Here is a 72,089-nt window from a genome sequence, read left to right on the forward strand (position 1 = left end):
GTGAAACACAGCACTAAAGTTGAGCCAATCACTATGGAGCAAAAGCCAGTAAGGAGGAATAAGGGTGGAGAAACTTCTTCTAGGAACCTAAATCCTATGATACTCAAGCCAACCACCAGATTCAACAAGGACTCTACAAAGAACCCTCTAAACTTTGCTCAACTAAAGGAAGTGGATTTTCCCCTTCCAAAGCCTGATGAAGATAAAGTTTTGGGAGTCAATATCATAAAGCACAAAGAGACCAAGGATGCAGTGGAAAGAAAGAATATGACTATCATTTATAGAGAGGGGAAGAGAATCTGTGTGATTCAAGGTCATCCCAAATTCTCAATAGCCAAGAAGGAAGAGATCATGAGGTTAAAGGAAGAAGGTAGAATGTTGGAAGCTGACAAAAGAGCACATGCAAAAGCTGAAAAACAACTAAAGTCAAACCAACTTGAAGGAAAGAAGAAAGGGATTGAAGACAGGAGTGAAGACAAGACTGAAAACACAAATGAGGAAGTTGGGAGTCTACTTGGTGAAAGAGTGGAGGAAAGGAGTGAGGAAAGAAAGGAATGGCAGAAGGGGAACAGAAGAAAGGCCAAGGCACAAAGGAGGAGTGAAGATAACACTGAGGAAACCAAATCACAATCTAAACCACTACCTTCCATTCCTGAGCCTGTTATTGCTGATCCCAATACAAATATCCATGGTGAACCAATCATCCCTAAAGAGGAACCTATTGATTGGGACACCATCCAATTGCCTACCTTCTTAACTCCTCCTCCACCACCAAAGAAATAGAAAAGGAAATCCAAATCCACACCTCCCCTAACCTCAATGAAATTCACTCAGAAACAGAAACCTAAGCCCAAGCCACCAATCTCTAAAGATGATTATGTTCACATCTGTGACATAAAAGAATGCTCAGATATTGAACTCTACCTAGATGAGCTGGAGGAAGTAAAGGGAATAGATGCCTACAAACACCTACCAGAAAGGCTAGTGTTCAAATATAAAGGCACAAGAAATGAAAGGACTTGGCCACTTCATAGAGTTCTTAATGAGGGCTATTCTACTTTAATCAGAGTTTACTCAGCTATAAAAAGGGACACTGGTTTTACCAGAATTGCAAAGACTGAGATTCTCAACAAGGTTGCCAGCATAATGAAGACTTGAAGGGAGCCAAATTCATTGCCTAGAACATTATTCATCCCAGAGCATGGAATTGCAATTCATAAATCACCTCATTGGTTGATGGAGTTCAGAGATGATAAATGAGTCAGAAGATTTTTCAGACTTGAAGACCAGCTCAAGATTGCCAGCAATGAAACTCTCAAGGACATGCAATCTAAGTTGGATATCAGTGATGAAGATGAAGCTGAATTCTACAGACAACTCCAACTCCAAGTTGAGGAAAATGACAGAGGGCTAGGAAAGAAAACAAGGGAACAAAGGAAAAGAAAATGATTTGCTCAGGCTAAAGGAGCACCCTTGGAAACACTGTAAATCTTCAATTCTATCTCAGTACATACACTTTTGCAGCACTTTTAGATTTCTACTTAGTTTCAACTCATATATTTGTTAAGTGTTTTGTTATCATCAAGTTAACCCTGAATTTATGCCTACAATTCTTATAGACATAAATAGGGGGAGATTGTTAGGAATATATGTGCATTAGTTGATGATATGTTGAACAAAACACTTAAGTAGAAATCTAGTGATTGTAGCCTCAACGGATAAGACCACTTTGGCTATCCGTTGATGGTGTAGCTTTACTTAGAAATAAGTTTAGTATTGTAGCACATTTCAGTCTCTGTATTCAAGTTATAATTCTTAGAGGTTGTAGGAAATTATGAGTCATGTTGACTACTAGAGGATATGCAAATAGGAGGGCTAATTGTAAATATTTCATGCCTTGTAATTTTGTATAAATGAAGTGGTATCAACTGATAACTTAAAGGCCTTCAACGGATGAGAAACAAAGCTTCAACGGATGTCTCTAAAAGCTTCAACAGAAAACATCCATCAATGGATGAGTGCATCAACGGATAAAGCTTCAACTGCTAAAGCATCAACAGATAAAGCCATCAACGGATGAAAGCTTCAACGGATGCTCAGTTCCATAGCAGTTGATAATGACAGTAAACAAAGCAGATAGAGGCACATGGGTTGACAGAGACAACTGGAATGCGGTAGCCTCTCTGAGGAACAGCAGAAAAAGTAGCCGTTTTCACTCTGGTACAAAAAGGAAAGTCAACGGATAATCCTATATTGTACTGGATAAAAATGGAGTAGAAACAAGTGGAGAACTATTTTTTAATTGTACTTTATCTTTGTCTTCACTTGTAAAACTTGGTGATATATAAACCAAGTTGCAGCTAGTAATTAGAAGTGTATTTTCCAGAGCTGTTTAGAAAAACCTTGAGAGAAAATCATCTAGTTTGTACTAGGACGCAGCTGTGATCAATTCTTTGAATCACAGATTTTCTGAAATACCATCTCTGGTGGAACAACAAATCCACCAGAAAAGTTTTTAAGGTCTTTGTGTTATTTACATTTGTGTTTCTGAATTTACATCTGTCTGCACTTGCTTAAAGCAATTCACACATATTTGTATTGTATTCACTTAGCCTTGAAACTGCTCAAAACTTGAAAAAGTTTTAAGATTTACATTCAACCCCCCTTTTATAAATCTCATTGTTAGTTCTTTATAAATAACAATTTTCTACTCTACACATACTATTTACACATCATATGAAAAGTGCGTAAAGTAAACGTGCAATAGTTATGGCCCAATCCTATGTGATCTTTTCAGGCTAATGAAAAGATCAAGGTCAATCTATGGTGTAAAAATAACTATTACATATGTCTTCTCTATTGCTTCCATTGTCTCCTTGGCCTCCATAGGATGCCTCCTTGTTCCCTTGTCCTTCTTGGATGTTACATTAAGAATTATACTAATGAACTTACAAAAGAACTCGAGTTACATTCGAGATAAAACAACTACAAATAGAAAACGACATGCAAGTCGTATTTATTACAAACCAAAAGAATAAACCATTACAACTAAGGTCTTAAGGCCATAACTATGCACCATGCTCAAGTAACCATTAAAGAACATGATAGATCATATAAAGATGACATACTATTTATCACTTATCATGATCCAATCAAGAATAATAAATAAGTAAAGCATATGTCATAAGCACAAATTAAAAATGAAACCCTAAGCACGCGGATCAGAATACTATTCCAGAAGCATGTATCCGTATACACACGATCCATATCCCAGTTACCAAAAACATGTATCAGTATACATATTTTAAGAGATCGCATACATATGAGTTATGGCAGATCTTAAACATACTAGTATCATCATATAGATCATTAACAGATTCATCATATCATTCATATAACATAACTGTTATCATGCCAGACTCATATAACATAACTGTTATCATGGCAGACTCATCACACATGCATACTTGTAAAAATACAGTAAACACGTAACCAAATCAGCCCCTTATACACGTAGCTCTGATACCATTGTTGGGTTCCGAGGCATAAAACGCAGCGGATAAACGTAAATAAAACAAAAATTTCGAAACCCAAAAACAGGATCCATGTATAATTATGGGTAGTTTATGGAGATAACGAATCATACTTTTCAAGAGCTTAACTTTCACGAACTCAATGGAGATCCTAGCTATCACGCTTTGTGTCTACCTCTCGGAGAAACACCTCTATGGTATCCACACGAGCACCTCCAAGAACGTCTCACGAACTTGACTACGGAATGGATGTACTAGCCTCCTTCTTGACGATCCGAATTGCCTCTGCCTCTCTTTGCTGCTAGGGTTTTCTCAAAAACGTGCAAGCCTCTTTAACCTATCATTATGTATTTATAATGGCTGATTAAAAAGGCCATAACAGCAAAGCCCAACCCTAGTAGGTATTGGATTAAATAATAAAAACGAATTTCTATTATTTAATTAATAACTAAGTCATACTTAATTATTATGGGCAAAAAAACATTCCTTTTAATTCGAATTTATATTATCTCAATTAAGTCTTACTTAATTATAATAAAATTTGAATAATCATCAATTAATTTAAATCCATAATTTAAATTAACTATTCCATTAAGTGCTCTATTTTTGCGACCCTATAGGCTATTATTTAATTGGCAATAATTTATTCTCTAATAAAATTATAAACAATGAGCGGTATCTAGTAATACATCATTGTTACCCAATTAAACAATAATTAAATCGTGATTAGATAAAATCTTTCGTGATTAATGTTTTTCGTGTAATATAATCCCTTTAACCATACATATTATAGATTAAACTCGAGGCATGTATTTAGTCATCCTCTTCAATATTTAATCCGGGTTTACTTGATCCATGAGTAGACAATCAAGACAAATCATTAATTGAGCATGGCCATGCTTTTATAGTCTCACTCAATCAAGAGGCCAATAATATCTCTCCTAATTATAGGAGGGTGATAGGAATAAATAAATCCTGTATAATTAAATATTGCATTAATTATACAGGGTATGGGCTGCTAGGCCCAATAAGAAGATGTATGACATTCAGACCAGAAAGGTTAACATGCTGATCAGGCCTGATGGACCAGATCAGGCCTGATGGAACAAAGAAGGCCCAAAAACCCTGATTATTAATTAATTTCGTAATTAATTAATAAGGGAAAAATCAGCTATTGAGAAGAGTACCGATAAGGATATAAATCTTTACAGATTAGCCTCAAGGGGACCTAAAAGGATAAGGAATCAGTTTCCTACTATCTAGGACTCCAAAGTCCGTTCTAATTATGAGACTTGCCCACTAAGTCTCCTATACCAAGTCCAATTCAAGGACTCCCAACATCTATATAAGAGGCCTCACCCCACAGATCAGAACTACGTTTTTTGGCTTGATTCTCTAATTCACAGAGATACGTAGGCATCTCGTAAAAGCAGAGTTAAGCTACAAAACACGAGAGCAGCCAAATCGAGCCTCGAAGTTCACGTTCCTTAGTAATAAATACAGCAATTATATATTAGTTTTTAATCCATAACATTTGGCGCCGTCTGTGGGAAAGCACAACAACAACCATGGCGAGAACACAGAGAACAATTAGAGCTCTGGAGGAAGGAACACCATCAGGGACAACCCAGGTGATTTTGTCAACCGTGGAGATTCCTCCCCACTCAACTTATGCATCTACTCAAGGGGAAGCCCAGATAAGGGCAACTCAACCTCAGCCACAAGGGACGACTCCCCCAAATATTCAAGGTACGAATCCTCAAGTTCAACAAGTACATGTACCTATGACTTCTCGACCCGTAGGGTATGAATATTCAACTGTTGTTACTACTAACCCCCCTTATGGGATGCCCCTTTACCCCGAGGTTGGAGGAAGTGGACATGCTGGGCGAAGCGAAGTACGAGGACAATCACCCCTATATAAGAGGTTTGGCTCCTATCCCCGAGGATCGGGAATTTTCTGGTCCTTATAATGATGAAAGAGACTCCGAATCTTCAGATGATGAAGTGGCCCCAAGAAGGAGGCGTCCTGGCAAAGAGCCAATGGCTGATAGAAGGCAACGCCCTCAAAGCACCCAAAGGGCGAATCCCCAAGAAGTGCGGGAGGGGATCAGGGCTCATGAGGCTGAGATCCAAAGGCTGAGGCGTGACTTGGAAGCTCACCAGGCCACCAGACCCCAGATACCTCCTAGGGGGAGAAATCCTCCTCCTGTCATAGACCTGGATGGTCTGGTACGAAGAAGGGTTGTCGTCCCAAGAACTTATCCAAGAAATCTCCTTCCCCTTGGAGATCCTGATGATCCAACTCCACCTTTCACAGAAGAGATAATAAATGCCCATATCTCAAGGAAATTCAAGATGCCCACTATCAAAGCCTATGATGGCACAGGAGACCCCGCTAATCATGTTAGGACATTCTCTAATGCACTGCTGCTGCAACCCGTGAATGATGCTATAAAGTGTCGGGCCTTCCCTCAAACCCTGTCGGGTATGGCTCAAAGATGGTACAGTCGCTTGCCCCTAAACTCTATTGGATCGTTTAGAGAGTTAAGTCAGGCTTTTATTAAGTAGTTCATCAGTGGGAGAGTCCATGAGGAAAGTTCAGCATCTCTTATGAGTATTGTGCAGGGAGCTAAGGAATCTTTGAGAGATTACCTGAATCGTTTTACAAAGGAGGCTTTAAAAGTCCCAGACCTTGATGATAAGGTAGCCATGATAGCACTGTAACAAGGAACTAGGGATGAGTTTTTCAAGATGTCCTTAGCCAAACGCCCCCCTGAAAACATGTTGCAGCTCTAAGAGAGGGCAGGGAAGTATATCAAGGTTGAAGAAAGCATGACGAAGACCGTAGTAAGTAATGAGCCCACTGGAGGCAAGAAGTGAAAAACTGATCTGGAGTATATCGCTAAAGACAAGTATCCTAGAACCGAACAAAACCCTGATTCAACCCCCAAGAAGGGAGGACCTGGGCAAAAGTTCACCGAATACGCTAAACTGAATGCTCCTAGAAGCCAGATCTTGATGGAAATCGAGAAAGATTGAGATATTCGTTGGCCTAAGCCCTTGAAGGCTGATCCCGCCAAGCTAGATAAGAGCAAGTATTGCAGATTCCACAAAGATATTGGCCATGACACCGATGAGTGTAGGCAATTGAAAGACGAAATTGAATTTTTGATTCGAAAAGGAAGATTGAATAAGTATACTGGAGAAGGAGGGGACAGGAATAATAATGGAAGGAAGAACTTTGAAGATCGTAAGAGGGACCAAGATGATCAGGGATGGAATCCCCAACCTAAAGGGCCGGTTATAAATGCAATTTTTGGAGGGCCGCGACCTCGTGGACCTGTGATAAACACGATCTTTGGAGGTCCAACCGCTGCTGGATTGTCCAAAAATTCCAGAAAGGCATACACCAGAGAGGTTATGCATATTGTTGGAGAAGCCCCGAAGAAGGCCAGAACAGAAGTAACATTAGCTTTTGATGATTCCGACCTAGAGGGTGTGAAGTTTCCTCATGACGACCCGCTGGTCATAACACCGATAATAGGAAATAGCCCGGTTAAGAGGGTCCTTGTGGATAATGGTGCTTCTGTGGATATCTTGCTCCATGACACCTTTCTAAGGATGGGGTATAACGACTCCCAGTTAACACCAACCGACATGCCGATATATGGGTTTGCTGTAGTAGAATGTCCTGTTGAAGGGATAATCAAGTTGCCAACCACCATAGGTACGGAACCAAGGCAAGCAACGCAGATGTTGGACTTTGTGGTGGTAAAGGCTAGTTCAACCTATAATGCTATCATGGGAAGAACAGGGATACATGCCTTCAAGGCAGTCCCTTCTTCCTACCATTCAGTTATGAAGCTGTTACGTGGCCTCGTTGAGGGCAGATGGAGTTGGGGGGCAGGTTCTTCCTATTGAAGATATAGATGTCCGATAAAATGATGAGAAGAGAGGAAAGCCAGCGGAAGACCTGGTTTCGGTTCCTTTAGACCCCAAGAATCCTGAGAGGATGACTTTCATTGGAGCCACATTAGAAGAGCCCCTTAGAGGGAAGTTGATGAAATTTTTGCAAGAAAATAGTGATGTGTTTGCATGGTCAGCAGCTGATATGCCAGGCATAGACCCGGAGCTGATTACTCACAAGTTAAACGTGGATCCAAGCCGGAAGACAGTGAAACAAAAGAAAAGAAATTTTGCCCCGGAAAGACAAGTAGCTATAAAACAGGAGGTAGAAAAGCTCTTAGAGGCTGGTTTCATTGAGGAGATTCAATTTTCGGAATGGTTAGCAAACCCGGTAATGGTGAAGAAGGCTAATGGAAAGTGGAGGATGTGTATAGACTTTGCTGACCTGAATGATGCATGCCCTAAAGACTGTTTTCCATTGCCAAGGATTGATACTTTGATTGATGCCACTGCTGGGCATGAGAGGCTGAGTTTCATGGATGGATTTAGCGGATACAACCAGATTAAGATGCACAAGGATGACATTCCAAAGGTATCATTCATCACTGACTTTGGTGTTTATTGTTATCTTGTTATGGCATTTGGTCTTAAGAATGCAGGAGCCACCTATCAAAGGTTGGTAAATAAAATTTTTAAGGACCTTATTGGTAAAACTATGGAAGTCTATGTTGATGAAATGTTAGTCAAGAGTCTAGTAAAGACTGATCATATAACCCATTTGAGGGAAGCTTTTGAGGTCCTGAGGTACCACAAGATGATGTTAAATCCTACAAAATGTGCTTTCGGAGTAGGATCTGGAAAATTCTTGGGATTGATGGTCTCAAAAAGATGAATCGAGGCTAACCCCGATAAAATAAAGGCAATCCTGGACATGGAACCACCAAAAACTGTTAAGGATGTTCAGAAGCTCATAGGAAGGGTTGCTGCGCTGGGACGATTCATCTCCAAGTCAGGAGACAAGTGCCTATCATTCTTTAAGTCATTAAAAAATATTAAGGACTTTGTGTGGAGCGAAGAAAACCAGAAGGCTTTCGAAGAACTGAAACAATATATGGCGCAGGCCCCGTTGTTGGCCAAGCCAGTTTTAAGTGAAGTTTTGTTCTTGTACTTGGCTGTTTCAGAGAGTGCCTTGAGCGCGGTGTTGGTTAAGGAGGAACTGAAAGTCCAGAAACCCGTATACTATGTCAGCAAAATTCTGCATGGTGCTGAGTTGAATTATTCAACTATTGAGAAATTTGCTCTAGCCTTAGTAATGGCTTCGAGAAAGCTGCGTCCTTACTTTCAGGCTCATCAGATTGAGGTGCTAACAAATCAGCCACTGAGAAATATCATTCACAGTCCCAAGGCAAGTGGGAGATTGATTAAGTGGGAAATAGAGCTGGGAGAGTTCGATCTCAAGTATAAGCCGCGTACGGCAATAAAAGCCCAGGCGCTAGCTGACTTCGTGGTGGAGTGTACCATACTCAACCAAGAAGTCAGGGGCAGGGAGATACCACACCACAAGACAAGGGAGTCGATATTGGGGACCAAGAGAAGGATGGCAAGGAAAAAGAATATTGGGTTCTCTATTTTGATGGAGCATCAAAAACAAGCTCTAGTAGAGCAGGATTGGTTTTGCAAAGCCCTGATGGGTTCTTAATTGAGTATGCTATGAAGCTAGACTTCCCAACCACAAACAATGAGGCAGAATATGAAGCCCTGATAGCTGGTCTTGGCCTAGCTGGAACACTTAGAGTCAAAAACTTGAAGGTCCGTGGAGACTCGAAGCTGATCATATCCCAGGTAAAGGGAGAATTTGAGGCAAGGGTTATTCGATGGCTAAGTATGTCCGCCTAGTAAGGGCTGTGATGACCCAATTTAATGAATGCCATGTTGAGCACATTCCAAGGGAAGAAAATGCTAAGGCAGATGCATTATCAAAGTTTGATTCATCTGAGATAGAAGAAAGTTCAGGAAGTGTGTACTTCCGTGTTTTGAAGACACGAAGCATAGATGTTAAGCTTATAACTCCTATAGGCCTGGGGACGTCATGGATTGATCCCATTAAGGCTCACATTCAAACCGGTTGGTTGCCAAGCGATGCAACTGAAGCACGGAAGTTAACTGTTCGGGCACTAAGGTACTCTTTAATAGATGGGATTTTGTACAAAAGATCTTTTCTGGTTCCTTATTTAAGGTGTCTCAGGCCCAATGAGGCACGCTTGACTCTTGAAAAAGTGCATGAAGGTATTTGTGGACAACACTTGGGGGGCAGGGCTTTGGCTCATAAGATAACTCGTTTAGGCTTTTACTGGCCAGAAATGATGGTTGATGCCAAAGAATATGTGAAGAAGTGTGACCGCTGTCAGAAGCATGCACCTGTTGTTAGACAACCCCCTAAGATGCTGACCTCTATCAACTCGCCCATTCCCTTTGCTATGTGGGGAATGGATATTCTAGGGCCTTTCCCCATTGGCCACGGCACAAAGGAAGTTTCTAATTGTAGCCATTGATTATTTCACCAAGTGGATTGAAGCCAAACCCCTGGCCAAGATCACAACTAAGCAGGTGGCACAATTCCTGTGGGAAAACATTATGTGCCGATATGGAATTCCCCGTATTCTCATCACTGACAATGGAACACAATTCAACAATGAGGAATTCAAGAAGTATTGTGAAGAAAATGAGATTAAGTTACGGTTCACTTCTGTGGCTCACCCACAAGCCAATGGGCAAGCGGAAGTAGCAAATCGAATAATCCTGGATGGACTAAAAAAGAGGATCGAGAAGTCAAGAAATAATTGGGTGGATGAAATACTTCCCATATTATGGGCCTATAGGACTACCTGTAGAGTCACAACGGGAGCAACTCCCTTCATGTTGGCATATGGGGCGGAAGCAGTAGTTCCCGTGGAGATATCACATTCCTTTCCAAGGATTCAGGCTTTCAATGCAGAGGAAAATGAAGAAGGGCAGAGGTTAGCCCTGGATCTAATCGATGAAGTGCGAGATGAGGCACATGCAAAGATAGTAGAATATCAGAAAAAGGCTTCATTCTACTACAACCTAAGGGTTAAAGAAAGGTTTTTCAAACAAGGTGACCTAGTCTTGAGAAAGATAGAAGCTTCTGGTGTAGGACAAAAAGGAAAGCTTGCCCCGAATTGGGAAGGGCCGTACAAAGTCAAGAACGTTCAGGGTAGAGGAACCTACAAGCTGGAGACTATGGATGGTTTTGAAGTCCTGAGAATCTGGCATGCACAAAACCTGAAGGTTTACTATGTGTAAGATAGTCGAAGTACGATTCTCGCTTGTCATTATGACAAGCAGGTTTAAAAGCACTTTGAAGCTTTGCTTGCGTAGGACTTTATATTTCATTAGAGTTTACATTGTCAAGTTATTATTGATTATGGTCGAACCCATGCTATGTAAGGTTTTGGAAAATCAGACTTCGTATTAAAGAGTTAGAAATTATTTCAATCTAGGGATGCTTAAAGTTTAAGTGCATATTAAGTATTGTAAAGAAGAAAGAGGCAAGTAAGGAAAGCAACATATGTAATAGCCCTGAAGGGTAACAACTTCTAACATAAACAAAATTCACATATTGTCTCAAAAAATGATATGCAAAAAAAACTTAGGCCTCGGAAGGCTGAGATTCTTCGGAACTACTATCCGAGGTCTCCTCGGACGTCTCAGTCATCCCTTCAGAAGTCCCTGCAGAGGTTCCGTCAGAACTGCCTTCAGATGCTTTGGATGATGCGAGAGACACCGGATTCTGAGGCGCAGCCCTTGGAGGCTCTTCCACCCTGACCTTCTTCACAGCAGGCGCAGAATCTTCTCCGGAAGAAGACTCCTCCTCCCCAGAGCTGAACTCTAGTTCTTTCCTCTTGTGGCCTGGGCTCCCTGAAGGGCCGTCTTTAATCATATCAGCTAGCTTGTTAGTAACACCCCCAAGCTTCGGAACTCGCACAGGGCAAGGAAAGGAGGACTGCTCAAGGACTTCTGGAAATTCATCTTGGATGGCCTCCACAGCAGCATCCCAGCCCTCTTTATAGCTAACTGGGTGTAGGAGGGCATCGTGCTCCACCATCAAGTCCTTGAACTCCTGGGTGTCCATCCAGCCGTCAAAGGCTTTATCCTTCTACGCCTTCAGAATAACATTTTCAGCCCGAGCCGTTTCCAGGTCAGAAGTGGAAGAGGCCAGTTGAGCTTCAAAGGCCTCTATTCTCTGGTTGGCCTCCTCCAACTTCTTGTTAGCATCCTCCAGGCCAACCTTCCAAGCCTTAGCTTGGTGAATCGCCCCTTGGAAATGAGCGTTAGCCTACAAGAGAAGCAGCAAAAGTATGAGAAGAGAAACGTGAAAAGGCAAGTATGAAGGGCATAGGTAAAGGATGTACCGTCGCTAAAGCCTGGGCTCCGAAAAGCTCATTCCCCTCTAAGTCCTGTTGAAGGACAAAATCTTGATAGTCCACCGGGGAGATGGAATGCTTAGACCATTCCTTGGACAGCGCCGTGCTGCCCACGATTGAATCCTTGCCCCGGATCTCCCAAGCAGGTTGAAAATAGGCCCTTGGCCTCTGCTTGGTGCGTAAAACTTGGCTGGGGCCTTCCTCGCCTGGTTTCGTTGCTTGGAGGAGGAACTCAGGGAAGCGGTCACCAAGGCGTGGGTCTTTAAAGACCTTTCCAGCCCTCTTCATCCTGGTTGTCTCCAGGTCTTTAAGCTTGGTAGCCTCCTCAATCTTCTCAGCCACTGCAACAAGCGAAGTTAGTTGAAAAATCAGCAGAATAGAAAATGAAGGAAATAAAAAAGAAGTAAGGAAGGAAACTTACTTTTCTTATGAACGGGCGAGAGGCCGCGTTCTACCAGGACGGTCTCCCGGATAAGGTCCCAAGAATGGGAAGTCTCGTTATCTTGCGTAAGGAGGTTGAAAGTTCTAGCCTCCTCCTCAGACAAAGTTATATCATTTGGGCTCCCATCGACGGCCAGCCCAAATGACGACCAAAATAGGGTGCCCCAGTCTCCACCCTCCCAAACGATGAACAAAAAATCTTTCTTCCACCCCAAGTTGTTGTCAGGGATGGACTTCCCGTTCATAATGTGAAGAATAGTGGGGCGCTGGTTTAGAGAAACCCAACCCGGACTTTTATCAGGGTTGTTTTTGAACTGGAAAATTTTCCTGAAAACGGCAACGGAAGTAGGGACATTGTGCTTGGCACATTGTGACAGGTAGCACAGAATAAACCTCCAAGAATTCGGCGGGAGTTGGTAAGAGCTGATGCCCACATCAGCCAGTAACAAAGGAATGAATGGATGAAAAGGGAGTCTGATACATGCCCTTAGAGTATCCCTATAGACGCATAGTGCGTCCTTTTTCCACTGACAGGCCCTGTCGGCCGGACCTGCAAGAACCAGCTTAAAAGGCTCCTTAATTTTGAAGCAGCTGCTCAACCTTTCCAGCTCCTTGGGATCCCGTAAAGCACTAATATGGACGTGCGCGTCCAGATGTGCATCAGACGGGTACTCGTCCCCTCGAGTGTTGATCATGTCGATTAAAGAAGTGTACCTCGATCGGATAGGGAATTCACTGGACTTTCTAGCCACGTTCATCTTGACCAAGCGAGTCATTTTCTTGTCAGCCATCTGCAACAAGGACACATAGACAGGATATCTTAAAAACGGTACAAAAAAAAGGATTTTACCTGAAGAAGCGCTCCTAAAAAAGGCTTTGAGCTCCGACTTGCTGTTATTGCTCTGAGAATCTTAGCAGGAGAAGAAAGAAGAAAAGCTTAGAAATGAGAAAGTGAGGAGTAGTAGCCTCTCCTCAGTCCTTTATATAAGAGGAAAAGGGAAGTTGAAGGGACAAAAGCCCATTAAGGACAAAGGCCCATAGGAAAAAGCCCAGAAAAATGAATATTCCAGAATATTCCTAGGAATTCCAGAGGATTCTAAACAGGGTATTAATGTTAAGCCCAGATCAATAAAAGAGGCCTAGTAAAAATAAGGCCCAATAAGGAAGGCCAGGCCCAAATCCAATTAGGATTTGGAAAATACAATACCCTAAATTATAGCCGTAAAAGATGTAAGGCCCAATGAAGAAGGCTAGTGGAAAACCAGAATCCAGGTCGAAACCCAGGTCGTGAATCCTGCTCGAAATCTTTCGAGCAGACACCCGAAAATAACGGGTAGAAAAGACCAGGATTCAGGTCGAACCCCAGGTCGTGAATCCTGCCCGAAATTTTTCGACTAAACACATGAAATCAACGGAAATAACATGACTGGATTGAGGTCGAAGCTTCGACCAGGAATGAGGTCGAAATGAACCAAGTATTTTTCAAAAATGGGGTTTAAAACCTAGACTAAAACCCAGGTCGAAAATCGACAAGGATCCTGGTCGAATTCCAGGTCGTGAATCCTAGTCGAAATCTTTCGACCAGGAAGCATGAGAAACAGGGAGTTTTCGAACAGGATTCAGGTCGAAATATCGACTAGAATTCTGGTCGAAATCCTAGTCAAAATCAGGAGTTAAAAAAGGTGAATTTTTTCGACCTAGATCCAGGTCGAAAGTTCGACTAGGATCCTGGTCGAATTCCAGGTCGTGGATTCTAGTCGAATTCCTTCGACCAGGATTGCAAGGCTGACCCCTATTTCGACTAGGATCCAGGTCGAAATTTCGACTAGGATCCAGGTCGAAAAAGGGCTGGAAATCTGAAAAATCCCAGAAATAAGGGTAAATCCCAGAAATTAAGGGGAAAATCCAGAAAAATAAGGATAAATCCCAGAAATTAAGGATAAATCCCAGAAAATTAGGGGAAAATCCAGGAAATTAAGGATAAATCCCAGAAAATTAGGGAAAAATCCTAGAAATTAAGGGAAAAATCCGGAAAATTAGGGAAAAATCCCGGAATTAAGGGAAAAATTCCTGGAAATTAAGATAATTCCTAAATAAAAGGAAAATTCATTGTAAACGTGTAGGTCGCTCCACACTTTGTGCAAAACCGAAACCCTGCAAGGGAATGAATAGACTTAACTTCTGTGAAACCTAATCGATGTTTCCCAAAAGTTGGGGGGCAAATGATAAGGATAAATAAATCCTGTATAATTAAATATTGCATTAATTATACAGGGTATGGGCTGCTGGGCCCAATAAGAAGATGTATGACATTCAGACCAGAAAGGTTAACATGCGGATCAGGCCTGATGGACCAGATCAGGCCTGATGGAACAAAGAAGGCCCAAAAACCCTGATTATTAATTAATTTCATAATTAATTAATTAGGGAAAAATCAGCTATTGAGAAGAGTCCCGATAAGGATATAAATCTTTACAGATTAGCCTCAAGGGGACCTAAAAGGATAAGGAATCAGTTTCCTACTATCTAGGACTCCAAAGTCCATTCTAATTATGAGACTTGCCCACTAAGTCTCCTATACCAAGTCCAATTCAAGGACTCCCAATATCTATATAAGGGGCCTCACCCCCACAGATCAGAACTATGTTTTTTGGCTTGATTCTCTAATTCACAGAGATACGTAGGCATCTCGTAAAGGCAGAGTTAAGCTACGAAACACGAGAGCAGCCAAATCGAGCCTCGAAGTTCACGTTCCTTAGTAATAAATACAGCAATTATATATTAGTTTTTAATCCATAACATAGGGTTAAATCCTTTATCTATCATTCATATTTCTCATACGACTTATGATATACCCGATGTCCACTTTTATCATCACCCGGTCAAAAGTAACTTTTAATGTAATCAAAGTATATTAATCCTCGTATAGAAATATAATTATTTCAAGTTAAAGGATCGTTACACCATTATCACTATGAGTCTTTCTTATGACTTTATTAAACATGAAGAATTTCACTGTGGGTCTGTCCTGTACCATGTACTCTCACATGTACCTATGTATTGACTTTAATATCCCCATACTTATAACCAATGAGATGTGGTTATCTTGTCAAACAACATACTAGTCTATCTATGTATTATTATTGTCCTATATAATAATACTCGACTAGGGACCTTTAAGAATATGATATATTATATAATCTCAAGTTCAATTCATGTACTTAAACTATACAAAGTGTATCATGATTCTAAGGACATTTATTATGCTAACAAAATATCACAGTAATTAAGGTCATAATAAATACATTTATTGAATGATCAACTGACATAAATATTTAAAAGAATAATGTATTGCCTCTAGGGCACCTACACTAACAGAAAGAACTTAGTAAGGAATTTTTGAGCCAGTTTTTCCCATTTGGTGATAGAGCCTGGTGGTACTGAATGTAACCAGCTCTTAGCTTTATCCCTCAGAGAAAACAGAAAAAGTCGTAGCTTAATAGCATCTTCAGTAACATTGTTGAATTTGAAAGTATCGCAGATCTCGATGAAATCTCTAATATGCATGTTAGGATCTTCCGTTGGAGAACCTTCAAAATGAACTGAATTCTGTATCATCTGAATCGTGCTAACTTTGATTTCAAAAGTGTTAGCCGTGATGGCTGGTCTGACAATGCTAGACTGAATATCATTGATCTTTTACTGAGAATAGTCCATCAAAGCCTTTATATTCGCTTCTGGTTCACCCATTGCAACAAGAGCTTCTTCTTCTTTCTCAACTAAGATTTCTTCTTAAATGTTCTCCTCAGCTTTTTCCAGTGTTTTCTTTCGAATTTGAGAACGCGTTAGCATACACGCTCTCTAGAGTACCTGAAAAAGCAACAAACAAATAAGTAAGTAAAATATCCGAGTCAATGAACTTTAATGAACAATGATGTCAAGCACATAAACTAAAAATTAATACCGAGTCCCCGACAGTGGCGCCAAAAACTTGTTAGGACGAAAACACGCGCTAATATTCACGCAAGTATACGCGATCCCAAGTAATATAGAATTAATTCTAGTTCGTTCCCATAGAGACTGGTTTAGGTTAATTTTAATCAATGTACTTATGCGACACTGTTGTGGTTATTATTCAATGCTAAGATAATCACAAGTTGAGATTGTTTATAACTAAGATTATTAACTAACATGCAATTAACTAAGATATTAAAAAGGGATTGATTACTATATAACATAAACATGGGATTCTAACTTCATTACTAACTTTATTCAATAGCCTTTTTGTTCTTAACCTTAGCATGCGATGGTGATGACACTAATCAGATAACACGAAACTAGTAAACGCCAACTTTCATTGTACGAATACCCTACTACCAGACATCCACAAAAGAGATAGAAGATGAATAGACACCAATTATATTGAGACCCTATATGTCTATAGAATTTGACAACATAATGGTTTAACGCGCAAGTTATCTATCATGATTACACAGGGCAAGTAAGATGGTTGAAATTAGGGCTGTTCACGAACTGAGCTGTTCGCGAACAAGCTCAAGCTCGGCTCGGTAACAGCTCGGTTCGGCTCGGTTCGTTAAGAAAACGAGCTCGAGCTCGAACACAAAATTGTGTTCGTTAAGAAAACGAGCTCGAGCCGAGCTTTTTGAATGTTCGGCTCGAGCTCGGCTCGAACTCGGCTCGAACTCGTTCGACTCGAACTCGGCTCGTTAAAGCTCGAAATAAATATAATATTTTCAAAATATTTTAACAATACATAACCCAAGTTATACATATATACAGAAAGATGGAAAAGTGGAGAGACACAGGTTGTGTCACACAACAATGGAGAGAAATGAGGATACAGTCATACAGGTACTAAGCTATTCCCCCATATCGCAACTAAATTGTATTGCTTCAAATCAATTGATACAATCAATTAACAAACATGAATAACACTCCTGATTACTTCTTGTTCTTCATATAACACCGCATATGATTGACACAATTGTGTATTTGATGTTTAAGTATGTGTGTTCAAACTATTTACGCCGGAGATGTGTCTAATTATATGTGTTTTTGTTTGTGTTTAATTGAATCCAAGTATTTGATTAGGAAGAAGAAGCAGCGGCAGCAAATATGAAAGGCGGTGAGAGATAAGAAAAGGAAGTAGGTGATTTCTAGGTTAATATTCTTGGATAATGGACTGGGCTTGAATTTGGGTTGGGCCAATTAAGTTGATAATTATTATTTGTTAACGAGCTGTTCGTTAAAAGCTCGAACTCAGTCCGGCTCAAATTTGTTCGCGAACGAGCTCGTGTTCGGCTCGTTAGTTAACGAGCTCGAGCTCGAACACGTTTTTTTGTTCGATAAGGAAGCTCGGCTCGGCTCGGTTCGTCAGAATAAAAAAGAGAGCTCGGCTCGTTTATATCAAAACTCGGTCCGGCTCGGTTCGTGAACAGCCCTAGTTGAAATTATCTACGAATTATATATAACAAATACATGAACCTATGCTAGCATGGCAAGTTCTAAACCCCTAAATTCAGTTTCACTTCATTAGAGATTAACACACTATCTTATAAGTTCGCGACGCTCATAAGACGAATAAGCACAACCAATACTAGGTTATCATACAATCATCACACACTAAGGTATCAAAACAAATTAACTAAAGAAATTCATAAGTAAATCCGCTAGAACCCCATGATAACGATTAGCCCATAATCGGACTCAACATCAACGTGGGTTCCGATGAAAGCATGGTCTAATAAATGTAGTCTTTATACTGAATAAATAATAAACCAAGTACATTAAACAAGAGTATAGGTTCAACAAATAAGAAAACTAGCATCCAAAATTACAACTTAAACAAAGAATCACAAGAATAAACTAGATCCTCTTCGTGTTGGTTGAATTGTGCTATACAGTCTTCTTATGCCTTCTCCTTAAGCTCTGGTACGTCTTGTTCTTCAAAAACGATATTAAGTTATCAATATATAGCAGTCCAATCAATCCAGGATTCCAAGAAACAGAATTGTAGTTGAATCAGAATTTTATTATCCCGACACGGCGCGACCGCGCGCTTCATCAGCGCGGGCCCGTCGTCCTTCTGAACTTCGGCGCGGCCGCGCGCTACTATAGCGCGGGCGTGCTGACCTTTTGGAGAAACTGATCTTGCCTTCTTTATTTTGCTGGTTTAAGATGGCCCTTGCACGAGAAATCTTCATGACACTTTTTAACACCATTTTAGCATAAAAAACAATGCTAAATCACCTGGATCCCTGATATATGCCTGAAATGCAAAAATACTATAAAATACATCAAAAACACAAATAACTTGAGTACAAAACATCAATTAAAGCCTTCATAGAGCATTCTAACTAGACATAAATCCCACTTAACACTGAACGACCCAAAATAAAAGTGAATGTAATTTTATAAATCCATTGGGACAAATTATTAAAAGATTATCAAAAACCGGGCTCCCTCAATTTTTCCACTATACCTCGTGTACTACCCCCTACGAGAATTATTCAAAAATCGAGTTCCATTTATTTCAGCTCCGATTCACTTCCGGACAACCCCAAATAAACGCGAATGCAATTTCATAAATCAATAGGGAGAAATTATGAAAATATATCCAAAAAACGTGCCCCACAATTGTTCCTCCATACCTCGTGTACTACCCCCTACGAGAATTATTCAAAAACCGAGTTCCATTCGTTTCAGCTCCGATTCACTTAAAGACGGGACCAAATAAAGGCGAATGCAATTTTATATATCATATTGGGACGAATTATTAAAAGATATCCAAAAAGTGGACCGCCTCAATTTTTCCTCCATACACCGTGTACTACCCCCTATGAGAATTATTCGGAAACCGAGGTCCATTCGTTTCAACTCCGATTTACTTATGGATGACCCTAAATAAATGTGAATGTAATATCAAAAATCCATAGAGACAAATTATTAAAAGATTACTAAAAACCGGGTTGCCTCAATATTTCCTCTATACCCCTTACGGGAATTATTCGGAAACCGAATTCCGTTCGTTTCAGCTCCGATTCACTTTCGGACGACCCCAAATAAACGCGAATGCAATTTCATAAATCAACAGGGATAAATTATGAATAAATATCCAAAAAGTGGGCCCCTCAATCGTTCCTCCATACCTCGTGTACTACCCCTACGAGAATTATTCGAAAACCGAGTTCTATTCGTTTCAGCTCTGATTCACCTCCAGACGATCCCAAATAAACATGAATGGAATTTCATAAATCCATAGGGACAAATTATAAAAATATATCCAAAAAATGGGCCGCCTCAATTTTTCCTCCATACCTCATGTACTACTCCCCTACGAGAATTACTCGGAAACCGAGTTCCATTCATTTCATCTCTGATTCTCTACCAGATGACCCCAAATAAACGCGAATGCAATTTCATAAATCCATAGGGACAAATTATGTAAATATATCAATAAATGGGCTACCTCAGTTTTTCCTCTATACCCCATGTACTACCCCTCCGAGAATTATTCGGAAACCGATTTCATTCGTTTCAGCTCCGATTCACTTTCGGACGACCCCGAATAAACGCGAAAGGAATTTCATAAATCCATAGGGACAAATTATAAAAAGATATCCAAAAAATAGGCCGCCTCAATTTTCCCCCCATACCTCGTGTACTGCACCTACCAGAAGTATTCGAAAACCGAGTTCCATTCATTTCAGCTCTGTTTCACTTCCGGAAGACCCCAAATAAAAGTAAATGGAATTTCATAAATACATAGGGACAAATTATGAAAAGATATCCAAAAAATGAGCCACCTCAATTTTAGCTCCATACCTCGTGTACTACCCCTTACAAGAATTATTCGGAAACTGAGTTTCATTCGTTTCAGCTCTGATTCACTTCCGGAAGACCCCAAATAAAGTTGAATGCAATTTCATAAATGCATAAGATAAATTATGAAAAGATATCCAAAAAATGGGTTGCCTTAATTTTTTCTCCATAACCCGTGTACTACCCCCTACAAGAATTATTCAGAAATCGAGTTCCATTTGTTTCAACCCCGATTCACTTCTGGACGATCCCTAATAAACACGAATGCAATTTCATAAATCCATAAAAATAAATTATAAAAAGATATCCAAAAAAAGGACGACTTAATTTTTCCACCATACCTCGTGTACTGACCCCAACGAGAATTATTCGGATTTGGAATTCCATTCGTTTCAGTACTGATTCATTTTCGGACGATCCCAAATAAATGTGAATGTAATTTCAGAAATATATAAAAACAAATTATTAAAGGATATCCAAAAAACCCCGTGTCCTACCCCCTACTAGAATTATTCGAAAACCGAGTTCCATTCGTTTCAGCTCCGATTCACTTCTTGACGACCCTAAATAAACACGAATTTAATTTCATAAATCCATAGAGACAAATTATTAAAAGATTACCAAAAATCGGGCTACCTCAATTTTTCCTCCATACCTCTTGTAGTACCCCTTACGAGAATTATTCAGAAAACCGAGTCCGATTCGTTTCAACTCCGATTCACTTCCGGACGACCCCAAATAAACGCGAATGCAATTTCATAAATCCATAGGGAGAAATTATGAAAAAATATCCAAAAAATGGGCCACTCAATTTTTCCTGCATACCTCGTGTACTACCCTCTACAAGAATTATTCGAAAACCGATTTCCATTCGTTTCAGCTCCGATTCACTTAAGGACGAGCCCAAATAAACGCGAATGCAATTTCATAAATATATAAAAACAAATTATTAAAAGATATCCAAAAAATGGGCCACCTCAATTTTTCCTCCATACCCCGTGTACTACCCCCTAGTAGAATTATTCGGAAACCGAGTTCCATTCGTTTCAGCTCCGATTTACTTCTGGATGATCCGAAATAAACGCGAATGTAATTTCATAAATCCATAGGGATAAATTAATTAAAGATTAACTAAAACCGAGCTGCCTCAATTTTTCCTTTATACCTCGTGTACTACCCCCTACGAGAATTATTCGGAAACCGAGTTCCATTCGTTTCAGCTCCGATTCACTTCCGGACGACCCCAAATAAACGCGAATGCAATTTCATAAATCCATATGGAGAAATTATGAAAAAATATCCAAAAAATGGGCCCCTCAATTTTTCCTCCATACCTCGTGTACTACCCCTTACGAGAATTATTCGAAAATCGAGTTCCATTCGTTTCAGCTCCGATTCACTTAAGGGCGAGACCAAATAAACGCGAAGAAAATTTCAAAAATCCATAGGGACAAATTATAAATCGATATCCAAAAAGTGGTCTGCCTCAATTCTTCCTCCATACCCCGTGTACTACTCCCTACGAGAATTATACGAAAACCGAGTTCTATTCGTTTCAGCTCTGATTCACCTCCGGACGATCCCAAATAAACACGAATGGAATTTCATAAATCCATAGGGACAAATTATAAAAATTTATCTAAAAAATGGGCCGCCTCAATTTCTCCTCCAGACCTAATGTACTACTCCCCTACGAGAATTATTCGGAAACCGAGTTCCATTAGTTTCATCTCCGATTCTCTACCGGACGACCCCTAATAAACGTGAATGCAATTTCATAAATCCATAGGGAAAAATTATGTAAATATATCAATAAACGGGCCCCCTCAATTTTTCCTCTATACCCCGTGTACCACCCCTTCGAGAATTATTCTGAAACTGAGTTTGATTCGTTTAAGCTCCGATTCACTTTCGGACGACCCCGAATAGACGCGAAAGGAATTTCATAAATCCATAAGGACAAATTGTAAAAATATATCCAAAAAATGGGCCACCTCAATTTTTCACCCATACCTCGTGTACTACCCCCTACCATAATTATTCGAAAACCGAGTTCCATTCGTTTCAGCTCAGATTCACTTTCGGAAGACCCCAAATAAACGTGAATGGCATTTCATAAATCGATAGGGACAAATTATGAAAAGATATCCAAAAAATGAGCAACTCAATTTTTGATCCATACCTCGTGTACCACCCCTACAAGAATTATTCGGAAACGGAGTTCCATTCGTTTCAGCTCCGATTCACTTCCGAAAGACCCCAAATAAACTTCAATGCAATTTCATAAATGCATAGGGACAAGTTATGAAAAGATATCCAAAAAATGGGCCGCCTTAATTTTTTCTTCGTACCCCGTGTACCCCTACAAGAATTATTCGGAAATCGGGTTATATTTGTGTCAACCCCAATTCACTTCCGAACGATCCCTAATAAACGCGAATGCAATTTCATAAATCCATAAAAACAAATTATTAAAAGATATCCAGAAAAGGGCCGCTCAATGTTTCCTCCATACCTCGTGTACTACCCCCAACGAGAATTATTCGGATTCCGAGTTCTATTCGTTTCAGCACTGATTCACTTTCAGACGATCCCAAATAAATGCGAATACAATTTCATAAATATATAAAAACCAATTATTAAAAGATATCTAAAAAACAGGCCGCCTCAATTTCCCCCAGACCCCGTGTCCTACCCCTACTAGAACTATTCGGAAACCGAGTTCCATTCATTTCAGCTCCGATTCACTTCTCGACGACCCTAAATAAACGCGAGTGTAATTTCATAAATCCATAGGGACAAATTATGAAAAGATATTCAAAAAATGAGCCACCTCAATTTTTGCTCCATACCTCGTGTACTACCACCTACGAGAATTATTCAAAAACTGAGTTCCATTCGCTTCAGCTCCGATACACTTCCGAAAGACCCCAAATAAATGTTTATGCAATTTCATAACTGCATAGGGACAAATAATGAAAAGATATCGAAAAAAGGACCGCCTTAATATTTTATCCATACCCCGTGTACTATTCCCTACTAGACTTATTCGGAAATCGAGTGCCATTTGTTTCAGCCCCCATTCACTTCTACACGATCCCTAATAAACGCGAATGCAGTTTCATAAATCCATAAAAACAAATTATTAAAAGATATCCAAAAAAGGGCCGCCTCAATTTTTCCTCCATACCTCGTGTACTACCCCCAGCGAGAATTATTCGGATTCCGAGTTCCATTCGTTTTTAGCACCGATTCACTTTCGGACGATCCTAATAAATGCGAATGCAATTTCATAAATATATAAAAACAAATTATTAAAAGATATCCAAAAAACGGGCCGCCTCAATTTTTCCCCCATACCCCTTGTACTACCCCATACTAGAATTATTCGGAAACCGAGTTCCATTCGTTTCAGCTCTGATTCACTTATGGACGACCCTAAATAAACGCGAATGTAATTTCATAAATCCATAGGGACCCCTTGTACTACCCCCTACGTGAATTATTCCGAAACCGAGTTCGATTCGTTTCAGCTCCGACTCACTTCCGGACGACCCCAAATAAACGCGAATGCAACTTCATAAATCCATAGGGAGAAATTACGAAAAAATATCCAAAACACGGGCCAATCAATTTTTTCTACATACCTCGTGTACTGCCCTCTACAAGAATTATTCGAAACCGAGTTCCATTCATTTCACCTCCAATTCGCTTAAGGACGAGCCCAAATAAACGTGAATACAATTTCATAAATATATAAAAAACAAATTATTAAAAGATATCCAAAAAAGGGTCCGCCTCAATTTTTGCTCCATACCCCGTGTACTACCCCATATTAGAATTATTCGAAAACCGAGTTCCATCCGTTTCAGCTCGGATTTAATACCGGACGACCCCAAATAAACGCGAATGCAATTTCATAAATCTACAGGGACAAATTATGAAAATATATGAATAAATGGGCCGCCTCAATTTTTCCTCTATACCCCGTGTACTCACCCTACGGGAGTTATTTCCGAAACCGAGTTTCATTCGTTTCAGCTCCGATTCACTTTCGGACGACCCCGAAAAAACGCGAAAGGAATTTCCTAAATCCATAGGGTGAAATTATAAAAAGATATCCAAAAAATGGGCCCCCTCAATTTTTCCTCCAAACCTCGTGTACTACCCCCTACGAGAAATATTCGAAACTGAGTTTCATTCCTATATGCTCTAATTCAAATCCGGGAGACCCCAAATAAACGTTAATGGCATTTCATAAATCCAAAGGGACAAATTATGAAAAGATATTCAAGAAATGAGCCACCTTAATTTTTGCTCCATACCTCGTGTACTACCCCCTACGAGAATTATTCGAAAATTGAGTTCCATTCGTTTCACCTTCGATCCACTTCCGAAAGACCCCAAATAAATGTGAATGCAATTTCATAAATGCATAGGGACAAATTATGAAAAGGTATCGAAAAATGGACCGCCTTAATATTTTATCCATACCCCGTGTATTATTCCTTACTAGATTCGGAAATCGAGTGCCATTTGTTTCAGCCCCCATTCACTTCCGCACGATCCCTAATAAACGTGAATGCAGTTTCGTAAATCCATAAAAACAAATTATTAAAAGATATCTAAAAAAGGGACGCCTCAATTTTTCCTCCATGCCTCGTGTACTACCCCCAGCGAGAATTATTCGGATTCCGAGTTCAATTCATTTTAGCACCGATTCACTTTCGGACGATCCCAATAAATGCGAATGCAATTTAATAAATATATAAAAACAAATTATTAAAAGATATCCAAAAAACGGGCCACCTCAATTTCCCATACCCCGTGTACTACCCCCTACTAGAATTATTCGGAAACCGAGTTCCATTCGTTTCAGCTCAGATTCACTTCTGGACAACCCTAAATAAACGCGAATGTAATTTACTAAATCCATAGGGACAAATTATTAAAAGATTATCAAAAACGGGGATGCCTCAATTTTTCCTCCATACCTCGTGTACTACCCCCAACGTGAACTATTCAGAAACCGAGTTCGATTTGTTTCAGCTCCGACTCACTTCCGGACGACCCCAGATAAACGTGAATGCAATTTCATAAATCCATAGGGAGAAATTATGAAAAAATATCCAAAAAAATGGCCACTCAATTTTTCCTCCATACCTCCTGTACTGCACTCTACAAGAATTATTTGAAATCGAGTTCCATTCGTTTTAGCTCCGATTAACTTAAGGACGAGCCCAAATAAACGCGAATGCAATTTCATAAATATATAAAACAAATTATTAAAAGATATCCAAAAAATGGGCCGCCTCAATTTTTGCTCCATACCCCGTGTACTACCCCCTACTAGAATTAGTCGGAAACCGAGTTCCATTCGTTTCAGTTCTGATTTACTACCGGACGACCCCAAATAAACGCGAATGCAATTTCATAAATATATAGGGACAAATTATGAAATATATCAATAAATGGGCCGCCTCAATTTTTCCTCTATACCCCGTGTACTACCCCTACGAGAGTTATTCGGAAATTGAGTTTCATTCATTTCAGCTCCGATTCACTTTCGGAAGACCCCGAATAAACGTGAAAGAAATTTCATAAATCCATAGGGACAAATTATAAAAAGATATCCAAAAAATGGGCCCCCTCAATGTTTCCTCACCTCGTGTACTACCCCCTACTAGAATTATTCGAAAACTGAGTTCCATTCGTTACAGCTCCGATCCACTTCCGAAAGACCCCAAATAATTTTTTATGCAATTTCATAAATACGTAGGGAAAAATTATGAAAAGGTATCGAAAAAACGAACCGCCTTAATATATTATCCATACCCCGTGTACTATTCCCTACTAGACTTATTCAGAAATCGAGTGCCATTTGTTTCAGCCCCCATTCACTTCTGCACGATCCCTAATAAACGTGAATGCAGTTTCATAAATCCATAAAAACAAATTATTAAAAGATATCCAAAAAAGGGCCGCCTCAATTTTTCCTCCATACCTCGTGTACTACCCCCAGCGAGAATTATTCGGATTCCAGGTTCCATTCATTTTTAACACCGATTCACTTTCGGACGATCCCAATAAATGCGAATGCAATTTCATAAATATATAAAAACAAATTATTAAAAGATATCAAAAAAACGGGCTGTCTCAATTTTTCCCCATACCCCTTGTACTACCCCATACTAGAATTTTTCGGAAACCGAGTTCCATTCGTTTCAGCTTTGATTCACTTCTGGACGACCCTAAATAAACGCGAATGTAATTTCATAAATCCATAAGGACAATTTATTAAAAGATTACAAAAACTGGGATGCCTCAATTTTCCTCCATACCTCCTGTAATACCCCCTACGTGAATTATTCAGAAACCGAGTTCGATTCGTTTCAGCTTCGACTCACTTCCGGACGACCCCAAATAAACGCGAATGCAATTTCATAAATCCATAGGGAGAAATTATGAAAAAATATCCAAAACACGGGCCACTCAATTTTTCCTACATACCTCGTGTACTGCCCTCTACAAGAATTATTCGAAACCGAGTTCCATTCGTTTCAGCTCCAATTCACTTAAGGACGAGCCCAAATAAATGCGAATGCAATTTCATAAATATATAAAAACAAATTATTAAAAGATATCCAAAAAAGGGGCCGCCTCAATTTTTGCTCCATACCCCGAGTACTACCCCATATTAGAATTATTCGGAAACCGAGTTCCATTCGTTTCAGCACGGATTTACTACCGGACGACCCCAAATAAACGCGAATGCAATTTCATAAATCTATAGGGACAAATTATGAAAATATATGAATAAATGGGCCGCCTCAATTTTTCCTCTATACCCCGTGTACTAACCCTACGGGAGTTATTCGGAAACCGAGTTTCATTCGTTTCAGCTCTGATTCACTTTCGGACGACCCTGAATAAACGCGAAAGGAATTTCATAAATCCATAGGGACAAATTATAAAAAGATATCCAAAAAATGGGCCCCTTAATTTTTCCTCCATACCTCGTGTACTACCCCCTACGAGAAATATTCGAAAACTGAGTTTCATTCCTTTCAGCTCTGATTCACTTCCGGGAGACCCCAAATAAACGTGAATGGCATTTCATAAATCCAAAGGGACAAATTATGAAAAGATATTCAAGAAATGAGCCGCCTTAATTTTTGCTCCATACCTCGTGTACTACCCTCTACAAGAATTATTCGAAAACTGAGTTTCATTCGTTTCACCTCCGATCCACTTCCGAAAGACCCCAAATAAATGTGAATGCAATTTCATAAATGCATAGGGACAAATTATGAAAAGATATCGAAAAACGGACCGCCTTAATATTTTATCAATACCCCGTGTACTATTCCCTACTAGACTTATTCCGAAATCGAGTGCCATTTGTTTCAGCCCCCATTCACTTCCGCAAGATCCCTAATAAACGCGAATGCAGTTTCATAAATCCATAAAAACAAATTATTAAAAGATATCCAAAAAGGGCCGCATCAATTTTTCCTCCATACCTCGTGTACTACCCCCAGCGAGAACTATTCGGATTTCGAGTCCATTCGTTTTAGCACTGATTCACTTTCGGACGATCCCAATAAATGCAAATGCAATTTCATAAATATATAAAAACAAATTATTAAAAGATAAACAAAAAATGGGCCGCCTCAATTTCCCCCATACCCCGTAAACTACCCCCTACTAGAATTATTCGGAAACCGAGTTCTATTCGTTTCAGCTCAGATTCACTTCTGGACGACCCTAAATAAACGCGAATGTAATTTACTAAATCCATAGGGACAAATTATTAAAATATTATCTAAAACTGGGATGCCTCAATTTTTCCTCCATACCTCGTGTACTACCCCCTACGTGAACTATTCAGAAACCGAGTTCGATTTGTTTCAGCTCCGACTCGCTTCCGGACGACCCCAAATAAACGTGAATGCAATTTCATAAATCCATAGGGAGAAATTATGAAAAAAAATCCAAAAAACTGGCCACTCAATTTTTCCTCCATACCTCCTGTACTGCACTCTACAGGAATTATTTGAAATCGAGTTCCATTCGTTTTAGCTCCGATTAACTTAAGGACGAGCCCAAATAAACGCGAATGCAATTTCATAAACATATAAAACAAATTATTAAAAGATATCCAAAAAATGGGCCGCCTCAATTTTTGCTCCATACCCCGTGTACTACCCCCTACTAGAATTAGTCGGAAACCGAGTTCCATTCGTTTCAGTTCTGATTTACTACCGGACGACCCCAAATAAACGCGAATGCAATTTCATAAATCTATAGGGACAAATTATGAAATATATCAATAAATGGGCCGCCTCAATTTTTCCTCTATACCCCGTGTACTACCCCTACGAGAGTTATTCGGAAATTGAGTTTCATTCATTTCAGCTCCGATTCACTTTCGGAAGACCCCGAATAAACATGAAAGGAATTTCATAAATCCATAGGGACAAATTATAAAAAGATATCCAAAAATGGGCCCCCTCAATGTTTCCTCACCTCGTGTACTACCCCCTACTAGAATTATTCGAAAACTGAGTTCCATTCGTTACAGCTCCGATCCACTTCCGAAAGACCCCAAATAATTTTTTATGCAATTTCATAAATGCGTAGGGAAAAATTATGAAAAGGTATCGAAAAAACGAACCGCCTTAATATATTATCCATACCCCGTGTACTATTCCTTACTAGACTTATTCAGAAATCGAGTGCCATTTGTTTAAGCCCCCATTCACTTCTGCACGATCCCTAATAAACGTGAATACAGTTTCATAAATCCATAAAAACAAATTATTAAAAGATATCCAAAAAAGGGCCGCCTCAATTTTTCCTCCATACCTCGTGTACTACCCCCAGCGAGAATTATTCGGATTTCAGGTTCCATTCATTTTTAACACCGATTCACTTTCGGACGATCCCAATAAATGCGAATGCAATTTCATAAATATATAAAAACAAATTATTAAAAGATATCAAAAAAACGGGCTGTCTCAATTTTTCCCCCATACCCCTTGTACTACCCCATACTAGAATTTTTCGGAAACCGAGTTCCATTCGTTTCAGCTTTGATTCACTTCTGGACGACCCTAAATAAACGCGAATGTAATTTCATAAATCCATAAGGACAATTTATTAAAAGATTACAAAAACTGGGATGCCTCAATTTTCCTCCATACCTCCTGTAATACCCCCTACGTGAATTATTCAGAAACCGAGTTCGATTCGTTTCAGCTTCGACTCACTTCCGGACGACCCCAAATAAACGCGAATGCAATTTCATAAATCCATAGGGAGAAATTATGAAAAAATATCCAAAACACGGGCCACTCAATTTTTCCTACATACCTCGTGTACTGCCCTCTACAAGAATTATTCGAAACCGAGTTCCATTCGTTTCAGCTCCAATTCACTTAAGGACGAGCCCAAATAAATGCGAATGCAATTTCATAAATATATAAAAACAAATTATTAAAAGATATCCAAAAAAGGGGCCGCCTCAATTTTTGCTCCATACCCTGAGTACTACCCCATATTAGAATTATTCGGAAACCGAGTTCCATTCGTTTCAGCACGGATTTACTACCGGACGACCCCAAATAAACGCGAATGCAATTTCATAAATCTATAGGGACAAATTATGAAAATATATGAATAAATGGGCCGCCTCAATTTTTCCTCTATACCCCGTGTACTAACCCTACGGGAGTTATTCGGAAACCGAGTTTCATTCGTTTCAGCTCTGATTCACTTTCGGACGACCCTGAATAAACGCGAAAGGAATTTCATAAATCCATAGGGACAAATTATAAAAAGATATCCAAAAAATGGGCCCCTTAATTTTTCCTCCATACCTCGTGTACTACCCCCTACGAGAAATATTCGAAAACTGAGTTCCATTCCTTTCAGCTCTGATTCACTTCCGGGAGACCCCAAATAAACGTGAATGGCATTTCATAAATCCAAAGGGACAAATTATGAAAAGATATTCAAGAAATGAGCCGCCTTAATTTTTGCTCCATACCTCGTGTACTACCCTCTACGAGAATTATTCGAAAACTGAGTTTCATTCGTTTCACCTCCGATCCACTTCCGAAAGACCCCAAATAAATGTGAATGCAATTTCATAAATGCATAGGGACAAATTATGAAAAGATATCGAAAAACGGACCGCCTTAATATTTTATCAATACCCCGTGTACTATTCCCTACTAGACTTATTCCGAAATCGAGTGCCATTTGTTTCAGCCCCCATTCACTTCCGCAAGATCCCTAATAAACGCGAATGCAGTTTCATAAATCCATAAAAACAAATTATTAAAAGATATCCAAAAAGGGCCGCATCAATTTTTCCTCCATACCTCGTGTACTTCCCCCAGCGAGAACTATTCGGATTTCGAGTCCATTCGTTTTAGCACTGATTCACTTTCGGACGATCCCAATAAATGCAAATGCAATTTCATAAATATATAAAAACAAATTATTAAAAGATATCCAAAAAATGGGCCGCCTCAATTTCCCCCATACCCCGTGAACTACCCCCTACTAGAATTATTCGGAAACCGAGTCCTATTCGTTTCAGCTCAGATTCACTTCTGGACCACCCTAAATAAACGCGAATGTAATTTACTAAATCCATAGGGACAAATTATTAAAATGTTATCAAAAACTGGGATGCCTCAATTTTTCCTCCAGACCTCGTGTACTACCCCCTACGTGAACTATTCAGAAACCGAGTTCGATTTGTTTCAGCTCCGACTCACTTCCGGACGACCCCAAATAAACGTGAATGCAATTTCATAAATCCATAGGGAGCAATTATGAAAAAAAATCCAAAAAACTGGCCACTCAATTTTTCCTCCATACCTCCTGTACTGCCCTCTACAAGAGTTATTCGAAATCGAGTTCCATTCGTTTTAGCTCCGATTAACTTAAGGACGAGCCCAAATAAACGCGAATGCAATCTCATAAATATATAAAAACAAATTATTAAAAGATATCCAAAAAATGGGCCGCCTCAATTTTTGCTCCATACCCCGTGTACTACCCCCTATTAGAATTAGTCGGAAACCGAGTTCCATTCGTTTCAGTTCTGATTTACTACCGGACGACCCCAAATAAACGCGAATGCAATTTCATAAATCTATAGGAACAAATTATGAAATATATCAATAAATGGGCCGCCTCAATTTTTCCTCTATACCCCGTGTACTACCCCTACGAGAGTTATTCGGAAATTGAGTTTCATTCATTTCAGCTCCGATTCACTTTCGGAAGACCCCGAATAAACTCGAAAGGAATTTCATAAATCCATAGGGACAAATTATAAAAATATATCCAAAAAATGGGCCCCTCAATTTTTCCTCACCTCGTGTACTACCCCCTATGAGAATTATTCGAAAACTGAGTTCCATTCGTTACAGCTCCGATCCATTTCCGAAAGACCCCAAATAATTTTTTATGCAATTTCATAAATGCGTAGGGAAAAATTATGAAAAGGTATCGAAAAAATGAACCGCCTTAATATTTTATCCATACCCCGTGTACTATTCCCTACTAGACTTATTCGGAAATCAAGTGCCATTTGTTTCAGCCCCCATTCACTTCTGCACGATCCCTAATAAACGTGAATGCAGTTTCATAAATCCATAAAAACAAATTATTAAAAGATATCCAAAAAAGGGCCGCCTCAATTTTTCCTCCATACCTCGTGTACTACCCCCAACGAGAATTATTTGGATTCCAGGTTCCATTCATTTTTAACACCGATTCACTTTCGGACGATCCCAATAAATGCGAATGCAATTTCATAAATATATAAAAACAAATTATTAAAAGATATCCAAAAAACGGGCTGTCTCAATTTTTCCCCCATACCCCTTGTACTACCCCATACTAGAATTTTTCGGAAACCGAATTCCATTCGTTTCAGCTCTGATTCACTTCTGGACGACCCTAAATAAACGCGAATGTAATTTCATAAATCCATAAGGAAAAATTATTAAAAGATTACAAAAACTGGGATGCCTCAATTTTTCGTCCATACCTCCTGTAATACCCCCTACGTGAATTATTCAGAAACCGAGTTCGATTCGTTTCAGCTTCGACTCACTTCCGGACGACCCCAAATAAACGCGAATGCAATTTCATAAATCCATAGGGAGAAATTATGAAAAAATATCCAAAACACGGGCCACTCAATTTTTCCTACATACCTCGTGTACTGCCCTCTACAAGAATTATTCGAAACCGAGTTTCATTCGTTTCAGCTCCAATTCACTTAAGGACAAGCCCAAATAAACGTGAATGCAATTTCATAAATATATAAAAACAAATTATTAAAAGATATCCAAAAAAGGGGCCGCCTCAATTTTTGCTCCATACCCCGAGTACTACCCCATATTAGAATTATTCGGAAACCGAGTTCCATTCGCTTCAGCACGGATTTACTACCGGACGACCCCAAATAAACGCGAATGCAATTTCATAAATCTATAGGGACAAATTATGAAAATATATGAATAAATGGGCCGCCTCAATTTTTCTTCTATACCCCGTGTACTAACCTTACGGGAGTTATTCGGAAACCGAGTTTCATTCGTTTCAGCTCCAATTCACTTTCGGACGACCCTGAATAAACGCGAAGGGAATTTCACAAATCCATTGGGACAAATTATAAAAAGATATCCAAAAAATGGGCCCCTTAATTTTTACTCCATACCTCGTGTACTACCCCCTACGAGAAATATTCGAAAACTGAGTTTCATTCCTTTCAGCTCTGATTCACTTCCGGGAGACCCCAAATAAACGTGAATGGCATTTCATAAATCCAAAGGGACAAATTATGAAAATATATTCAAGAAATGAGCCGCCTTAATTTTTGCTCCATACCTCCTGTACTACCCCCTACGAGAATTATTCGAAAACTGAGTTCCATTCGTTTCACCTCCGATCCACTTCCGAAAGACCCCAAATAAATGTGAATGCAATTTCATAAATGCATAGGGACAAATTATGAAAAGATATCGAAAAACGGACCGCCTTAATATTTTATCCATACCCCGCGTACTATTCCCTACTAGACTTATTCGAAAATCGAGTGTCATTTGTTTCAACCCCCATTCACTTCCGCACGATCCCTAATAAACGCTAATGCAGTTTCATAAATCCATAAAAACAAATTATTAAAAGATAACTAAAAAAGGGACGCCTCAATTTTTCCTCCATACCTCGTGTACTACCCCCAGCGAGAATTATCCGGATTCCGAGTTCCATTTGTTTTAGCACTGATTCACTTTCGGAAGATCCCAATAAATGCGAATGCAATTTCATTAATATATAAAAACAAATTATTAAAAGATATCCAAAAAATGGGCCGCCTCAATTTCCCCCATACCACGTATACTACCCCCTACTAGAATAATTCGGAAACCGAGTTCCATTCGTTTCAGCTCTGATTCACTTCCGGACGACCCTAAATAAACGCGAATGTAATTTAATAAATCCATAGGGACGAATTATTAAAAGATTATCAAAAACTGGAATGCCTTAATTTTCCCTCCATACCTCGTGTACTACCCCCTACGTGAATTATTCAGAAACCGAGTTCCATTCGTTCCAGCTCCGACTCACTTCCAGACGACCCCAAATAAACACGAATGCAATTTCATAAAACCATAGGGAGAAATTATGAAAAAATATCCAAAAAAACTGGCCACTCAATTTTTCCTCCATACCTCGTGTACTGCCCTCTACAAGAATTATTCGAAATCGAGTTCCATTCGTTTCAGCTCCGGTACACTTTAGGATGAGCCAAAATAAACGCGAATGCAATTTCATAAATATATAAAAACAAATTATTAAAAGATATCCAAAAAATGGGCCGCCTCAATTTTTGCTTCATACCCCATGTACTACCCCCTATTAGAATTAGTCGGAAACCGAGTTCCATTCGTTTCAGCTCCGATTTACTACCGGACGACCCCAAATAAACACGAATGCAATTTCATAAATCTATAGGGACAAATTATGAAAATATATCAATAAATGGGCCGCCTCAATTTTCCCTCTATACCCCGTGTACTACCCATACGAGAGTTATTTGGAAACCGAGTTTGATTCGTTTCAGCTCCGATTCACTTTCGGACGACCCCGAATAAACGCGAAAGGAATTTCATAAATCCATAGGGACAAATTATAAAAAGATATCCAAAAAATGGGCCCCTCAATTTTTCCTCCATACCTCGTGTACTAACCCCTACCATAATTATTCGAAAACCGAGTTCCATTCGATTCAGCTCAGATTCACTTTCGGAAGACCCCAAATAAACGTGAATGGCATTTCATAAATCCAAAGGGAAAAATTATGAAAAGATATTCAAAAAATGAGCCGCCTCAATTTTTGCTCCATACCTCGTGTACTACCCCCTACGAGAATTATTCGAAAACTGAGTTCCATTCGTTTCACCCCTGATCCGCTTCCGAAAGACCCCAAATAAATGTGAATGCAATTTCATAAATGCATAGGGACAAATTATGAAAATATATCGATATCAAACAAACGGACCGCCTTATTATTTTATCCTTACCCCGTGAACTATTCCCTACTAGACTTATTCCGAAATCGAGTGCCATTTGTTTCAGCCCCCATTCAATTCCGCACGATCCCTAATAAAAGCAAATGCAGTTTCATAAATCCATAAAACAAATTGTTAAAAGATATCCAAAAAAGAGCCGCCTCAATTTTTCCTCCATACCTCGTGTACTACCCCCAGCGAGAGTTATCCGGATTCCGAGTTCCATTCGTTTTAGCACTGATTCACTTTCGGAAGATCCCAATAAATGCGAATACAAATTCGTAAATATATAAAAACAAATTATTAAAAGATATCCAAAAAATGGGCCGCCTCAATTTCTCCCATACCCCGTGTACTACCCCCTACTAGAATTATTCAGAAACCGAGTTCTATTCGTTTCAGCTCCGATTCACTTCTGGACGACCCTAAATAAACACGAATGTAATTGAATAAGTCCATAGGGACGAATTATAAAAAAGTTTATCAAAAACTGGGATGCCTCAATTTTTCCTCCATATCTCGTGTACTACCCCCTACGTGAATTATTCAGAAACCGAGTTCGATCGTTTCAGCTCCGACTCACTTCTAAACGACCCCAAATAAACACGAATGCAATTTCATAAATCCATAGGGAGAAATTATGAAAAACATCCAAAAAATTGGCCACTCAATTTTTCCTCCATACCTCGTGTACTGCCCTCTACAAGAATTATTTGAAATCGAGTTCCATTCGTTTCAGCTCCGATTCACTTTACGACGAGCACAAATAAACGCGAATGCAATTTCATAAATATATATAAACAAATCATTAAAAGATATCCAAAAAAATGGGCCACCTCAGTTTTTGCTCCATACTCCGTGTACTACCCCCTATTATAATTAGCCGGAAACCGAGTTCCATTCGTTTCAGCTCCGATTTACTACCGGACGACCCCAAATAAACACGAATGCAATTTAATAAATCTATAGGGACAAATTATGAAAATATATCAATAAATGGGCGGCCTCAATTTTTGCTCTATACCCCATGTACTACCCCTACGAGAGTTATTCGGAAACTGAGTTTCATTCGTTTCAGCTCCGATTCACTTTCCGACGACCCCGAATAAACGTGAAAGGAATTTCATTAATCCATAGGGACAAATTATAAAAAGATATCCAAAAAATGGGCCGCCTCAATTTTTCCACCATACCTCGTGTACTGCCTACGAGAAATATTTACAAACCTAGTTTCATTCATTTCAGTCCCGATTCACTTTCGGACGATACCAAATAAAGGAGAATGCAATTTCATAAATTCATTTGGACAAATTATGAAAATATATCCAAAAAAAGGGCCGCCTCAATTTATGCTCCATACCTCGTGTACTACTATCTACGATAAATATTTATAGACCTAGTTTTATTTATTTCAGCCCCGGTTCGTTTTGGGACGACCCCAAATAAATGTGAATGCAATTTCATAAATCTATATGGACAAATTATGAAAAGATATCCAAAAAATGGACCGCCTCAATTCTTGCTCCATACCTAGTGTACTACTCCCTACGAGAAATATTTACATACCTAGTTTCATTCGTTTCAGACCCGAATCACTTTCGGACGACACCAAATAAAGGAGAATGAAATTTTATAAATTCATTGGGACAAATTATGAATAGATATCCAAAAAATGGGCCACCTCAATTTATGCTCCATACCTCGTGTACTACTGCCTACGAGAAATATTTACAAACCTAATTTCATTCGTTTCAGTCCCGATTCACTTTCGGACGACACCAAATAAAGGAGAATGCAATTTTATAAATTCATTGGGACAAATTATGAATAGATATCCAAAAAATGGGCCGCCTCAATTTATGCTCCATACCTCGTGTACTACTGCCTACGAGAAATATTTACACACCAGCCCCGATTCACTTTCGGACGACCCCAAATAAACGCGAATGCAATTTCATAAATCCATAGGGACAAATTATGAAAAGATATCCAAAAAACGGGCTGCCTGAATTTTTGCTCCATACCTCGTGTACTACTGCATACGAGAAATATTTGCATACCTTGTTTCATTCGTTTCAGCCCCGATTCACTTTCGGACGACCCCAAATAAACGCGAATACAATTTTATAAATCCAGAGGGACAAATTATGAAAAGATATTCAAAAAATGGGCCCCCTCAATTTTTCCACCATACCTCGTGTACTACTGCCTACGAGAAATATTTACAAACCTAGTTTCATTCGTTTCATTCCCGATTCACTTTCGGACGATACCAAATAAAGGAGAATGCAATTTCATAAATTCATTTGGACAAATTATGAAAAGATATCCAAAAAATTGGCCGCCTCAATTTATGCTCCATACATCGTGTACTAAAGCCTACGAGAAATATTTACAAACCTAGTTTCATTCGTTTCAGTCCCGATTCACTTTCGGACGATACTAAATAAAGGAGAATGCAATTTCATAAATTCATTGGGACAAATTATGAAAAGATAACCAAGAAACGGGCCGCCTCAATTTATGCTCCATACCTCGTGTACTACTGCCTACGAGAAATATTTACAAACCTAGTTTCATTCATTTCAGCCCCGATTCACTTTCAGACGACCCCAAATAAACGTGAATGCAATTTCATAAATCCATAAGGACAATTTATGAAAAGATATCCAAAAAATGGACTACCTCAATTTTTGCTCCATACTTCGTGTACTACTGCCTACGAGAAATATTTATAGACCTAGTTTCATTCGTTTCAGTCCCGATTCACTCTCGGATGACACTAAATAAAGGCGAATGTAATTTCATAAATCCATAGGGACAAATTATGATAAGATATCCAAAAAATGGGCTGCCTCAATTTATGCTCCATACCTCGTGTACTACTACCTACGAAAAATATTTACAAACCTAGTTTCATTCATCTCAGCCCCGATTTAGTTTCGGACGGCCCCAAATAAACGTGAATGCAATTTCAAATACATAGGGACAAATTATGAAAAGATATCCAAAAAACGGACCGCCTCAATTTTTGCTCCATAACTCGTGTACTACTGCCTGCGAGAAATATTTATAGACCTAGTTTCATTTGTTTCAGTCCCGATTCACTTTTAGACGACACCAAATAAAGGCGAATGTAATTTTATAAATCCATAGGGACAAATTATGAAAAGATATCCAAAAAACGGGCCACCTCAATTTATGCTCCATACCTCGTGTACTACTACCTACGAGAAATATTTACAGACCTAGTTTCATTCATTTCAACCCCGATTCACTTTAGGATGACCCCAAATAAACGTGAATGCAATTTCATAAATCTATCTGGATAAATTATGAAAAGATATCCAAAAAATGGGTCGCCTCAATTTATGCTTCATACCTCGTGTACTACTGCCTACGAGAAATATTTACTGACCTAGTTTCATTTATTTCAACACCGATTCACTATGGGACGACCTCTAATAAACGCGAATGCAATTTCATAAATCCATAGGGACAAATTATAAAAAGATATCCAAAAAATAGGCCGCCTCAATTTTTGCTCCATACCTCGTGTACTACTGCCAACGAGAAATATTTGCAGACCTTGTTTCATTCATTTCAGCCCCGATTCACTTTCAGACGACCCCAAATAAACGCGAATGCAATTTCATAAATCCAGAGAGACAAATTATGAAAAGATATCAAAAAAATGGGCCGCCTCAATTTTTGCTCCATACCTCGTGTACTACTGCCTACGAGAAATATTTACAAACCTAGTTTCATTCGTTTTAGTCCTGATTCACTTTCGGACGACACCAAATAAAGGAGAATGCAATTTTATAAATTCATTGGGACAAATTATGAAAAGATATCCAAAAAATGGGCCGCCTCAATTTATGCTCCATACCTCGTGCACTACTGCCTATGAGAAATATTTTCAAATCTAGTTTCATTCATTTCAGCCCCGATTTACTTTCGGACGACTCCAAATAAACGCGAATGCAATTTAATAAATCCATAGGGGCAAATTATGAAAATATATACAAAAAAAGGGCCGCCTCAATTTATGCTCCATACCTCGTGTACAACTGTCTACGAGAAATATTTACATACCTAGTTTCATTTATTCCAGCCCATATTCACTTTGGGACGGCCCCAAATAAACGCGAATGCAATTTCATAAATCCAGAGGGACAAATTATGAAAAGATATCCAAAAAATGGGCCGCCTCGATTTTCGCTCCATACCTCGTCTACTACTGCCTACGAGAAATATTTACAAACCTAGTTTCTTTCGTTTCAGTCCCGATTCACTTTCGGACGATACCAAATAAAGGAGAATGCAATTTCATAAATTCATTGGGACAAATTATGAAAAGATAATCAAAAAACGGGCCGCCTCAATTTATGCTCCATACCTCGTGTACTACTACCTACGAGAAATATTTAAAAACCTAGTTTCATTCATTTCAGCCCCGATTCACTTTCGAACGACCCCAAATAAGCGTGAATGCAATTTCATAAATCCATAAGGACAAATTATGAAAAGATATCCAAAAAATGGACTACCTCAATTTTTGCTCCATACTCCGTGTACTACTTCCTACGAGAAATATTTACAGACCTAGTTTCATTCGTTGCAGTCCCGATTCACTTTCGGATGACACCAAATAAAGGCGAATGTAATTTCATAAATCCACAGGGACAAATTATGAAAAGATATCCAAAAAATGGGCCGCATCAATTTATGCTCCATACCTCGTGTACTACTGCCTATGAGAAATATTTACAAACCTAGTTTCATTCATTTCATCCCCAATTCACTTTGGGCTGACCCCAAATAAACGCGAATGGAATTTCTTAAATCTATCTGGACAAATTATGAAAATATATATAAAAAAAGGGTCGCCTCAATTTATGCTCCATACCTCGTGTACTACTGTCTACGAGAAATATTTACATACCTAGTTTCATTTATTTCAGCCCCGATTCACTTTGGGACGGCCCCAAATAAACGCGAATGCAATTTCACAAATCTATATGGACAAATTATGAAAAGATATCCAAAAAATGGACCGCCTCAATTTTTTCTCCATACCTCATGTACTACTGTCTACGAGAGATATTTACAAACCTAGTTTCATTTATTTCAGCCCCGATTCACTTTGGGACGACCCCAAATAAACGTGAATGCAGTTTCATAAATCTATATGGACAAATTATGAAAAGATATCCAAAAAATGGACCGCCTTAATTTTTGCTCCATACCTCGTGTACTACTGCCTACGAGAAATATTTACATACCTAGTTTCATTCGTTTTAGTCTCGATTCACTTTCGGATGACCCAAAATAAATGTGAATGCAATTTCATAAATCCATAGGGACAAAGTATGAAAAGATATCCAAAAAACGGACCACCTCAATTTTTGCTCCATACCTCGTGTACTACTGCCTACGAGAAATATTTGCAGACCGAGTTTCATTCGTTTCAGCCCCGATTCACTTTCGGACGACCCCAAATAAACGCGAATGCAATTTCATAAATCCATAGGGACGAAATTTGAAAAGATATCCAAAAAAGGGACCGCCTCAATTTTTGCTCCATACCTCGTGTACTACTGCCTACGAGAAATATTTGCAGACCGATTTTCATTCGTTTCTGCCTCGATTCACTTTCGGATGACCCCAAATAAACGCGAATGCAATTTCTTAAATCCATAGGGACAAATTATGAAAAGATATCCAAAAATGGGCCGCCTCAATTTTTGCTCCATACCCTCGTGTACTACTGTCTACGAGAGATATTTACAAACCTAGTTTCATTTATTTCAGCCCCAATTCACTTTGTGACGACCCCAAATAAACGCGAATGTAGTTTCATAAATATATATGGACAAATTATGAAAAGATATCCAAAAAATGGACTACCTTAATATTTGCTCCATTCTCCGTGTACTACTGCCTACAAGAAATATTTACATACCTAGTTTCATTCGTTTCAGTCCCGATTCACTTTCGGATGACACCAAATAAAGGCGAATGTAATTTCATAAATCCATAGGGACAAATTATGAAAAGATATCCAAAAAATGGGCCGCATCAATTTATGCTCCATACCTCCTGTACTACTGCCTATTAGAAATATTTACAAACCTAGTTTCATTCATTTCATCCCCGATTCACTTTGTGATGACCCCAAATAAACGCGAATGGAATTTCTTAAATCTAGCTGGACAAATTATGAAAATATATCCAAAAAAAGGGTCGCCTCAATTTATGCTCCATACCTCGTGTACTACTGTCTACGAGAAATATTTACATACCTAGTTTCATTTATTTCAGCCCCGATTCACTTTGGGACGGCCCCAAATAAACGCGAATGCAATTTCACAAATCTATATGGACAAATTATGAAAAGATATCCAAAAAATGGACCGCCTCAATTTTTGCTCCATACCTCGTGTACTACTGTGTACGAGAGATATTTACAAACCTAGTTTCATTTATTTCAGCCCCGATTCACTTTGGGACGACCCCAAATAAACGCGAATGCAGTTTCATTAATCTATATGGACAAATTATGAAAAGATATCCAAAAAATGGACCGCCTCAGTTTTTGCTCCATACCTCGTGTACTACTGCCTACGAGAAATATTTACATACCTAGTTTCATTCGTTTTAGTCCCGATTCACTTTCGGACGACCCAAAATAAATGCGAATGCAATTTCATAAATCCATAGGGACAAAATATGAAAAGATATCCAAAAAATGGACCGCCTCAATTTTTGCCCTATACCTCGTGTACTACTGCCTACGAGAAATATTTGCAGACCGAGTTTCATTCGTTTCAGCCCCGATTCACTTTCGGACGACCCCAAATAAACGCGAATGCAATTTCATAAATCCATAGGGACGAAATATGAAAAGATATCCAAAAAAGGGACCGCCTCAATTTTTGCTCCATACCTAGTGTACTACTGCCTACGAGAAATATTTGCAGACCGATTTTCATTCGTTTCCGCCTCGATTCACTTTCGGACGACCCCAAATAAACGCGAATGCAATTTCTTAAATCCATAGGGACAAATTATGAAAAGATATCCAAAAATGGGTCGCCTCAATTTTTGCTCCATACCTCGTGTACTACTGTCTACGAGAGATATTTACAAACCTAGTTTCATTTATTTCAGCCCCGATTCACTTTGGGACGACCCCAAATAAACGCGAATGTAGTTTCATAAATATATATGGACAAATTATGAAAAGATATCCAAAAAATGGACTACCTTAATATTTGCTCCATTCTCCGTCTACTACTGCCTACGAGAAATATTTACAGACCTAGTTTCATTCGTTTCAGTCCCGATTCACTTTCGGATGACACCAAATAAAGGCGAATGTAATTTCATAAATCCATAGGGACAAATTATGAAAAGATATCCAAAAAATGGGCCGCATCAATTTATGCTCCATACTTCGTGTACTACTGCCTATTAGAAATATTTATAAACCTAGTTTCATTCATTTCAACCCCGATTCACTTTGGGATGACCCCAAATAAACGCGAATGGAATTTCTTAAATCTATCTGGACAAATTATGAAAATATATCCAAAAAAAGGGTCGCCTCAATTTATGCTCCATACCTCGTGTACTACTGTCTACGAGAAATATTTACATACCTAGTTTCATTTATTTCAGCCCCGATTCACTTTGGGACGGCCCCAAATAAACGCGAATGCAATTTCACAAATCTATATGGACAAATTATGAAAAGATATCCAAAAAATGGACTACCTCAATTTTTGTTCCATACCTCGTGTACTACTGTCTACGAGAGATATTTACAAACCTAGTTTCATTTATTTCAGCCCCGATTCACTTTGGGACAACCCCAAATAAACGCGAATGCAGTTTCATTAATCTATATGGACAAATTATGAAAAGATATCCAAAAAATGGACCGCCTCAATTTTTGCTCCATACCTCGTGTACTACTGCCTACGAGAAATATTTACATACCTAGTTTCATTCGTTTTAGTCTCGATTCACTTTCGGACGACCCAAAATAAATGTGAATGCAATTTCATAAATCCATAGGGACAAAATATGAAAAGATATCCAAAAAACGGACCGCCTCAGTTTTTGCCCTATACCTCGTGTACTACTGCCTACGAGAAATATTTGCAGACCGAGTTTCATTCATTTCAGCCCCGATTCACTTTCGGACGACCCCAAATAAACGCGAATGCAATTTCATAAATCCATAGGGACGAAATATGAAAAGATATCCAAAAAAGGGACCGCCTCAATTTTTGCTCCATACCTCATGTACTACTGCCTACGAGAAATATTTGCAGACCGATTTTCATTCGTTTCCGCCTCGATTCACTTTCGGACGACCCCAAATAAACGCGAATGCAATTTCTTAAATCCATAGGGACAAATTATGAAAAGATATCCAAAAATGGGCCGCCTCAATTTTTGCTCCATACCTCGTGTACTACTGTCTATGAGAGATATTTGCAAACCTAGTTTCATTTATTTCAGCCCCGATTCACTTTGGGACGACCCCAAATAAACGCGAATGTAGTTTCATAAATATATATTGACAAATTATGAAAAGATATCCAAAAAATGGACTACCTTAATATTTGCTCCATTCTCCGTATACTACTGCCTACGAGAAATATTTACAGACCTAGTTTCATTCGTTTCAGTCCCGATTCACTTTCGGATGACACCAAATAAAGGCGAATGTAATTTCATAAATCCATAGGAAAAATTATGAAAAGATATCCAAAAAATGGGCCGCATAAATTTATGCTCCATACCTCGTGTACTACTGCCTATTAGAAATATTTACAAACCTAGTTTCATTCATTTCATCCCCGATTCACTTTGGGATGACCCCAAATAAACGCGAATGGAATTTCTTAAATCTATCTGGACAAATTATGAAAATATATCCAAAAAAAGGGTCACCTCAATTTATGCTCCATACCTCGTGTACTACTGTCTACGAGAAATATTTACATACCTTGTTTCATTTATTTCAGCCCCGATTCACTTTGGGACATCCCCAAATAAACGCGAATGCAATTTCACAAATCTATATGGACAAATTATGAAAAGATATCCAAAAAATGGACCGCCTCAATTTTTGCTCCATACCTCGTGTACTACTGTCTACGAGAGATATTTACAAACCTAGTTTCATTTATTTCAGCCCCGATTCACTTTGGGACAACCCCAAATAAACGCGGATACAGTTTCATTAATCTATATGGACAAATTATGAAAAGATATCCAAAAAATGGACCACCTCAATTTTTGCTCCATACCTCGTGTACTACTGCCTAGGAGAAATATTTACATACCTAGTTTCATTCGTTTTAGTCCCGATTCACTTTCGGACGACCCAAAATAAATGCGAATGCAATTTCATAAATCCATAGGGACAAAATATGAAAAGATATCCAAAAAATGGACCGCCTCAATTTTTGCTCCATACCTCGTGTACTACTGCCTACGAGAAATATTTGCAGACCAATTTTCATTCGTTTCAGCCCCGATTCACTTTCGGACGACCCCAAATAAACGCGAATGCAATTTCATAAATCCATAGGGACAAATTATGAAAAGATATCCAAAAATGGGCCGCCTCAATTTTTGCTCCATATCTCGTGTACTACTGCCTATGAGAAATATTTGCATACCTTTTTCATTCATTTCAGCCCCGATTCACTTTGGGACGACCCCAAATAAACGCGAATGCAATTTCATAAATCTCTATGGACAAATTATGAAAAGATATCCAAAAAATGGCCCACCTCAATTTTTGCTCCATACCTCGTGTACTACTGTCTACGAGAGATATTTATAAACCTAGTTTCATTTATTTCAGCCCCGATTCACTTTGGGATGACCCAAAATAAACGCGAATGCATTTTCATAAATCTATATGGACAAATTATGAAAAGATATCCAAAAAATGGACCGCCTAAATTTTTTCTCCATACCTCGTGTACTATTGCCTACGAGAAATATTTACATACCTAGTTTGATTCGTTTCAGTCCCGATTCACTTTCGGATGACACCAAATAAAGGCGAATGTAATTTCATAAATCCATAGGGACAAATTAAGAAAAGATATCCAAAAAATGGGCCGCCTCAATTTATGCTCCATACCTTGTGTACTACTTCCTACGAGAAATATTTACAAACCTAGTTTCATTCATTTCATCCCCGATTTACTTCGGGACGACCCGAAATAAATGCGAATGCAATTTCTTAAATCTTTCTGGACAAATTATGAAAATATATCCAAAAAAAGGGCCGCCTCAATTTATGCTCCATACCTCGTGTACTATTGTCTACGAGAAATATTTACATACCTAGTTTCATTTATTTCAGCCCAGATTCACTTTGGGACGACCCCAAATAAACGCGAATGCAATTTCATAAATCTATATGGACAAATTATGAAAAGATATCCAAAAAATGGACCGCCTCAATTTTTGCTCCATACCTCGTGTACTACTGTCTACGAGGGATATTTCCAAACCTAGTTTCATTTATTTCAGCCCCGATTCATTTTGGGACGACCCCAAATAAACGCGAATGCAGTTTCATAAATCTGTATGGACAAATTATGAAACGATATCCAAAAAATGGACCGCCTCAATTTTTGCTCCATACCTCGTGTACTACTGCCTACGAGAAATATTTACATACCTAGTTTCATTCGTTTAAGTCCCGATTCACTTTCGGACGACCCAAAATAAATGTGAATGCAATTTCATAAATCCATAGGGAGATAATATGAAAAGATATCCAAAAAATGGACCGCCTCAATTTTTGCTCCATACCTCGTGTACTACTGCCTACGGGAAATATTTGCAGACCAATTTTCATTCGTTTCAGCCCCGATTCACTTTCGGACTACCCCAAATAAACGCGAATGCAATTTCATAAATCCATAAGGACAAATTATGAAAAGATATCCAAAAAATGGGCCACCTCAATTTTTGCTCCATACCTCGTGTACTACTACTGCCTACGAGAAATATTTGCATACCTTTTTACATTCGTTTTAGCCCCGATTCACTTTCGGACGACCCCAAATAAACGCGAATGCAATTTCATAAATCAATAGGGACAAATTATAAAAAGATATACAAAAAATGGGCCGCCTCAATTTATGCTCCATACCTCGTGTACTACTGTCTACGAGAGATATTTACAAACCTAGTTTCATTTATTTCAGCCCCGATTCACTTTGGGACAACCCCAAATAAACGTGAATGTAACACCCCCAGATCCGGGGTCGGGGATCCGGGTCGTCACGGTCTTTCTTTCCACAATATCACTTCACTTAATTAATAATAAATAACCTTATGCTGTGACCCCACACTAACACACACCACAACCCGTTATAGTCTCAGAGATGAAATTTAAATAAGTACAAGTCTTTGAATCCACAATTTAAAAGTTATTACAACCCCAAATGATTACTTGATAAATTTACAGTTAATTGCCATTATCTGCCATAAGTTATAATTATACATAATTTGATTCTCAAAAGTAGATGGTCTGAAAAATTTCTCTACTGATTCTTAAAGGTTGTTGTTACCTTAACCCTTTCCCAATCATACTGTCAAAACTCATACTGTCCCTATTAAGGGTGAAATGCCAACCTTTATGCATTCCCCTAGGATTCATTTTAAGTTACCGATGTTCTATCCTTAATTCCACCTTTAAAAGGTACCTGCATCCTTCCATGGATAAATCAAGTCATATATCCCTGATAAGGGTGTCTTATTCAGTCATTCCCACCTCGATAGTACATGTCTAATTTCACAATAACATCTGTATTCAAAATGGGGTCAATCAATATGGCCTCCAAAAGATAACAACGGTTATCCGCTTTTCTTTCCTGATTTGGTAATGATCACATGGATGATCTGGAAGATATTGGTCGTGTTCAACGTGAACTTCTTCTTAATAAATCCTTATTTACTTTTGTTGTTTATCTCAACAGTCATCTCAATGTTGGGAACCTGGCGTCTCCCTTCCTGGGTATCAAGCCACCGGTCTTACACTTCACATTCTTGAAGGTCACTTCCTTCATCCAATTTTCTTAATTTCTTACTTTCTTGTCTCCTCAGTCTATCCGCGTCTCATTATTTATCCTTCGAATTATCTCAAGGTTTCCTCGAATCTTCCCAACTTACAGGGGATAAAATATATGTATCTCTTATGCCCTCAACCATCAATTTTAACTCATGGTGAATCACCCTCATCCTGACGATTACATACTCTTCTATTTCTATTTCTACGAGTCTTTAGGGTTTCCTCATACCCAACTCCCTTATCATTCCTCAAACTCTATTGCCGTTATATTCCTTTCTCTTATCATTATTTCATGAACCAACACAACATAAGCATTGATTTCAAATATCCCGTCATTTTGGATTCGCGTCTTCAGAACGAATCTTAACAACTTTTACAGCTTAGATTCATAATTCATCATACTCATCTGCCTTTGTTCTGGCTCTAAAGCTTTTACACCATCTCCATAACCTTGGGAAGTACTTTCCTGAAAACAATTGACTGGACTTAAATCAGTTTATTATAATCTCTTGCTCCGTGCCTTCCTTGGCCTTTCACCAGCGGGTGGTCTCTCTCTTAGGAGGGTAAGTGACAAAAACGGTCTTTTGTGGTTCATCAATCATTTTGAATCTCAAATGATTCCTATATTTCCTTTAGCCAGGCTCTTGCCTCGGCTGGGTCAGCCTGTTCCTTGGAACTCTGAGAGCTTAGCGATTAAAGGTTATGAAAGAATTTCACACCACATTGTTTCCTCAGGGTGGTGGTTGGGGATAATAGTCTAAGTTCTCTTTAGACAAGTCCATGAATTGCCGTATAGGGGTACCATCTCGGGTCTCCTTTCCTTACTCGACTTTTGTTTCCTCAGTCTAAATATTTCTTCCTACTCCCCATAATTGGAGTCATCTTATAATTTAAAATCTTCATTTTCCACTTTATTATATTCCGGGTTCTTTATATCTTAATTGCGACCTCCCTGATTATTACGTTCAAGGTTTGCCCTTAATCTTATTCCTTGTGGGGGCATATTACTTGGAAAATTTTGAGAATCTCCGGATATTTGTCTTACTTACTTTGCTTAAGTCTTCCCCTCGTTTAGTCCTTGCACGATTGCAAATTATGAATTCTTAAGTTCGATAAACTTCATGACACTCTCTTAAGTGTTAATAGAGCAATTAACAATGTGATTTATCACAATCAATCTGATCTGAACTGAAATTAACGAATATATACATAACCATTTGTTCGAGGGTACAACAACTGAACATATTAAAGAGGATTACATCATATGAACTTATCGCTCCTATCCCAGAAGTACTACCATAGATAGTCATCTCGTCATGAAAACTAATCATTCATAACTTAGGCTAATCCTCCAAAAGCGGTGCTACATGAGACCCTTGTTTGATTGCTCTGGCTCTGCACACTACCATGGATTAAGAGAGGCGAGCACGCACGACATCTCTAACCTGCTCCATCACAGAGGTGAAGAGGTCTAAGATAGTCGCAAGTAGAGCTGGATCAACCTGACCCTCAAGATGGCCCCTAGCTGTAACACGGGTGGTAGCCTCAATCCTTTCCATGCTATACGCTAATCCTGCCGGAAGTATCCCACCCTCAATCCTTGGTGCAGTAAGTCGATCCAACAGATCACTCCTAACATTCCGGGCCTCTGACAGGCCACCCAAAGTCATATGATAATCAGCGATAAGAGAAGCCTGAGTGGTAGTATCTAGCAGTCCATGGGGGGCAGGTGGTGCAGACCCAGGAGATCCAAATGGATAACCTAGCACGGTATCAGGTGACAAGGGTGCAGGGGATAAAGGTGGCATTTCCTCAGTATGTGCTGGGCTCTGTACAGGGGAGGGAACAGGAATTGGTGAAACCTCATGGATGTCTACAGGAGCCTCTGGAAGAGGGTCTGATACTGGTATAATTGGGGTCGTGGAAGGCCCCACTCCTTCTGCCCTCATTAACCTTTGTGCCCTTGGTAACTCTTCATCCTCTAGTGCCACCCTCGCGGCCATTCTTGCTCTGGTAGTCGCCCTGACTACGGTCATCTGTTCCTCAATGGTCCTCTCTTCATTCTCATCAGGATCCTCCATAAGATCCTCCTCAGCCACAATCCTTTCCGGAATAACATCCTCAACCGCAGCATTCTCTATCTGAACCTCATCCGGTCCCTCATTAGGGTACTCCATCGGATTCACAATTTGTTCTCCAACTTGTAATAAAACATCCTCATGCTGATGCTCCTGAACCTCAAGGTTTGGTGCCCCGCTGCCCTATACGAGAACAAACTATGTTACTATCACGATACCTATAAGGGTTCCCATAAGGGTTTTAACTGTCAGTACTACGTTAGGTAGTCCGACTATGAACTTGGCAAGAGTTCTTATTATCTTAGTTAACTTATTATCTTAACGTCCCATCATCTCTGAGGTTTATAACGCTTAGCTCTGATACCATTTCTGTAACACCCCCAGATCCGGGGTCGGGGATCCGGGTCGTCACGGTCTTTCTTTCCACAATATCACTTCACTTAATTAATAATAAATAACCTTATGCTGTGACCCCACACTAACACACACCACAACCCGTTATAGTCTCAGAGATGAAATTTAAATAAGTACAAGTCTTTGAATCCACAATTTAAAAGTTATTACAACCCAAAATGATTACTTGATAAATTTACAGTTAATTGCCATTATCTGCCACAAGTTATAATTATACATAATTTGATTCTCAAAAGTAGATGGTCTGAACTACAATGGATCTACCTCTGCAGCTATAGCAGCTACAACATCATCGGGAAGACGCGGGACGCTTCCCACGCGCTTGCGCTGGGTCTGCTGGAGTCTGGCCATCTCTCCTAACTGTTGTTGTGTGATGAAGAAATAAAGCAAGAGTGAGCCTTACAGCTCGCAAGATAATATATAGTGATAACAATAATATAAGTATCTAAATGAATACTTAATAGAATCTCTATCATATGCAAGATAATTACTTACTAGATATAAGAAAAAACAAGGAATGAAGTTACCAATACTTCACCACACTTATATCATTTATAAAGCTACTTGAACTACCACCGTTCAAAGTATTATAAGTTTTAAGAAAAACACCCCATAGATGAGACCACAAGTTAAGACTTGAATAGATTCAATCTTTGAAATATTATTGAATGAAAAAGTTATGGGATACTTTATTTAGTCCCGATATATATATATCCACATATATATATATCCCTTTAAACATTTCCTGGAACCTCTGTTATGTAAAGTATGAACAGAGTTTGAAACATCCAATGAATTTTGGAAAGGAAAAGAATTTTGGCATAAACCAGATATCTTGCTGATCAGGCAAAGATACCAATAAGTAACCTTTTCTACTATAGATGGATGAATTCCTCACCGGTCATCACCCTGGCCGCATTAGGACCTCGCGCTAGACCGTTACCCGGCCCCTCACGCGTTGATGGACTGCCACCCAGCCACTTACACAATAATAGACCGTACCCCGGCCTGTCGCTTATGCCGACTCAATTAGATGGGCTTACTTCCCGAACGTTGGGCAAGTAATCAATTCATTTACCAAAACTGCAACCTCGTTGCGAATATAAAATACACCACAGAGCCGGATTCCCCAGGTTTTGAGCGAGTATTTAAATCCCCTTAAAAAGGAAGATCTTAAATATAAAAAAAGTTTTGGGATCCGCTCTGACTTTTTAAAAATCATTTTGAAGACTCGAAAACACTTTAAAGAGTGTTTGGAGTAAAGCTGATTTAATGAAGTAAATCAGTCCCCAGAATATTTAGAAAATGACTGAATATTATGATTTAAATAATATTCCCATAAAGAATAATCTATATAAAAATAATTGAAGTAGAAGTATTAAAACTTATACTTGAAACGAGTATTAAATAACCCAAGATATACTTATATGAAAGTATTATCTTTATTTGAATAATCGAAAATAAGTTTGATTATTAACACCTTATTCTTTAATAAAATAAAGAATATATTACAGCAAATAATCGGAGTCATAGATCCTCAAATGAATATTCAAATAATATTCAATAAATAAAATAAAGAGTCATAAGCCCTCGAATGAATATTCAAATAATATTCAGATAAATAAACAAAAGGAGTCATAAGCCCTCGAATGAATATTCAAATAATATTCAATAAATAATATAAAAGGAGTCATACGCCTTCGAATAATATTCGAAATAATATTCAATAATAAAATAAAGTCTAAAGTTATCGAATAAACCTTATTCGTTTAATAGTTTGGAAAAACTATAACCATATATATATATAAATAAATATATATATATATCCATATCCATATATATAAAATCTACTCGGGATCCTCGACTCCCGGTTTTAGAAAATATTCACCTTTGGGTCCCTATACTAAGGGTATATGCAAGATACCGCTATCCTCTAGCATAGGTATTATCAAATGAACCAACAGATATATATTTCAAGAATATGAAACAGGCATGCATATATACCATATCACATGCTACAATATATCGCAAGAATTTGCTAAATAACCAATATGCATTTATCGCAAGATCATGCATATACAATGTATACATCACAACAACAGTATATCGGATAGAATACTTGCCTGAGCGACTTGGGGGTGAGAAAGGCTCGGGACGAGTCTGGTAACCTATAAACAACAAGTAAGTTGGAATTAAACCAAAATCACTTGTAAATCTATACTTTAACTAACTTAGACTCTAACGCTTGTTTTGCGCTCACCGATTCGCTTAAGTCACTCGGGTACCCTCGGCTCCACCATTTTTAATAATTTAACCTTTACGAGTTTTAAAGCGATTCCTTCGCGAGTGTCTTACCAACTGCCTAACACACTTACCATAAATGTTTCATACATTAATTAACCCTTTTTGGTCTTTAACCTATGTTTCAAAGTAAGGTGAGGGGAAAAGTTTCGTTCGCGAAACGCCGTTACTTGAAACGGTCGTTTCTCCTAAACCGTGCATCGGAATCGAACGAACTACATATCAAAACGAAGCTCGTAACATGAGCTATCTAAACATGGCAGTGGTCATAATCTAGCAGGGGGTTCTCGGGTCCTAATGCTATGCACAAAAACAGTCCAAAGAAAATCGGACGTTACGACGGCTATGTTTACGCGATTTCCAATATTTTAAACCATGCAAACCCATTCCAAATCAACCTCAAATCCAACCTCAAATCCATCATACAACAAACATCCATCCTTATCACATCATAACAATCCCAACCAATTTAATTTAATCATTCATACTTATGCCTAAACTTAACTTTAATCATACTTAAGTTCTTTTAAATCAAAACCACAACAATTACCATTCCATTTCACTACCATTTCAAATCCCAAACTCTAATTACAACCACAAGCTACAATATCATCCTACTAATCAAAATCATCTTATATTATATAGGAATCTAGGGTTTGGAGATGGTATACCTTCCTTGAAGTGGTGGGTGGAGTTAGGAAGCCCTAAGAAGCTTTGAGAAGTCTTAGGAAAGCTTGGATCTTCAAGAAAAACAAGAAAAACTTCAAGTTAAAAACTTGAAAACACTATTCATTGTCTTCTTCTTTGATTAAATGAAGAAGATTGAGAAGGAATTAATGGCTTAAACTCATGATATAGTCCTAACTAAGCATAAAGATGATTAGGGAATTATCTTACCAATTTAGGATGCTTGGATCTTTGATTTTGAAATTTCTTGCCCTTTAAAATGTAAAAAGCCGAGAGCAAAGATGAACCATGCTGGGTTTCTTTTTGATTTTTGATGAAAATGATTTTGCTTAGCTTGGTTGGCTTGGTTTTTTGTGTTTGATTTAGTAAATTACCTAGTTGCCCTTGATTTTGTGTGGTTCTCATTCAACCACACCTCCTTCCTTCCCATGTCATGCCTACATCACTTTGTGATGTCATCACCCCTCCTTTGTCCTCTTTCTATTGGTTGGATGACATCACCCCCACTAATCCCTTTGATTAGCTTCCTAATTGTTTGCCTAATGACCGCTGATCTGTTATACGGTTCGCTTAACTTTCGTTCTCGTTTATCGTTTGAAGGATCATACCCGGGATCTTATTACTTAGGTTCCTTTAAACTTTCTCAATACATTATATTCCTTTTTATGATCCTCTATTATAATCCTTTAATTTAAATCCTTTTTATCCTGTTACCTTATACTTAATTCTCTCCGTATCTTGTGGATTTCCGGGAAAAATCAAAGTGTTCGGAATTGGATTCTGACGATCTTTACATACACTTATATACCACATAGAGTACTAATAATATCCCATAAGATCAATAACAGAACCCCTACATAGCGTGGCATGAAAAGTTTTCTCGTTCAGCAAAACACTATTCATAAGGGTTTCAAAATTTCTCAAAAATTGGGGTTATTACAGTCTCCCCTCCTTAAAAGGATTCCGTCCCGGAATCAGATAGAAAACAAATGGGGATACTTTCTTACCATTACACTTTCTAACTCTCGAGTCAATTTTTCCCACATTGTGGCTCTACCACCAAACTCTGCCTAGTTTGATAACCCTTCTCCTAAGCACTTGTTCCTTTTTACTCTATAACCCTTCCGGGTTGCTCCATATAGGTTACGTCGGGTTGCATGTCTATGTGCTCATATGCCCCTATTTATCTGGCATCCGAATTACGCTTCCTTAACATTGATACGTGGTACATGTCATGAACTTGCTACAGGTTCTGGGTTAAGGCTAACTTCCCAAACGTCTTAATATATCCAAGGGTCCAACAAATTGTAGACTTAGCTTTCCTTTCTTTCCGAACCTCATCAATCCTTTCCAAGGGATACCTATAACATTACTAGGTCCCCTATTTCATACTCTTTATCCTTTCGTGTCAAATCAACATACTTATCATGTCCATCTTGGGCTACTACCAGCCGTCCTCTGATTCGATCTATCATATCCTTGGTCCTTTGGACTACTGCGGGTCCGAGCATCTTGCGCTCTACAACTTCATCCTAACATAAGGGAGATCGACATTGTCTTCCCTCAAGGATCTCATAAGGCGACATCTTGATAATGACATATGATCTATTGTCGTAAGATAACTTAATCCGCGTCAAGTGATCATTCCAAATTCTTTCAAGTCTATTACACAGACTCTCATCATAGCTTCTAATCATTATAGCTTTTGCTTCTTAATACCCATTCTTTTCCAGTTCGTAATCGCTATCACCTTCCATTCCTAATATTATACTGGTTATACTTTTGCTCGTTGGCGTTCTATAACCTTTTAATAACCGCTTCAACCTTAGTATCACGAATGTGTTCCCATTCCGCATACTACCACCACTTTATTACTCCTTTTTCAGTTGTTTCTATTTTCCAAAATTTGATCAATCAAATAGAAGTAAAGGAATTTGTTGAGAGATCACTATGATCATGAACACTTGTTATATCGCATAGTTAGTACAGAAGGTGGCCAGCCTTTAGTACTTGACAAGCAATTAAACAACATGTGGTATCCTACTAGGCTTCTATCACAAAGATAGATAGTCATTCGGCAATACCTCCCCTTCTGGAAGGGTTGTTCTTCTCAGCTTACATGAAATGAAAAGAAAAGAAAAGAACGAACTGAAGAGAATTGTATATATGTAAAAAATATTGCCATAAAATATCTAGCTTGGAATCTACCTCTGAACTATAGAGGTTTGTCATAGGAGAATGAAACATATGAGTATTTATATCAACATCAAGTATTATAGCATCGTATTTCACATGCCTAAATATTTTCGCCATTCCGTCCATCATTCTATGGACCCATGCTCTTCCTCGAGCTTATACACAATTACCTTTAAAACTCCCTCGACATCGAAAATCGAATCCGGGATCTCATTCTATATATCACCGTTACTAGGATTCTATGCTTGCACTTCAACCTTCCTCGTATAGTAATACGACTCTCTATTGATAAGAAAGAATAAATATACAATAGGTAGATACTCTACTTAATTAGTCTATCAATGATAACTTATACACTACCACGACCCGATTAGTGGTACTCAATCTCAACACCCATTCCAATACAACTCTCACGGTTGTAATCAGCTCAATACTCGCAGAATCATTGCTGCCTTACTATGGTCCACCACTGACCTACTGTAGTCATTCATTTTCCATGAAGTCTTAATAGCTAACCATACGGAGTCCATACATGTCGTATCAAATCCTTCTAAGGAGGTAACATAATCATCATTTCTGATTCATGAAGAACACTCCTGATCCTGACATACATACATGACATGAAGCAGATAAAATTGCAGAAGAGTTTCAATGAAAGCAACGATAGCAGGTTAATACCATTCTAAATCATATGCCTTAAATAGAAGACTTACTCAAAGGTTCGTCTAGTCCTTTTTGAAACATGGTCCTGGCTTATCTCAAGATAGGACCTTCTAAGATAGATAGCCCGTTCATGGCGATTACACGAATTAAACCTTTACCAACTACTATTACGGTTGGGTATTGCACAGTCATCAGAAAAAATGTCAATCTTCTAAACCATAATACAACCTTCATAGCTTTAACCATCATCACTGTATCCTTTGGCACAAGCGCCTACAATTATCCTTTTACCGTTAAAGTGTCGGCCACCTCTTTGGCCTTTCCTGATATTAAAATTTCCTTATAGTCAATGTCATTTTGACCACCTTCAACTAAATTTTCTACCTCATTTCAATCACAGCTTATGTGAAGATGTTTTCCTTAAAATCTGATAAGTAAAAAAAAATATCACCATTTTTCCATAAGTTATTGCCTCAATCTTTAGAGGTTAATCACTGTCACGACTGACTCTCAATCATACTTAGAACATCTTTTATCTTAAGTCCTAATTGCCCTGAACAATTTCGACCATTACTGGTTCGATCCATACTTTCTCGTGGTTTAACACGTGCCTCACTTGGTAACATTATAATTACGTCATATTTCCTTTATCAACATTTCTATTCTTGAGAATTTTGAATATTACCTTTCTCCTTGTAAAACCTCTAAGGTTATCTTTCAATCGTTCCTCCTGTATTCCCTAGATACAGGGCATATCAAAATACCATTTACTAATACTAGAACCATTGTCTATATACTTCTGAAAAATTTCTCCACTGATTCTTAAAGGTTGTTGTTACCTTAACCCTTTCCCAATCATACTGTCAAAACTCATACTATCCCTATTAAGGGTGAAATGCCAACCTTTATGCATTCCCCTAGGATTCATTTTAAGTTACCGATGTTCTATCCTTAATTCCACCTTTAAAAGGTACCTGCATCCTTCCATGGATAAATCAAGTCATATATCCCTGATAAGGGTGTCTTATTCAATCATTCCCACCTCGATAGTACATGTCTAATTTCACAATAACATCTGTATTCAAAATGGGGTCAATCAATATGGCCTCCAAAAGATAACAACGGTTATCCACTTTTCTTTCCTGATTTGGTAATGATCACATGGATGATCCGGAAGATATTGGTCGTGTTCAACGTGAACTTCTTCTTAATAAATCCTTATTTACTTTTGTTGTTTATCTCAACAGTCATCTCAATGTTGGGATATCATTCATACCTGGCGTCTCCCTTCCTGGGTATCAAGCCACCGGTCTTACACTTCACATTCTTGAAGGTCACTTCCTTCATCCAATTTTCTTAATTTCTTACTTTCTTGTCTCCTCAGTCTATCCGCGTCTCATTATTTATCCTTCGAATTATCTCAAGGTTTCCTCGAATCTTCCCAACTTACAGGGGATAAAATATATGTATCTCTTATGCCCTCAACCATCAATTTTAACTCATGGTGAATCACCCTCATCCTGACGATTACATACTCTTCTATTTCTATTTCTACGAGTCTTTAGGGTTTCCTCATACCCAACTCCCTTATCATTCCTCAAACTCTATTGCCGTTATATTCCTTTCTCTTATCATTATTTCATGAACCAACACAACATAAGCATTGATTTCAAATATCCCGTCATTCTGGATTCGCGTCTTCAGAACGAATTTTAACAACTTTTACAGCTTAGATTCATAATTCATCATACTCATCTGCCTTTGTTCTGGCTCTAAAGCTTTTACACCATCTCCATAACCTTGGGAAGTACTTTCCTGAAAACAATTGACTGGACTTAAATCAGTTTATTATAATCTCTTGCTCCGTGCCTTCCTTGGCCTTTCACCAGCGGGTGGTCTCTCTCTTAGGAGGGTAAGTGACAAAAACGGTCTTTTGTGGTTCATCAATCATTTTGAATCTCAAATGATTCCTATATTTCCTTTAGCCAGGCTCTTGCCTCGGCTGGGTCAGCCTGTTCCTTGGAACTCTGAGAGCTTAGCGATTAAAGGTTATGAAAGAATTTCACACCACATTGTTTCCTCAGGGTGGTGGTTGGGGATAATAGTCTAAGTTCTCTTTAGACAGGTCCATGAATTGCCGTATAGGGGTACCATCTCGGGTCTCCTTTCCTTACTCGACTTTTGTTTCCTCAGTCTAAATATTTCTTCCTACTCCCCATAATTGGAGTCATCTTATAATTTAAAATCTTCATTTTCCACTTTATTATATTCCGGGTTCTTTATATCTTAATTGCGACCTCCCTGATTATTACGTTCAAGGTTTGCCCTTAATCTTATTCCTTGTGGGGGCATATTACTTGGAAAATTTTGAGAATCTCCGGATATTTGTCTTACTTACTTTGCTTAAGTCTTCCCCTCGTTTAGTCCTTGCACGATTGCAAATTATGAATTCTTAAGTTCGATAAACTTCATGACACTCTCTTAAGTGTTAATAGAGCAATTAACAATGTGATTTATCACAATCAATCTGATCTGAACTGAAATTAATGAATATATACATAACCATTTGTTCGAGGGTACAACAACTGAACATATTAAAGAGGATTACATCATATGAACTTATCGCTCCTATCCCAGAAGTACTACCATAGATAGTCATCTCGTCATGAAAACTAATCATTCATAACTTAGGCTAATCCTCCAAAAGCGGTGCTACATGAGACCCTTGTTTGATTGCTCTGGCTCTGCACACTACCATGGATTAAGAGAGGCGAGCACGCACGACATCTCTAACCTGCTCCATCACAGAGGTGATGAGGTCTAAGATAGTCGCAAGTAGAGCTGGATCAACCTGACCCTCAAGATGGCCCCTAGCTGTAACACGGGTGGTAGCCTCAATCCTTTCCATGCTATACGCTAATCCTGCCGGAAGTATCCCACCCTCAATCCTTGGTGCAGTAAGTCGATCCAACAGATCACTCCTAACATTCCGGGCCTCTGACAGGCCACCCAAAGTCATATGATAATCAGCGATAAGAGAAGCCTGAGTGGTAGTATCTAGCAGTCCATGGGGGGCAGGTGGTGCAGACCCAGGAGATCCAAATGGATAACCTAGCACGGTATCAGGTGACAAGGGTGCAGGGGATAAAGGTGGCATTTCCTCAGTATGTGCTGGGCTCTGTACAGGGGAGGGAACAGGAATTGGTGAAACCTCATGGATGTCTACAGGAGCCTCTGGAAGAGGGTCTGATACTGGTATAATTGGGGTCGTGGAAGGCCCCACTCCTTCTGCCCTCATTAACCTTTGTGCCCTTGGTAACTCTTCATCCTCTAGTGCCACCCTCGCGGCCATTCTTGCTCTGGTAGTCGCCCTGACTACGGTCATCTGTTCCTCAATGGTCCTCTCTTCATTCTCATCAGGATCCTCCATAAGATCCTCCTCAGCCACAATCCTTTCCGGAATAACATCCTCAACCGCAGCATTCTCTATCTGAACCTCATCCGGTCCCTCATTAGGGTACTCCATCGGATTCACAATTTGTTCTCCAACTTGTAATAAAACATCCTCATGCTGATGCTCCTGAACCTCAAGGTTTGGTGCCCCGCTGCCCTATACGAGAACAAACTATGTTACTATCACAATACCTATAAGGGTTCCCATAAGGGTTTTAACTGTCAGTACTACGTTAGGTAGTCCGACTATGAACTTGGCAAGAGTTCTTATTATCTTAGTTAACTTATTATCTTAACGTCCCATCATCTCTGAGGTTTATAACGCTTAGCTCTGATACCATTTCTGTAACACCCCCAGATCCGAGGTCAGGGATCCGGGTCGTCACGGTCTTTCTTTCCACAATATCACTTCACTTAATTAATAATAAATAACCTTATGCTGTGACCCCACACTAACACACACCACAACCCGTTATAGTCTCAGAGATGAAATTTAAATAAGTACAAGTCTTTGAATCCACAATTTAAAAGTTATTACAACCCAAAATGATTACTTGATAAATTTACAGTTAATTGCCATTATCTGCCACAAGTTATAATTATACATAATTTGATTCTCAAAAGTAGATGGTCTGAACTACAATGGATCTACCTCTGCAGCTATAGCAGCTACAACATCATCGGGAAGACGCGGGACGCTTCCCACGCGCTTGCGCTGGGTCTGCTAGAGTCTGGCCATCTCTCCTAACTGTTGTTGTGTGATGAAGAAATAAAGCAAGAGTGAGCCTTACAGCTCGCAAGATAATATATAGTGATAACAATAATATAAGTATCTAAATGAATACTTAATAGAATCTCTATCATATGCAAGATAATTACTTACTAGATATAAGTAAAAACAAGGAATGAAGTTACCAATACTTCACCACACTTATATCATTTATAAAGCTACTTGAACTACCACCGTTCAAAGTATTATAAGTTTTAAGAAAAACACCCCATAGATGAGACCACAAGTTAAGACTTGAATAGATTCAATCTTTGAAATATTATTGAATGAAAAAGTTATGGGATACTTTATTTAGTCCCGATATATATATATCCACATATATATATCCCTTTAAACATTTCCTGGAACCTCTGTTATGTAAAGTATGAACAGAGTTTGAAACATCCAATGAATTTTGGAAAGGAAAAGAATTTTGGCATAAACCAGATATCTTGCTGATCAGGCAAAGATACCAATAAGTAACCTTTTCTACTGTAGATGGATGAATTCCTCACCGGTCATCACCCTGGTCGCATTAGGACCTCGCGCTAGACCATTACCCGGCCCCTCACGCGTTGATGGACTGCCACCCAGCCACTTACACAATAATAGACCGTACCCCGGCCTGTCGCTTATGCCGACTCAATTAGATGGGCTTACTTCCCGAACGTTGGGCAAGTAATCAATTCATTTACCAAAACTGCAACCTCGTTGCGAATATAAAATACACCACAGAGCCGGATTCCCCAGGTTTTGAGCGAGTATTTAAATCCCCTTAAAAAGGAAGATCTTAAATATAAAAAAAGTTTTGGGATCCGCTCTGACTTTTTAAAAATCATTTTGAAGACTCGAAAACACTTTAAAGAGTGTTTGGAGTAAAGCTGATTTAATGAAGTAAATCAGTCCCCAGAATATTTAGAAAATGACTGAATATTATGATTTAAATAATATTCCCATAAAGAATAATCTATATAAAAATAATTGAAGTAGAAGTATTAAAACTTATACTTGAAACGAGTATTAAATAACCCAAGATATACTTATATGAAAGTATTATCTTTATTTGAATAATCGAAAATAAGTTTGATTATTAACACCTTATTCTTTAATAAAATAAAGAATATATTACAGCAAATAATCGGAGTCATAGATCCTCAAATGAATATTCAAATAATATTCAATAAATAAAATAAAGAGTCATAAGCCCTCGAATGAATATTCAAATAATATTCAGATAAATAAATAAAAGGAGTCATAAGCCCTCGAATGAATATTCAAATAATATTCAATAAATAATATAAAAGGAGTCATACGCCTTCGAATAATATTCGAAATAATATTCAATAATAAAATAAAGTTTAAAGTTATCGAATAAACCTTATTCATTTAATAGTTTGGAAAAACTATAACCATATATATATATAAATAAATATATATATATATATATCCATATCCATATATATAAAATCTACTCGGGATCCTCGACTCCCGGTTTTAGAAAATATTCACCTTTGGGTCCCTATACTAAGGGTATATGCAAGATACCGCTATCCTCTAGCATAGGTATTATCAAATGAACCAACAGATATATATTTCAAGAATATGAAACAGGCATGCATATATACCATATCACATGCTACAATATATCGCAAGAATTTGCTAAATAACCAATATGCATTTATCGCAAGATCATGCATATACAATGTATACATCACAACAACAGTATATCGGATAGAATACTTGCCTGAGCGACTTGGGGGTGAGAAAGGCTCGGGACGAGTCTGGTAACCTATAAACAACAAGTAAGTTGGAATTAAACCAAAATCACTTGTAAATCTATACTTTAACTAACTTAGACTCTAACGCTTGTTTTGCGCTCACCGATTCGCTTAAGTCACTCGGGTACCCTCGGCTCCACCATTTTTAATAATTTAACCTTTACGAGTTTTAAAGCGATTCCTTCGCGAGTGTCTTACCAACTGCCTAACACACTTACCATAAATGTTTCATACATTAATTAACCCTTTTTGGTCTTTAACCTATGTTTCAAAGTAAGGTGAGGGGAAAAGTTTCGTTCGCGAAACGCCGTTACTTGAAACGGTCGTTTCTCCTAAACCGTGCATCGGAATCGAACGAACTACATATCAAAACGAAGCTCGTAACATGAGCTATCTAAACATGGCAGTGGTTATAATCTAGCAGGGGGTTCTCGGGTCCTAATGCTATGCACAAAAACAGTCCAAAGAAAATCAGACGTTACGACGGCTATGTTTACGCGATTTCCAATATTTTAAACCATGCAAACCCATTCCAAATCAACCTCAAATCCAACCTCAAATCCATCATACAACAAACATCCATCCTTATCACATCATAACAATCCCAACCAATTTAATTTAATCATTCATACTTATGCCTAAACTTAACTTTAATCATACTTAAGTTCTTTTAAATCAAAACCACAACAATTACCATTCCATTTCACTACCATTTCAAATCCCAAACTCTAATTACAACCACAAGCTACAATATCATCCTACTAATCAAAATCATCTTATATTATATAGGAATCTAGGGTTTGGAGATGGTATACCTTCCTTGAAGTGGTGGGTGGAGTTAGGAAGCCCTAAGAAGCTTTGAGAAGTCTTAGGAAAGCTTGGATCTTCAAGAAAAACAAGAAAAACTTCAAGTTAAAAACTTGAAAACACTATTCATTGTCTTCTTCTTTGATTAAATGAAGAAGATTGAGAAGGAATTAATGGCTTAAACTCATGATATAGTCCTAACTAAGCATAAAGATGATTAGGGAATTATCTTACCAATTTAGGATGCTTGGATCTTTGATTTTGAAATTTCTTGCCCTTTAAAATGTAAAAAGCCGAGAGCAAAGATGAACCATGCTGGGTTTCTTTTTGATTTTTGATGAAAATGATTTTGCTTAGCTTGGTTGGCTTGGTTTTTTGTGTTTGATTTAGTAAATTACCAAGTTGCCCTTGATTTTGTGTGGTTCTCATTCAACCACACCTCCTTCCTTCCCATGTCATGCCTACATCACTTTGTGATGTCATCACCCCTCCTTTGTCCTCTTTCTATTGGTTGGATGACATCACCCCCACTAATCCCTTTGATTAGCTTCCTAATTGTTTGCCTAATGACCGCTGATCTGTTATACGGTTCGCTTAACTTTCGTTCTCGTTTATCGTTTGAAGGATTATACCCGGGATCTTATTACTTAGGTTCCTTTAACCTTTCTCAATACATTATATTCCTTTTTATGATCCTCTATTATAATCCTTTAATTTAAATCCTTTTTATCCTGTTACCTTATACTTAATTCTCTCCGTATCTTGTGGATTTCCGGGAAAAATCAAAGTGTTCGGAATTGGATTCTGACGATCTTTACATACACTTATATACCACATAGAGTACTAATAATATCCCATAAGATCAATAACAGAACCCCTACATAGCGTGGCATGAAAAGTTTTCTCGTTCAGCAAAACACTATTCATAAGGGTTTCAAAATTTCTCAAAAATTGGGGTTATTACAGTGAATGCAGTTTCATAAATCTATATGGACAAATTATGAAAAGATATCCAAAAAATGGACCGCCTCAATTTTTGCTCCATACCTCGTGTACTACTGCCTACAAGAAATATTTACATACCTAGTTTCATCTGTTTCAGTCCCGATTCACTTTCGGACGACCCAAAATAAATGCGAATGCAATTTCATAAATCCATAGGCACGAAATATGAAAAGATATCCAAAAAATGGACCGCCTCAATTTTTGCTCCATACCTCATGTACTACTGCTTACGAGAAATATTTGCAGACCGATTTTCATTCGTTTCAGCCCCGATTCACTTTCGGACGACCCCAAATAAACGCGAATGCAATTTCATAAATCCATAGGGACAAATTATGAAAAGATATCCAAAAAATGGGCCGCCTCAATTTTTGCTCCATACCTCGTGTACTACTACTGCCTATGAGAAATATTTGCATACCTTTTTACATTCGTTTCAGCCCCGATTCACTTTCGGACGACCCCAAATAAACGCGAATGCAATTTCATAAATCCATAGGGACAAATTATGAAAAGATATACAAAAAATGGGCCGCCTAAATTTATGCTCCATACCTCGTGTACTACTGTCTATGAGAGATATTTACAAACCTAGTTTCATTTATTTCAGCCCCGATTCACTTTGGGAAAACCCCAAATAAACGTGAATGCAGTTTCATAAATCTATATGGACAAATTATGAAAAGATATCCAAAAAATGGACCGCCTCAATTTTTGCTCTATACCTCGTGTACTACTGCCTACAAGAAATATTTACATACCTAGTTTCATTTGTTTCAGTCCCGATTCACTTTCGGACGACCCAAAATAAATGCGAATGCAATTTCATAAATCCATAGGGACGAAATATGAAAAGATAGCTAAAAAAGGGACCGCCTCAATTTTTGCTCCATACCTCATGTACTACTGCCTACGAGAAGTATTTGCAGACCGATTTTCATTCGTTTCAACCCCGTTTCACTTTCGGACGACCCCAAATAAACGCGAATGCAATTTCATAAATCCATAGGGACAAATTATGAAAAGATATCCAAAAATGGGCCGCCTCAATTTTTGCTTCATACCTCGTGTACTACTACCTATGAGAAATATTTGCATACCTTTTTCATTCATTTCAGCCCCGATTCACTTTGGGACGACCCCAAATAAACGCGAATGCAATTTCATAAATCTCTATGGACAAATTATGAAAAGATATCCAAAAAATGGCCCGCCTCAATTTTTGCTCCGTACCTCGTGTACTGTCGTCTACGAGAAATATTTACAAACCTAGTTTCATTCATTTCATCCCCGATTCACTTTGGGACGACCCGAAATAAACGCGAATGCAATTTCTTAAATCTATCTGGACAAATTATGAAAACATATCCAAAAAAAGGGCCGCCTCAATTTATGCTCCATACCTCGTGTACTACTGTCTACGAGAAATATTTACATACCTAGTTTCATTTATTTCAGCCCCGATTCACTTTGGGACGACCCCAAATAAACGCGAATGCAATTTCATAAATCTATATGGACAAATTATGAAAAGATATCCAAAAAATAGACCGCCTCAATTTTTCCTCCATACCTCGTGTACTACTGTCTACGAGGGATATTTCCAAACCTAGTTTCATTTATTTCAGCCCCGATTCACTTTGGGACGACCCCAAATAAACGCGAATGCAGTTTCATAAATCTATATGGACAAATTATTAAAAGATATCCAAAAAATGGACCGCCTCAATTTTTGCTCTATACCTCGTGTACTACTGCCTACGAGAAATATTTACATACCTAGTTACATTCGTTTCAGTCCCGATTCACTTTCGGACGACCCAAAATAAATGTGAATTCAATTTCATAAATCCATAGGGACAAAATATAAAAAGATATCCAAAAAATGGACCACCTCAATTTTTGCTCCATACCTCGTGTACTACTGCCTACAAGAAATATTTACATACCTAGTTTCATTCGTTTCAGTCCCGATTCACTTTCGGACGACCCAAAATAAATGCGAATCCAATTTCATAAATCCATAGGGACGAAATATGAAAAGATATCCAAAAAAGGGACCGCCTTAATTTTTGCTCCATACCTCATGTACTACTGCCTACGAGAAATATTTGCAGACCGATTTTCATTCGTTTCAGCCCCGATTCACTTTCGGACGACCCCAAATAAACGCGAATGTAATTTCATAAATCCATAGGGAAAAATTATGAAAAGATATCCAAAAATGGGCCGCCTCAATTTTTGCTCCATATCTCATGTACTACTGCCTACGAGAAATATTTGCATACCTTTTTCATTCATTTCAGCCCCGATTCACTTTGGGACGACCCCAAATAAACGCGAATGCAATTTCATAAATCTATATGGACGAATTATGAAAAGATATCCAAAAAATGGGCCGCCTCAATTTTTGCTCCATACCTCGTGTACTACTACTGCCTATGAGAAATATTTGCATACCTTTTTACATTCGTTTCAGCCCTGATTCACTTTCGGATGACCCCAAATAAACGCGAATGCAATTTCATAAATCCATAGGGACAAATTATGAAAAGATATACAAAAAATGGGCCGCCTAAATTTATGCTCCATACCTCGTGTACTACTGTCTACGAGAGATATTTACAAACCTAGTTTCATTTATTTCAGCCCCGATTCACTTTGGGACAACCCCAAATAAACGTGAATGCAGTTTCATAAATCTATATGGACAAATTATGAAAAGATATCCAAAAAATGGACCGCCTCAATTTTTGCTCTATACCTCGTGTACTACTGCCTACAAGAAATATTTACATACCTAGTTTCATTCGTTTCAGTCCCGATTCACTTTCGGACGACCCAAAATAAATGCGAATGCAATTTCATAAATCCATAGGGACGAAATATGAAAAGATATCCAAAAAAGGGACCGCCTCAATTTTTGCTCCATACCTCATGTACTACTGCCTACGAGAAATATTTGCAGACCGATTTTCATTCGTTTCAGCCCCGATTCACTTTCGGACGACCCCAAATAAACGCGAATGCAATTTCATAAATCCATAGGGACAAATTATGAAAAGATATCCAAAAATGGGCCGCTTCAATTTTTGCTCCATACCTCGTGTACTACTGCCTATGAGAAATATTTGCATACCTTTTTCATTCATTTCAGCCCCGATTCACTTTGGGACGACCCCAAATAAACGCGAATGCAATTTCATAAATCTCTATGGACAAATTATGAAAAGATATCCAAAAAATGGCCCGCCTCAATTTTTGCTCCGTACCTCGTGTACTACTGTCTACGAGAGATATATTATAAACCTAGTTTCATTTATTTCAGCCCCGATTCACTTTGGGATGACCCCAAATAAACGCGAATGCATTTTCATAAATCTATATGGACAAATTATGAAAAGATATCCAAAAAATGGACCGCCTAAATTTTTTCTCCATACCTCATGTACTACTTCCTAAGAGAAATATTTACATACCTAGTTTGATTCGTTTCAGTCCCGATTCACTTTCGGATGACACCAAATAAAGGCGAATGTAATTTCATAAATCCATAGGGACAAATTAAGAAAAGATATCCAAAAAATGGGCCACCTCAATTTATGCTCCATACCTCGTGTACTACTGCCTACGAGAAATATTTACAAACCTAGTTTCATTCATTTCATCCCCGATTCACTTTGGGACGACCCGAAATAAACGCGAATGCAATTTCTTAAATCTATCTGGACAAATTATGAAAACATATCCAAAAAAAGGGCCGCCTCAATTTATGCTCCATACCTCGTGTACTACTGTCTACGAGAAATATTTACATACCTAGTTTCATTTATTTCAGCCCCGATTCACTTTGGGACGACCCCAAATAAACGCGAATGCAATTTCATAAATCTATATGGACAAATTATGAAAAGATATCCAAAAAATAGACCGCCTCAATTTTTCCTCCATACCTCGTGTACTACTGTCTACGAGGGATATTTCCAAACCTAGTTTCATTTATTTCAGCCCCGATTCACTTTGGGACGACCCCAAATAAACGCGAATGTAGTTTCATAAATCTATATGGACAAATTATGAAAAGATATCCAAAAAATGGACCGCCTCAATTTTTGCTCTATACCTCGTGTACTACTGCCTACGAGAAATATTTACATACCTAGTTTCATTCGTTTCAGTCCCGATTCACTTTTGGACGACCCAAAATAAATGTGAATGCAATTTCATAAATCCAAAGGGACAAAATATAAAAAGATATCCAAAAAATGGACCGCCACAATTTTTGCTCCATACCTCGTGTACTACTGCCTACAAGAAATATTTACATACCTAGTTTCATTCGTTTCAGTCCCGATTCACTTTCGGACGACCCAAAATAAATGCGAATGCAATTTCATAAATCCATAGGGACGAAATATGAAAAGATATCCAAAAAAGGGACCGCCTTAATTTTTGCTCCATACCTCATGTACTACTGCCTACGAGAAATATCTGTAGACCGATTTTCATTCGTTTTAGCCCCGATTCACTTTCGGACGACCCCAAATAAACGTGAATGCAATTTCATAAATCCATAGGGAAAAATTATGAAAAGATATCCAAAAATGGGCCGCCTCAATTTTTGCTCCATACCTCATGTACTACTGCCTACGAGAAATATTTGCATACCTTTTTCATTCATTTCAGCCCTGATTCACTTTGGGACGACCCCAAATAAACGTGAATGCAATTTCATAAATCTATATGGACAAATTATGAAAAGATATCCAAAAAATGGGCCGCCTCAATTTTTGCTCCATACCTCGTGTACTACTACTGCATACGAGAAATATTTGCATACCTTTTTTCATTCGTTTCAGCCCCGATTCACTTTCGGACGACCCCAAATAAACGCGAATGCAATTTCATAAATCCATAGGGACAAATTATGAAAAGATATACAAAAAATGGGCCGCCTCAATTTATGCTCCATACCTCGTGTACTACTGTCTACGAGAGATATTTATAAACCTAGTTTCATTTATTTCAGCCCCGATTCACTTTGGGACAACCCCAAATAAACGTGAATGCAATTTAATAAATCTATATGGACAAATTATGAAAAGATATCCAAAAAATGGACCGCCTCAATTTTTTCTCCATACCTCATGTACTACTGCCTACGAGAAATATTTGCATACCAAGTTTCATTCGTTTTAGTCCCGATTCACTTTCGGACGACCCAAAATAATTGTGAATACAATTTCATAAATTCATAGGGATAAAATATGAAAAGTTATCCAAAAAATGGACTGCCTCAATTTTTGCTCCATACCTCGTGTACTACTGCCTATGAGAAATATTTGAAGACCGAGTTTCATTCGTTGCAGCCCCGATTCACTTTCGGACGACCCCAAATAAACGCGAATGCAATTTAATAAATCCATAGGGACAAATTTTGAAAAGATATCCAAAAAATGGGCCGCCTCAATTTTTGCTCCATACCTCGTGTACTACTGCCTACGAGAAATATTTGCATACCTTTTTTCATTCGTTTCAGCCCCGATTCACTTTCGGACGACCCCAAATAAACGCGAATGCAATTTCATAAATCCATAGGGACAAATTATGAAAAGATATCCAAAAAATGGGCCACCTCAATTTTTGCTCCACACCTCGTGTACTACTACTGCATACGAGAAATATTTGCATACATTTTTTCATTCGTTTCAGCCCCGATTCACTTTCGGACGACCCCAAATAAATGTGAATGCAATTTCATAAATCCATAGGGACAAAATATAAAAAGATATCCAAAAAATGGACCGCCACAATTTTTGCTCCATACCTCGTGTACTACTGCCTACAAGAAATATTTACATACCTAGTTTCATTCGTTTCAGTCCCGATTCACTTTCGGACGACCCAAAATAAATGCGAATGCAATTTCATAATCTATAGGGACGAAATATGAAAAGATATCCAAAAAAGGGACCGCCTCAATTTTTGCTCCATACCTCATGTACTACTGCCTACGAGAAATATTTGCAGACCGATTTTCATTCGTTTCAGCCCCGATTCACTTTCGGACGACCCCAAATAAACGCGAATGCAATTTCATAAATCCATAGGGACAAATTATGAAAAGATATCCAAAAATGGGCCGCTTCAATTTTTGCTCCATATCTCGTGTACTACTGCCTATGAGAAATATTTGCATACCTTTTTCATTCATTTCAGCCCCGATTCACTTTGGGACGACCCCAAATAAACGCGAATGCAATTTCATAAATCTCTATGGACAAATTATGAAAAGATATCCAAAAAATGGCCCGCCTCAATTTTTGCTCCGTACCTCGTGTACTACTGTCTACGAGAGATATTTATAAACCTAGTTTCATTTATTTCAGCCCCGATTCACTTTGGGATGACCCCAAATAAACACGAATGCATTTTCATAAATCTAAATGGACAAATTATGAAAAGATATCCAAAAAATGGACCGCCTAAATTTTTTCTCCATACCTCGTGTACTACTTCCTAAGAGAAATATTTACATACCTAGTTTGATTCGTTTCAGTCCCGATTCACTTTCAGATGACACCAAATAAAGGCGAATGTAATTTCATAAATCCATAGGGACAAATTAAGAAAAGATATCCAAAAAATGGGCCACCTCAATTTATGCTCCATACCTCGTGTACTACTGCCTACGAGAAATATTTACAAACCTAGTTTCATTCATTTCATCCCCGATTCACTTTGGGACGACCCGAAATAAACGCGAATGCAATTTCTTAAATCTATCTGGACAAATTATGAAAATATATCCAAAAAAAGGGCCCCCTCAATTTATGCTCCATACCTCGTGTACTACTATCTACGAGAAATATTTACATACCTAGTTTCATTTATTTCAGCCCCGATTCACTTTGGGACGACCCCAAATAAACGCGAATGCAATTTCATAAATCTATATGGACAAATTATGAAAAGATATCCAAAAAATGGACCGCCTCAATTTTTGCTCCATACCTCGTGTACTACTGTCTACGAGGGATATTTCCAAACCTAGTTTCATTTATTTCAGCCCCGATTCACTTTGGGACGACCCCAAATAAACGCGAATGCAGTTTCATAAATCTATATGGACAAATTATGAAAAGATATCCAAAAAATGGACCGCCTCAATTTTTGCTCTATACCTCGTGTACTACTACTGCCTACGAGAAATATTTACATACCTAGTTTCATTCGTTTCAGTCCCGATTCACTTTCGGACGACCTAAAATAAATGTGAATGCAATTTCATAAATCCAAAGGCACAAAATATAAAAAGATATCCAAAAAATGGACCGCCACTATTTTTGCTCCATACCTCGTGTACTACTGCCTACAAGAAATATTTACATACCTAGTTTCATTCGTTTCAGTCCCGATTCACTTTCGGACGACCCAAAATAAATGCGAATGCAATTTCATAAATCCATAGGGACGAAATATGAAAAGATATCCAAAAAAGGGACCGCCACAATTTTTGCTCCATACCTCATGTACTACTGCCTACGAGAAATATTTGCAGACCGATTTTCATTCGTTTCAGCCCCGATTCACTTTCGGACGACCCCAAATAAACGCGAATGCAATTTCATAAATCCATAGGGATAAATTATGAAAAGATATCCAAAAATGGGCCGCTTCAATTTTTGCTCCATACCTCGTGTACTACTGCCTATGAGAAATATTTGCATACCTTTTTCATTCATTTCAGCCCCGATTCACTTTGGGACGACCCCAAATAAACGCAAATGCAATTTCATAAATCTCTATGGACAAATTATGAAAAGATATCCAAAAAATGGCCCGCCTCAATTTTTGCTCCATACCTCGTGTACTACTGTCTACGAGAGATATTTATAAACCTAGTTTCATTTATTTCAGCCCCGATTCACTTTGGGATGACCCCAAATAAACGCGAATGCATTTTCATAAATCTATATGGACAAATTATGAAAAGATATCCAAAAAATGGACCGCCTAAATTTTTTCTCCATACCTCGTGTACTACTTCCTAAGAGAAATATTTACATACCTAGTTTGATTCGTTTCAGTCCCGATTCATTTTCGGATGACACCAAATAAAGGCGAATGTAATTTCATAAATCCATAGGGACAAATTAAGAAAAGATATCCAAAAAATGGGCCACCTCAATTTATGCTCCATACCTCGTGTACTACTGCCTACGAGAAATATTTACAAACCTAGTTTCATTCATTTCATCCCCGATTCACTTTGGGACGACCCGAAATAAACGCGAATGCAATTTCTTAAATCTATCTGGACAAATTATGAAAATATATCCAAAAAAAGGATCGCCTCAATTTATGCTCCATACCTTGTGTACTACTATCTACGAGAAATATTTACATACCTAGTTTCATTTATTTCAGCCCCGATTCACTTTGGGACGACCCCAAATAAACGCGAATGCAATTTCATAAATCTATATGGACAAATTATGAAAAGATATCCAAAAAATGGACCGCCTCAATTTTTGCTCCATACCTCGTGTACTACTGTCTACGAGGGATATTTCCAAACCTAGTTTCATTTATTTCAGCCCCGATTCACTTTGGGACGACCCCAAATAAACGCGAATGCAGTTTCATAAATCTATATGGACAAATTATGAAAAGATATCCAAAAAATGGACCGCCTCAATTTTTGCTCTATACCTCGTGTACTACTGCCTACGAGAAATATTTACATACCTAGTTTCATTCGTTTTAGTCCCGATTCACTTTCGGACGACCCAAAATAAATGTGAATGCAATTTCATAAATCCATAGGGACAAAATATAAAATGATATCCAAAAAATGGACCGCCACAATTTTTGCTCCATACCTCGTGTACTACTGCCTACAAGAAATATTTACATACCTAGTTTCATTCGTTTCAGTCCCGATTCACTTTCGGACGACCCAAAATAAATGCGAATGCAATTTCATAAATCCATAGGGACGAAATATGAAAAGATATCCAAAAAAGGGACCGCCTTAATTT

Source organism: Apium graveolens, chromosome 3, assembly GCF_009905375.1.
Source record: "Apium graveolens cultivar Ventura chromosome 3, ASM990537v1, whole genome shotgun sequence".
In the NCBI taxonomy this organism is placed as follows: domain Eukaryota; kingdom Viridiplantae; phylum Streptophyta; class Magnoliopsida; order Apiales; family Apiaceae; genus Apium; species Apium graveolens.